Source organism: Tachypleus tridentatus, chromosome 10 (assembly GCF_004210375.1).
Source record: "Tachypleus tridentatus isolate NWPU-2018 chromosome 10, ASM421037v1, whole genome shotgun sequence".
NCBI classification, from domain to species: domain Eukaryota; kingdom Metazoa; phylum Arthropoda; class Merostomata; order Xiphosura; family Limulidae; genus Tachypleus; species Tachypleus tridentatus.
The window spans coordinates 13,173,443-13,245,531 of NC_134834.1; the positions used below are offsets into that span (position 1 = coordinate 13,173,443).

The 72,089-nt window shown below is 34.7% G+C and overlaps 1 long non-coding RNA gene across 1 annotated transcript; it reads left to right on the top strand.

Annotated features, from left to right (window-relative positions):
* Positions 1-4,113: 4,113 nt before the first annotated feature.
* LOC143228011 (uncharacterized) lies at positions 4,114-55,920 on the top strand. The gene is made up of 3 exons (XR_013015147.1): positions 4,114-4,320; positions 12,816-13,028; positions 55,806-55,920. It is a non-coding gene; the product is annotated as an uncharacterized LOC143228011 (long non-coding RNA).
* Positions 55,921-72,089: the final 16,169 nt, after the last annotated feature.

Sequence of the window (72,089 nt, forward strand, 5' to 3'; positions counted from 1 at the left end):
CGCAAATCTACACGGGGGCTATCTGCGCCAGCTGTCCCTAATTTATCAGTGTAAAATTAGATGGGTGGCAACTAATCATCACTACCCACCGCCAATTCTTAGGCTACTTTTTTGCCAACGAATAGTGGGATTGACCGTCACATTAAAAATGTCCAACGTCTGAAAGGGCATGCATGTGTGGTGCGATTGGGATTCGAACCCGCGACCCTCAGATTTAGGAGTCGAGCGCCTTAACCATCTGGCCATGGCGGGCCTTTTATTATTTTTAATCTAGAGTTCATACATTAGTATCTGTCACTTAATAAACTGTAGAATAAACCTCAATAAATAGGTGTAAAATATGCTCTTAAATGACTCTATAGGCATATGAGACTTAGTAGAATACAAATATTACAAAGTTGCTTTTGTGCAAGAAACATTTTAATAATTCTTGGGCTCGCTGTACGTGTGCCTTGGAGAAGAGCCACACAAGGCTATCTACCGCAGGCAACACGAAGCTGAATTGTAGCGTTGTAAGTATGTAAACCTGCTGTTGATTCACCGTCGAACAACAATTTAAGATATTTGTTAATTGTTGCACAGGTTGTATTTTTACACGTAAAACATTATTCAAATAGACTGAATAGTTTTTTTGTTAATTAAGTGCCGTACTATTAGTTTAAAGTTGTAAATAAAATCGTTTTTCTTAATGAAGTGCCGTACTATTAGTTTAAAGTTGTTAATAAAAGCGTTTTTGTTAATGAAGTGCCGTACTATTAGTTTAAAGTTGTTAATAAAAGCGTTTTTGTTAATGAAGTGCCGTACTATTAGTTTAAAGTTGTTAATAAAAGCGTTTTTGTTAATGAAGTGCTGTACTATTAGTTTAAAGTTGTTAATAAAAGCGTTTTTGTTAATGAAGTGCCGTACTATTAGTTTAAAGTTGTTAATAAAAGCGTTTTTGTTAATGAAGTGCCGTACTATTAGTTTAAAGTTGTAATTAAACTATTTACAGAGAGAAGTGTTCACCAAATCGACGTTGGAACTCAAGTGGGAACTTTACGTTTTTATACCAGAAAACACAATGAATGTAAACGCATTATTGGTTGTTAAAAACTTCCGGCGCTAACCGCTTACAGTTCCGGTGCAAGTTGACATAATTGACATGTAACATATCACGAGGACGAAATACCTCACAGACAAAGCTCCGAATTAATTATCTCCATCAGCGAAGAAGAACGGAAGTTGTTGTTGTTTTTTTTCATCCTTGTGTGTTTTTGTTTCTCGAAAACGACTGTATGGACTTGGACGAAAGTTGTTACAAAGTTAGACCACGAACCAACTTAGATGTGACTAGATCAATAGACTTTTAAAATACGGAATTTTTTTATGACATTTCTTAAGTTTTCTATCGTGAATCTCTCGTCATTCTGTCAAATTGTTTGTGGAAAACTCTCGTCAGTTTAGTTCCCAGAACAAGTAGTTCGTAGGTAGAACATGATGACGTGGGACAAAATTAAGTTATATTATGATCTGAGAACTTCTCGAGAGACAGAACATGAAGAGACAGAACAAAATGATCCGTACCACCTTAAGTTCCATTTGACCTTGTATTTCACATAGCTTTTATGAGTCTATGAAAGAAGTTTATGAGAGGAGACATTTTAAATTTAGCAATAGTTAAGGAACCTTATTTAAACTGCTTTTGTTATAATCCGTACGATAGCCCGAACCTCGTTCTATTACCGAACAACTATATCCATAGGATCAGATATGGCCTTAGTGGGCGTGCCCAGAGTGTCAATCTGAATGTATACACATGCTAAAGATTTATTCGACTTTTCGTTAGAGGTGAACGTGAATGTTTGTGGATTGCATCCTGTTGCCATATGAACACAATCCGCACTTTGGAGACGTAGCGGAGATGTAAGAGTAACAGTCAGATCCCACTATTCTGCGAGACAAAAGTGATATTACGGTTTCCTTAGCTCCAGTCTGTCATATCAAGATTAGAGATGGCTAATAAGCAGACAGGACCGGAGTTACGTGCCTTTGAAAGGCACAGAGAGAATTCACTTTTTAACACCTCACGTGTAGCTGTCAGCGAAACTTCTAAAATAAACAATATCAATACTGAGCCGCTTTCTGGAAGTAATATTGTCAAAATCACCGGTCATGTCGACGATTTGTTGTTACTGATACAAAAATCATACGTTATGTTGTCATGTATAAAGTTACTGTTGAGCCATCGAATGAAAGTGACAGACCTGAACCCGTGTATAGATAACCCCAGGATCATATCATAGCATTCATTAAAATCAATATAAAATTAAACTTCTTATGAAGAGAAACACAGTTACACGGAAAGTTTACTTTATTTCATCAGGGATTAGACGGCTTGAAATGTGATTGGAAACAAGAGAGAAATAACAGAAACCATTAATATATTATTTTGTTATATTTGAAGTTTTTAAGCACCAGGATAAAGCAGAAAAGCAACTAATCCTAGCATTTCTGTATTAGACAAGCTAATGCACATTTCTCGATTTACAGGAGTATATATATATACATATATGGCTTTTGCTATGATGTATTAAAGTCTAAGTCAAAATGTAATATCGCGAAATTAGTTGTTAGGGTTAAACAGATTACTGTGTGACCTATTAGTAAGCTGTGCTGAAGAAAAACAAACAGACCATATTCATATTTTTTACCATTTTCCCTGTGAAAAAAAAACAAAAAAACTCGCCTGTAATATGATGTTTATCAACTTTATATTTACCATTTTCACTACGAAAGAAAACTCGACAGTAATATGATGTATATCATCAACTGTATCTTTACCATTTTCCATATCGAAGTAAACATTTCTGTACATAGTTCATTGTGGCAGTTTAATGGGAAAAATTCACTAATATTAGAAAACGTCATTTAGAAGTTTCAGCTTTACCTGAAGTATAGAAACCACGACTGTAGATGTTGTCTGGTTCCTCAGTGCAGGACGAACTAATTTCGTGATGGGGGTCTCTTTTCAAACCAGTCGAAAAAGAGGTCTGATCACGTCTTACCCCAGTAGAATAAAATAAAACTGCCTGTTATACGAACTTTAATTTATCTTAATGGATAGTAAACACGTATCAATACCACGTTCGAAAACGTACAACAAATAATGCGTCACACACGGCTCATCAGAGGAGAACAGTCATAAGAGTATTGTAAGCCAGGGCAGCGCCAAGTAAGTGTTTCTTTTCAGCCTATATAAGCACTTATATAGTTCCGCGATACATATGTTAAATATCCGACTAGTTAATTACGTTACGAATGGAAAATGTCTTACAGTAACCCTGTTCCCTTTACATAAGAAAGAGCAACTTGCAGATCAAATGAGACGACTCGCCCCTTTACTCGAGAAAAATGAAACACCAGATTCGGCGCGTCTCGGTAAGTTTCGTAACGTGAAATACAAAAGACGGGTGTTTGCAATTTGCAGTAATTGTAGCGCATGTATGAACAGTCATTTCATCATTCCAACGTTGCTTGAGCACTTTAATATCTGGACATGCCTTCAATAGATCGCTAATTTGATCAGCCATCCCGTAATAAGCAGCGTTTCCAATTTTGTTGAGTGGCTGTTGGCGGGGCACGAGTTAGGGCTGAATCCTGCTATCGCGGAGCAGAGTTATTCTCGTGGAAAACGGTAGTAAAAGTTAATTAAAAACGGAATGAGAAAAATAAACTGGAATTGGCAAACCTTCTAAAACCTTGTTCCGGGAGAGTATGGTCAGTAGAACGTCTGAATTCGTCGTCGTAGTGTCGGTGACTGCAGTCGCACGGACCATGGTGGACATGCCGGCCACTGCTTGTCCTTTCACCCGCAAATGTGCGCAGATGTCGTCGTCGTGCCGGTAAAGTCGAAGGTGTTTTGTCCCCGGAACCTAGTAACTTCCGTGGTTTAATTTGGCTAAGTGCTCCACTATCTCTCACCAGGAAAGCCAAGTGTGTCACAAGTTGCCTGACAGACCGTTCTTCACTGCCTGGTCAACATCGAACACGTGATCCGCCATCGCGCTTACTTATGCAGACAACAGGCTTAGCGCCCCACCCCTGTACAGCGAGACCCAGTCAGCGCCGGAGAGAGAGAGGCGGGCGGAGACCATGACGGTCGGTCTCTTAGCAGCCGAACGTGAAAGGAACTCTAAATTTTGAAAGTTACACCTTCTTTGATGTGAAGTTGGTTTAAATCTATACGTGTATACATAGAGGTTACACTGGACAACAAGAAAAACCCGGGAAATTCATCATGTGTGCACACAAACAGCTTCTACTCAAGTGGACGAAAACCCGGTAAGATCGTAATGTGTGTAAACGTTCTAGTCATGTGGACGAAAACCCGGTAAGATCGTAATGTGTGTAAAAGTTCTAGTCATGTGGACGAAAACCCGGTAAGATCGTAATGTGTGTAAACGTTCTAGTCATGTGGACGAAAACCCGGTAAGATCGTAATGTGTATAAACGTTCTAGTCATGTGGACGAAAACCCGGTACAAATCTTTATGTATATAAACATTCTATTCAAGTAGACGAAAACCCGGTATTATTTTTCATGTGTATTAAACATTTCAGTCAAGTAGACGAAAACTTGACAAAATTCTTCATGTGTATAAACATTCTATTCAAGTAGACGAAAGCTTGGTAACTTTATGTATATAGTGAAGTAAAATAAAACATGGTAACTACCTTACGTTTATCAATGTTCTAGTCAAGTGGACGAAAACCTGATAAGATCTTTATGTGCATAAACATTCTAGTCAAGTAGACGAAAACCCAGTAGACACCAATTTTGGAGAGCAGAAAATTTTGTGTTCTTTCAGTTATAACAATTATTAAACATAAAACAATTGAAGGCACGAAGGTAAAAATTAACATAAATATTTTTTCGCTAAATATAAAAGTCTCTGCTAACCAATAGGTAACTTGTTATAAGTCACTGCAACCACGTCGAACTGTTTAAAGATTAACATGACATCAATATTTAAAAACTTTTTTGTGTTTTGGAATTTCGCACAAAGCTACTCGAGGGCTATCTGTGCTAGCCGTCCGTAATTTAGCAGTGTAAGACTAGAGGGAAGGCAGCTAGTCATCACCACCCACCGCCAACTCTTGGGCTACGCTTTTACCAACGAATAGTGGGATTGGCCATAACATTGTGACGCCCCCACGTCTGAAAGGACGAGCATGTTTGATGTGACGGGGATTCGAACCCGCGACCCTCGGATTACGAATTGAGTGCCTTAACCACCTTGCCATGCCGGGCCTTATTTAAATAAAAAACAAAACTAACAACAAAACGAGAGATTGTTTATTTATCCATATTTCTGTTCGCTCGTGATCGGGACGCGGCCTATTGGTTAGCATCGTAAACTATGGATTTAAGTCAGTAGTTTGTCCTTTGTCACAAAACAAAATCATGCTCAAAACTTTCGAAACGTTTTTGTGTAATAGGTGTAAGAGTTAAGTCTCATTATTCGATTTCAGTAAGGTTGCTGATGACTGCAGCTGCACTCATTCTAGTCTTTCAGTTCCAAATTACAAACGGCTAGCGGAGATAGCCCTTGTGTAGTTTTGAATCATCGATCAATCTGTCATTTTACGTCTTATATGCGAAAAAAAAACAAACAATCAACAACAGCAACAAAGGTAATAATTAAGTTGGAAAGGTCAAGGTCATTAGTGTTTAGATATTTTTACTCATACGTAATGAACTTTGCTACAGGGATTTATTTTCTGTGATAACGAGAAACCCACTCGAAATAAAAATGTATCTCAGGACGGCTGGTATGGATATCAACACTTTTACTAATAAAGTAGAGAACAACGTTTCGACCTTCTTAGATCATCTTAACCTGAAATATGATCTAAGAAGGTCGAAACGTTGTTCATTGCTTTATTAGTATAAGTGTTAACACCCATACTAGGGGTGTATTTTAATAACTGCTTATCTGCATGTGTAAATGTTGAAACTGACCCTCACTGTTTTAAGTAATTTCCATATAATTACTAAAGGAATGCCCATTTCATAACACCTACACAGGAGTTTCATTGCTATAATCCGGGATTTGATCCCCTCTGGTGAAAAGAACAGATAACCAAATGTGGATTTGCTATAAAAAATCACAACTCTTAATTATTACTAAGACAATCCGAACAACTCCAGTAACAAATTTTCTCTTTTACAATAACGGATAATTGTGATGTAAAAGATAATTATTTTGATATATATGTCACTGGAGGAAAAGGAAACAACAATGAACTGATAGTAAAGCAGTGAATATAAGATACTAGTTAAAGTACCGCAAACTGTGTGGCTACGTATTTAGTGTGGTCTGGTTTACACACTAAATTGTGTAGCTATATGTTTAGTTTGGTCTAGTTTAGACGTTAAATTGTGTGGCTACAAGTTTAGTTTGGTCTAGTTTTGACATTAAATTGTGTGTCTACGTGTTTAGTTTGGTATAGTTTAGACATTAAATTGTGTGGCTACGTGTTTAGTTTGGTCTAGTTTAGACACTAAATTGTATGGCTACATGCTTAGTTTGATGTGGTTTAGACATTAAATTGTGTCTACGTGTTTAGTTTGGTATAGTTTAGACATTAAATTGTGTGTCTACATGTTTAGTTTGGTCTAGTTTATACATTAAATTGTGTGTATACGTGTTTAGTTTGGTCTAGTTTAGACATTAAGTTATGTGGCTACAAGTTTAGTTTGGTCTAGTTTTGACATTAAATTGTGTGTATACGTGTTTAGTTTGGTCTAGTTTAGACATTAAGTTATGTGGCTACAAGTTTAGTTTGGTCTAGTTTAGACATTAAATTGTGTCTACATGTTTAGTTTGGTCTAGTTTTGACATTAAATTGTGTACCTACATGTTTAGTTTGGTATAGTTTAGACATTAAATTGTGTACCTACATGTTTAGTTTGGTATAGTTTAGACATTAAATTGTGTGGCTACATGTTTAGTTTGGTCTAGTTTTGACATTAAATTGTGTACCTACATGTTTAGTTTGGTATAGTTTAGACATTAAATTATGTGGCTACATGTTTAGTTTGGTCTAGTTTTGACATTAAATTGTGTACCTACATGTTTAGTTTGGTATAGTTTAGACATTAAATTGTGTGGCTACATGTTTAGTTTGGTCTAGTTTTGACATTAAATTGTGTACCTACATGTTTAGTTTGGTATAGTTTAGACATTAAATTGTGTGGCTACATGTTTAGTTTGGTCTAGTTTTGACATTAAATTGTGTACCTACATGTTTAGTTTGGTATAGTTTAGACATTAAATTGTGTGGCTACATGTTTAGTTTGGTCTAGTTTTGACATTAAATTGTGTACCTACATGTTTAGTTTGGTTTAGTTTTGACATTAAATTGTGTGGCTGATCTGATAAATATTATCTCAGGTACATACAGAGGCACCTCTGTGGCACAGTGCGGATTACACTGCTACAAACGGGATTTCTATAGCCATGGTGGGGCAGAAGTGCAAATCGGTCGTTGTGTATCTTTGCGCTTAACTTCAAACAAAATGTATACGATCGTTTCTAGTTGTGGCTAATGTAACTCTTTAATATTTATGGTTAAAGTATGAAATATACATGATTGTTTTGTTTTTGTATGTCACATGTGTGAAAAGATTGCAGTAAGCTCAATCACAATATATAATTAATTAATGAAGAACGTATTAGGTGACGGACTTGGAATCCGAGGCCCGCACATTTTCACTCGAGTGCACTAACCAGTAGGCCATCTCTAACCACAGCTAACTAAAAGTGTCTACAAATACGTATTCATTATAGACATATTATTCTATTTTTTTATTTCATCAGACACCGATGCTGTAAAGATGTGAATAACCTAAGAGCTTGGATATAAAATGTACTGTCTTATATCTAACTATTTATTACCAATGTATTTATTGTAAAGCAAATATTTATTATGTATTAGAGATTCCCATTCTTTTACCAGTGCGTCTTGTTTCGACTGATGATCGATCTTGCCAAAATGTCATTTCTGTCCAGCCGAGCGGTGATGTCGGAAAGAACAACAGAGTGGCTTAACAATACTATATCGAAGATTCCTTTGATCTCGCAGGTTTGCTTTCAGTGATGTCGAGAAACCCACTTGTTGAGAAATTTATATGTAAAAACGGCTCGTTTGGGTTGAGAAAATATTTTACATAGAAGAGCGAACAACGTTTCGACCTTCTTCGGTCATCGTCAGGTTCACAAAGAAAGAAAGAGGTAACTGACCGGAAGCTGACCACATGTTTGAAAGGGGTTGTGTAACTGAGTGTCGGAATGTAGAGACGGTGTTAGATGTTTGAATATATAATATTATATTATTTATTTTAATATTACTATTTATATTATTTTTATTTTTTTAAATACAGGTATAAAGGTGTTCCTTTGAATTGGTTTATTTGGATTTAAGTTGTTATATAAGTAGGGCTTCTTTAATTTTGCATTTGTTTATGTTTGTTTCTTTATTTAGGCAATAAAGTTCACAATGTAATGTCTGACGTTCACAAACCTGACGATGACCGAAGAAGGTCGAAACGTTGTTTGCTCTTCTATGTAAAATATTTTCTCAACCCAAACGAGCCGTTTTTGCATATAAAAAGAAGGTTTGCTTTGTTTTGTTTTGAATTTCGCGCAAAGCTACACGAGGGCTATCTGCGCTAGCCGTCCCTAATTTAGCAGTGTAAGACTAGAGGGAAGGCAGCTAGTCTTCACCACCCACCGTTAACTATTGGGCTACTTTTTTACCAAGGAGTAGTGGTATTGACCATCACATTATAAGCCCCCACGACTGAAAGGACGAGTATGTTTGGTGTGATCTAGAAGGATAACTCCTGTTAGTTACAGGATTTATAGTTATAATCCACCAATTTACAGTGAACTCTAGAACCAGGTCTAAAATAAGTTCTGTATACTCAGACAGAGAGATGTAGCTGTAGAGAATTCAGATTGTGGAATAATCTTGCAGTTAAGTCTAAAATCAGTTGTTTATATTCAGACAGAGAGATGTAGCTGTAGAGAATTCAGATTGTGGAATAATCTTGCATTTAAGTCTAAAATCAGTTGTTTATATTCAGACACAGAGATGTAGCTGTAGAGAATTCAGATTGTGAAATAATCTTGCAGTTAAGTCTAAAATCAGTTGTTTATATTCAGACAGAGAGATGTAGCTGTAGAGAATTCAGATTGTGGAATAATCTTGCAGTTAAGTCTAAAATCAGTTGTTTATATTCAGACAGAGAGATGTAGCTGTAGAGAATTCAGATTGTGGAATAATCTTGCATTTAAGTCTAAAATCAGTTGTTTATATTCAGACAGAGAGATGTAGCTGTAGAGAATTCAGATTGTGGAATAATCTTGCAGTTAAGTCTAAAATCAGTTGTTTATATTCAGACAGAGAGATGTAGCTGTAGAGAATTCAGATTATGGAATAATCTTGCAGTTAAGTCTAAAATCAGTTGTTTATATTCAGACAGAGAGATGTAGCTGTAGAGAATTCAGATTGTGGAATAATCTTGCAGTTAAGTCTAAAATCAGTTGTTTATATTCAGACAGAGAGATGTAGCTGTAGAGAATTCAGATTGTGAAATAATCTTGCAGTTAAGTCTAAAATCAGTTGTTTATATTCAGACAGAGAGATGTAGCTGTAGAGAATTCAGATAGTGGAAAATCTAACAGTAATTCCTACAACCAATGCCGTTTACCCAAACACAAACATGTAACAATAGAGTAGCCCAGGTTATTAAAAATGTTACAGTAAAACTTCCAATTATTACCGTGTACCCAGGAAGATAACAGTAGAATAACACAGGTTGTGAAAATTAGGAACATCCCAGGTTTTCTGACTGAATATCGTTTACTGTTTATCTGAATAATTTCACTACTGCAGCCAAAACGTTGTATTGCCTATCAGTAAAATCTCTTGAGATGTTGACGTTTTTGTATGGTGTAAGTGGATGGATATTTTTTTGTTTTAGATTTCTTTCTCAAAGGGTGTAGTTTCATTTAATTTTGAACTAATAAACTAAATGATTTATTTATAATTAAGTAAAAAACTATCAGAGTGGGCTGTCTGTGTTCTGCCCACCAGGGATATTGAAACTAGGTCTTTAAATCTAAAATGAAAGGTGACTAATCAACAACACAATTTAAACTTCTAGATTACATCTGTCTGACCGACTAGTGGGTTTTGGACGCGAATCTAATATTTTAGGTTTCATAATAGAGGACGCTAATTGCGAGTTAGCTTGTTTTCAGGCTATTATAGGATTTAGAGTGAAAGCGTTGATTGGTGTACAAGGTTATTAAAAGTTTTGGACTGAAAGCGTTGATTGGTTTACAAGGTTATTAAAAGTTTTGGACTGAAAGTGTCGATTGGTTTCTACGTTTGTAAGTATTTCGGGCTAGAAGTATTGATTGATGTTCAGGTTTAAGGGGATTAAACTTAAAGTGTTGACTGGTTAGATATTAACGGCTGAAATTTTTGTTTGGTTTCCATTGGGGTTATTAAGGGTTTTGAACTGAAAGTGATTACTTATTTCCATGGTTACCAAAGGTTTGGGTTTCTGTTGATTTCCAGTATTATTGTGGGTTTTGACTGAAAGTGTTATTTACTTTTCAATTGTCTTTCTATCTAAAAGTAAACCCAATCAGAGACTTGAATGTAGTCAACTCTGTCCAACTTGGCATAACTTGACTTGTAAAGTATATTTGATTTATTACAGAAAGACTTGATGGTATATGAATACACTTTGTTGTTCATACAATTTAACCTCTCCCCTGCTGAGACAACGGTAAGTATTTGGATTCACATTGCTAAAATCGGGGAGGGGAGGGGTCGATTTCCCTCGATGGACTCAGCAGATAGCCCGATGTGGCTTTGATGTAAGAAACACTTAACTTTAAGAAGTACTCTATCTTCTAAAAAAAGAAACTTAAAGCAGAGAGCAGAACACAAAACAATAAACTTAATTTATTCTGGACATGAATATTTTATGAAATATATTTCATTATAGTGTAGGTGGTTCGAACAGATGAGGAATGAAAAAAACACACGAAAACACTCATGAATAAACGTTGAAATCCACAAACAGTAAATTAACCATATTATAAATTTCGGGACTCTATGTTCGATACATCGTATATATGTAATAAGAAAGCTATAATAGTTTTCCAATACTGACTACCAGTAGGGAACAGTGGGAGTTTTGTATGTAGGAATATACAGCGTTGATAACAAGGCAGGTAGCTTTATTGGCTTACACAAAAGGTGTCAATCTAGAAGCGTTACTGCCCTGGAAATTTTATGTGTTGTTTCACTTATTTCCATCTTCAATAGCTCTCACAAGTAGAATGTTAAAAAAACAACACCAACAAATTAATGGCATAATAAACAACTGTTCAGTAAATATGAAAAACCAAAGTTACAGGAGTAAAATTTCACATTAAAAACGTAAATTCCAAACACAATAGCATAAAATAATAATCCAAGAGAAACAAATTAGCCGTTTGGTTTTCCAGTTACGTTACATCAAATAAATTATTATGTATGAGTTTTATGTCTATTAGCTCGTTTTATGTTCTTTTGCACGTTTGTCTGTTTGTTTCTAATTAACCACAAAGCTACACAAAGGGGTGTCTGTGCTCTGCTCATCGAAGTTATTGATCGAAACCCGGTTTCTGGAGTTTAAAGTCCGAAGACATACCGCTGTGCCACTGGGTGGCTATTCTGGATGTATTTATATACGGGCCCGGCATGGCCCAGTGGGTTAAGGCATTCGACTTGTAATCTGAGGGTAGCGGGTTCGAATCCCCGTCGCACCAAACATGCTCGCCCTTTCAACCGTGGGAGCCTATTATGTGACGGTCAATCCTACTATTCGTTGATAAAAGTAGCCCAAGAGTTGGCGGTGGGTGGAGATGACTAGTTGCCTTCCCTCTAGTCTTACATTGCTAAATTAGGGGACGGGTAGCACAGATAGCCCTCGTGTAGCTTTGCGCGAAATTCCAAAAAAACAAACCAAACAAATTTAGATACACTAGAAAAAGAGCGAAGAATAAGCGAAGAGACACAGAATTTACTTTCTTGGAGAACACTGTATATATTTAGACATATTCATATGTATTTTTACGCTATAAAAATGTGTTATCCACGTTTGGTCAAAGCATTTTCCAATATTTTATACATAAATAAATAAATCCAAGTAACTCACTGAATCGATTTCACTGTTTACACATTCCAATGTGGGTAGAAGAATAACAGAATATATAATATAATATAAGAATATATTAGGCCTAATGAGATATTCTTCAAGTAACAAATTGTTAATCTGATAAGAATTATTGTTAAAATGGAGTCTAAATTACTAAAGTATCCAGCTGACTGGCTTATTATTACTTTGGTTAAAACATAATAATTACATTTATAAATGTACTGAGTTAGGAAATATAGACGTAAATAAATTTTAATTTTGATTAAACAGTGTGCCCATTGGTTAAAAGCAACCTAAGTTGTAACTGTTCTAGAACTGACAAACAAATACAATTTATGACTAAAGCTCAAAACATTGCATTCAAACACTGACTATTGGCCACTAGTAAGAATGCGTTTTCTTATAGCAGAATCACTGAAATTCACAAAAGTTTTCTATCATGAGCATATTATAAAGTTTCTTTTATATATAATAAATATAAGATGTGGATGTGTATTTTATTTTTAATGTGAATTACCTTCTTTGGAAACATTTTATAAAATTCTTTCTAGATTACTTACTTTTGATGTAAACCGAGCCAATCTTAAGACAAGATTCCTGTTTACACCAGTCAAGGATTCATGTGAAGCTTCTTTCTAGACCAGCTATTCTTGATGTAAACCGAGTCAATCTTAAGACAAAATTCCTGTTTGTACCAGTCAAGGATGCATGTGAAGCTTCTTTCCAGACCAGCTATTCCTGATGTAAACTAAATCAGTCATAAGGTAAGATTCCTGTTTATACCAGTCAAGGATTCATGTGAAACATCTTTCTAGACCAGCTATTCCTGATGTAAACTAAATCAGACATAAGGTAAGTTTCCTGTTTAATACCAGTCAAGGATTCATGTGAAGCATCTTTCCAGACCAGCTATTTCTGATGTAAACTAAATCAGACATAAGGCAAGATTCCTGTTTGTACCAGTCAAGGATTCATGTGAAGCATCTTTCTAGACCAGCTATTCCTGATGTAAACTAAATCAGACATAAGGTAAGATTCCTGTTTGTACCAGTCAAGGATTCATGTGAAACATCTTTCTAGACCAGCTATTCCTGATGTAAACTAAATCAGACATAAGCTAAGTTTCCTGTTTAATACCAGTCAAGGATTCATGTGAAGCATCTTTCTAGACCAGCTATTTCTGATGTAAACTAAATCAAAAATAAGGCAAAATTCCTGTTTGTACCAGTCAAGGATTTATGTGAAGCATCTTTCTAGACCAGCTATTCCTGATGTAAACTAAATCAGACATAATGTAAGTTTCCTGTTTAATACCAGTCAAGGATTCATGTGAAGCATCTTTCTAGACCAGCTATTCCTGATGTAAACTAAATCAGACATAAGGTAAGTTTCCTGTTTAATACCAGTCAAGGATTCATGTGAAGCATCTTTCTAGACCAGCTATTCCTGATGTAAACTAAATCAGACATAAGGTAAGATTCCTGTTTAATACCAGTCAAGGATTCATGTGAAGCATCTTTCTAGACCAGCTATTCCTGATGTAAACTAAATCAGACATAAGGTAAGATTCCTGTTTAATACCAGTCAAGGATTCATGTGAAGCATCTTTCTAGACCAGCTATTCCTGATGTAAACTAAATCAGACATAATGTAAGTTTCCTGTTTAATACCAGTCAAGGATTCATGTGAAGCATCTTTCTAGACCAGCTATTCCTGATGTAAACTAAATCAGACATAATGTAAGTTTCCTGTTTGTACCAGTCAAGGATTCATGTGAAGCATCTTTCTAGACCAGATATTCCTGATGTAAACTAAATCAGACATAAGGTAAGTTTCCTGTTTAATACCAGTCAAGGATTCATGTGAAGCATCTTTCTAGACCAGCTATTCTGATGTAAACTAAATCAGACATAAGGTAAGATTCCTGTTTATACCAGTCAAGGATTCATTTGAAACATCTTTCCAGACCAGCTATTTCTGATGTAAACTAAATCAGACATAAGGCGAGATTCCTGTTTGTACCAGTCAAGGATTCATGTGAAGCATCTTTCTAGACCAGCTATTCCTGATGTAAACTAAATCAGACATAAGGCAAGATTCCTGTTTGTACCAGTCAAGGATTCATGTGAAACATCTTTCTAGACCAGCTATTCCTGATGTAAACTAAATCAGACATAATGTAAGTTTCCTGTTTGTACCAGTCAAGGATTCATGTGAAGCATCTTTCTAGACCAGCTATTTCTGATGTAAACTAAATCAGAAATAAGGCAAAATTCCTGTTTGTACCAGTCAAGGATTCATGTAAAGCATCTTTCTAGACCAGCTATTCCTGATGTAAACTAAATCAGACATAAGGTAAGTTTCCTGTTTAATACCAGTCAAGGATTCATGTGAAGCATCTTTCTAGACCAGCTATTCCTGATGTAAACTAAATCAGACATAAGGTAAATTTCCTGTTTAATACCAGTCAAGGATTCATGTGAAGCATCTTTCTAGACCAGCTATTCCTGATGTAAACTAAATCAGACATAATGTAAGTTTCCTGTTTAATACCAGTCAAGGATGCATGTGAAGCTTCTTTCCAGACCAGCTATTCCTGATGTAAACTAAATCAGTCATAAGGTAAGATTCCTGTTTATACCAGTCAAGGATTCATGTGAAACATCTTTCTAGACCAGCTATTCCTGATGTAAACTAAATCAGACATAAGGTAAGTTTCCTGTTTAATACCAGTCAAGGATTCATGTGAAGCATCTTTCCAGACCAGCTATTTCTGATGTAAACTAAATCAGACATAAGGCAAGATTCCTGTTTGTACCAGTCAAGGATTCATGTGAAGCATCTTTCTAGACCAGCTATTCCTGATGTAAACTAAATCAGACATAAGGTAAGATTCCTGTTTGTACCAGTCAAGGATTCATGTGAAACATCTTTCTAGACCAGCTATTCCTGATGTAAACTAAATCAGACATAAGCTAAGTTTCCTGTTTAATACCAGTCAAGGATTCATGTGAAGCATCTTTCTAGACCAGCTATTTCTGATGTAAACTAAATCAAAAATAAGGCAAAATTCCTGTTTGTACCAGTCAAGGATTTATGTGAAGCATCTTTCTAGACCAGCTATTCCTGATGTAAACTAAATCAGACATAATGTAAGTTTCCTGTTTAATACCAGTCAAGGATTCATGTGAAGCATCTTTCTAGACCAGCTATTCCTGATGTAAACTAAATCAGACATAAGGTAAGTTTCCTGTTTAATACCAGTCAAGGATTCATGTGAAGCATCTTTCTAGACCAGCTATTCCTGATGTAAACTAAATCAGACATAAGGTAAGATTCCTGTTTAATACCAGTCAAGGATTCATGTGAAGCATCTTTCTAGACCAGCTATTCCTGATGTAAACTAAATCAGACATAAGGTAAGATTCCTGTTTAATACCAGTCAAGGATTCATGTGAAGCATCTTTCTAGACCAGCTATTCCTGATGTAAACTAAATCAGACATAATGTAAGTTTCCTGTTTAATACCAGTCAAGGATTCATGTGAAGCATCTTTCTAGACCAGCTATTCCTGATGTAAACTAAATCAGACATAATGTAAGTTTCCTGTTTGTACCAGTCAAGGATTCATGTGAAGCATCTTTCTAGACCAGATATTCCTGATGTAAACTAAATCAGACATAAGGTAAGTTTCCTGTTTAATACCAGTCAAGGATTCATGTGAAGCATCTTTCTAGACCAGCTATTCCTGATGTAAACTAAATCAGACATAAGGTAAGATTCCTGTTTATACCAGTCAAGGATTCATTTGAAACATCTTTCCAGACCAGCTATTTCTGATGTAAACTAAATCAGACATAAGGCGAGATTCCTGTTTGTACCAGTCAAGGATTCATGTGAAGCATCTTTCTAGACCAGCTATTCCTGATGTAAACTAAATCAGACATAAGGCAAGATTCCTGTTTGTACCAGTCAAGGATTCATGTGAAACATCTTTCTAGACCAGCTATTCCTGATGTAAACTAAATCAGACATAATGTAAGTTTCCTGTTTGTACCAGTCAAGGATTCATGTGAAGCATCTTTCTAGACCAGCTATTTCTGATGTAAACTAAATCAGAAATAAGGCAAAATTCCTGTTTGTACCAGTCAAGGATTCATGTAAAGCATCTTTCTAGACCAGCTATTCCTGATGTAAACTAAATCAGACATAAGGTAAGTTTCCTGTTTAATACCAGTCAAGGATTCATGTGAAGCATCTTTCTAGACCAGCTATTCCTGATGTAAACTAAATCAGACATAAGGTAAATTTCCTGTTTAATACCAGTCAAGGATTCATGTGAAGCATCTTTCTAGACCAGCTATTCCTGATGTAAACTAAATCAGACATAATGTAAGTTTCCTGTTTAATACCAGTCAAGGATTCATGTGAAGCATCTTTCTAGACCAGCTATTCCTGATGTAAACTAAATCAGACATAATGTAAGTTTCCTGTTTTACCAGTCAAGGATTCATGTGAAGCATCTTTCTAGACCAGCTATTCCTGATGTAAACTAAATCAGACATAAGGTAAGTTTCCTGTTTAATACCAGTCAAGGATTCATGTGAAGCATCTTTCTAGACCAGCTATTCCTGATGTAAACTAAATCAGACATAAGGTAAGTTTCCTGTTTAATACCAGTCAAGGATTCATGTGAAGCTTCTTTCTAGACCAGCTATTGCTGATGTAAACTAAATTAATCTCATGGCAATATTTTTATATTTATTAGAAAACTAATCGGATTTTTAGATATAATACTCTTAAAATGTTGGTTACATGTCTACTTGGCAAATAAACGTTTATAATGTTAGCTCCGTCTTCATCTTATAAAATACCCATACTGCAAATACACGTCTTTGGTCTCCCAATGAGCGGTACATCCTACGCCTACATCGCTGTTTTCATATTATACGTATGTTTCGTGCAAGGAAAACTGACTGTCTATTATAGAAAGAACACTTTCTCCTTCTCGAGTTTCTTTCCTTTGTTACATTTGTATTTCTTGAGAAATGCATGAACATCTAAAGGAACGCGTTTAGTCATTACATGTCAAAACGTCATGTTATTAAGTATCCTCGAAGCTTGCGTTTTAGGGTAAAATTCAGTTAAAAAGTAAGCAATGTTAATGAAGATTAAATGAAGTCCATAAGTGATAATTTCACAAATAATTTAATACGTTATATTAGATTTTCAAAAGTTGGGGTGGAACGGAACGTATCAGTACTACATTTTGACGTTGTTTGGCGCTCGCATATAGTGTGATGTAACCCTAAACGGATCGTTTCTATGAATGGTATGGAGCGGTATGTTTCGATATAAAGCATATATAAGCTCAGATTCTAAAATTCTGTTTTGATATAACTTACTCAGCTTCTGTACATATAACTTTATCTAATCGTTACTTAGCAACCCCGTCAGAAGAAGTCAAATTTTATATTTATTTATCTTAAATTGTAACTAAAAAAAATTTTTTTAAATTTATTTACATATAACACAGCGCTCTGAATTTAACAGTTTTAACCCGTTGGTTACAAGGATGACACACAACTAGCAAAGAAATAAGTTCTGGATATTCAACGCTAAAGTTCCTGAAGGAAAAAAAAAAGAAAAGAGATATAGTTCATCATTTCAAAGTGCTGTTTGTTCCCTGTGAAGTGTTGAACCAAGTTAGCCTAAGTTTTATATTACATGTTCTAATGGCTAAGGTGCTCGACCTACAACTTGTTGGTCATTGGTTCGAATCACGTCACCTAACATGCTCACACTTTCAACGGTGGAAGCGTTAGAAGACAAATAAAAATTTAGAATTTAAAATCTGCAAATAGGCTGGGGATACTGCAGACATTATTTACTCATACTACAAATCCCTATTTTGGCTCAGTGTTTGTTATCTAGAATTACATTTCTTGAAGTGAAAATAGGTAATTATAATTCGAGTAAATAATGCCTACAGTATCTTCAGCCATGTTTCCTTTACTTGTTAACGATCTCTATTGATACGGTAGCTAACTTTATACGTTGTAAGGATAATAAACATTGTTAGTATTATTTTATCGCATTAGTTCGCGATGTAAAATATTAAATTGCAATTGTATGTTCTATAAAGATTTATTTAAGAATATACTGATCATTTATAGTTTCAATGTAACTAAATTATCTCTATACATAATATTTAGCAACGAGCAAATATAAGCCTAAACTAAGACATAACCTTCGCTAAGTACGTATAAACTTTTACCACTAGAAAATAGCCTTTTCAAACAAAACATTCTTATCGAAAACATCGCTTTTAAATGAATCTTCATGTATGTTAAAGTGACTATTGTACAAATGCATGTAATAAAATATTTTGTTATGCATACTGATTTCTTTTCTTTAGTCTTTCAGTTCATACACAATATAGGGCTTGGCTTCCTAAAGACACCGATTGTATGGTGTACAAAGCATTGAGTATGTACATCTTACAGTCATCTCATCTAATATTTATTCGTTGGTACTTCCTGTTTCACTGTGCACTTAAGCTTTTAATAGAGCGAAAATGTTTATAAAATAAACCTAACTTTAAGGGGTAATGATAATATTGTTTACAGTAGAACTATTATGATTTTCAGTTTACGTAAAATATAATAGGAACAAACAGACTTTTCAATACCCTTTCGAAGTACGTTGTTTGATATTCTACTAAAGGTTTAGGTACAATATATTAAACTTTAGATTGGTAAGAAAGTAATAATAGAAATAATTACAAATGGGCCGTTCTGAGCGGATTTGTTTGTACATTTGTATTTGTGTACGATCTTAGAAGTCACTAGTAAAGATTATAAAGTGTTGTTTGCACTGCATCTTTAATATTTAATTTGCTTTTCGCCCAAACGTTCTATTAAGGTTTTCTGTAATTTCACGCGATCCTTATTATGAACCACTATCACGGTCACGACAAAGTGACAGTGAATCTCAGTATTCATTGATTAAAGGAGAATCCCAAGAGTTAGCAGGGTAGTGGTGTTGACTAGCTGCCTTCCATGTAGTCTATTACTTCGAAAGTAGGAAAGAATAACAGCGCAGATAGCTCTATACGCGAAATTCAACAAACAAACAAATCCATTAGTCGATAAAATAACACGTACATATATTATCAAAACGCTAACAAATTTGTGTGGTCAAGTACGAATATGCTATTTGAAGTTAAAACTGGGTCATTTTTATTCAGAACGATCATTAGCAGCTTACAACAAAACGTCTGATTATTTTGACAGAAAAGATGTCTGTGGTTATCAGAACAGATCTCTTAACTTATTGACATTTTCCAGACATTTTGTCGAATGCTCAGTCGACAATGATGTTTCCCCTGACGACGGATGCAGCGTGAAATCGACGACCCTCCTTATTTTCACGGTCGGTTATCGACGAGTTTTAAGGCTCCTGAGAATTCCCGCCTTTTAAGGGTCACGTCTCTGAAGACCACATATAACTCCAGTGTGACGTTAGAAATACTGTCGCAGATGAACACTTGACTTCATTCGAGACAATGATCTCCCCTGACACCCACGCGGTCGCTCGTGGTTTGGCGCGATCGAAGTTGATAATTTCATTAAGTTAAATGGACGAAGGACTCTTCACAGTGAAATTATATCTTTTCGTCCAACCGTAAACGCGGATATATCTGTCCTTCTATCTACCTGTCCTTCTAAGCGTTAGACATAACCTGTATTTGACTATTTGACTTTCGGCGTAAACGAAACACGTCCTCTATCTGGGAGGTAGAATTTCGACTTGAAGGGAACAGAGAATGAGTTTTAACTAATGGGGGAAAGTGTTTAAGCTGTATGAACGTGATCTTTCGATCAGCAGAAACTATCACTTGGTCAGGCAGGAAAACTCTCGTGCGAACGTGCTGTTTTAGGAGACGCAATGTAACAAAACTCGCATAACGCTGTAGAAATCATAACCAATAACACCTTACAATATTCTACTTAAAATGAATTATATATTTAAGCCCCGCCCATCCTGTTACTTATCGGTAAGTACGAGGAGCTTACAACACAAAAATTCAAGGTTCGTTCCCTGTGGAAAGTCCATTGAGCATACTTACAGCACTTGTCGATCCTTATGGAGTTAAAATATAGATTTGTGACTTGAAAATATAAAATAGACAAATTTCCCAACCAATTTTTCTTATTTTTAAGGGTACTTTAGATAAATAAATTGATTTTATTCATTTTAAGTGCAAGTATACTCAATGAGCTTTCCGCAGGGAACGAACCTTGAATTTTGTGTTGTAAGATCCTCGTTTTTATATTTTTTATGATCTCCACTACCATTTTTAAATTAACAATTTTTAATTATTTGAAAAATAGTATCAGTGGTAGATAACTGTCTTTATTCTACGTGCTTTAAACTTGGTTCTCAAAGTCGAATAGTAGAGTGACAGACGAGCCGATATTTTCAAAAAAAATAGGACACTAGATTCTCTTTTGTCCACACAAAACGAGTTGGTTTTTCTCCCATGGAATACTCAATCGTTATGACGTTTTATGAAAAATTTGTACGTGATGGAGAAAAACGAACATCGTTTTCGGATTTAGCGTACAGGAATTACTGTAGAATATGTAAAAATTTCAAAACAATAAAATCACTGTAGGCCCATATCATGGGTTACTAATGTTCAATATGGCGAATACTTAGTGAGGTTTGAATGCTACTATCTACTCTTTTCTCCTTAGTTTTTGAATTTCGCGCAAAGCTACACGAGAGCTATTTGCGCTAGCTGTCCCTAATTTAGCAGTGTAAAATTAGAGGGAAGGCAGTTAGTCATCATCACCCACCGCCAACTCTTGGGATACTCTTTTACCAACGAAGAATGGGATTGACCATCACATTATAATGCCCCCACGCCTGAAAGGGCGAGCATGTTTGGTGTGACATGGATTCGAACCCACGACTCTCGGATTACGAGTCGAACGCCTTAACACACTTGGCCATGCCGGGCCCACTTGTTCTCGTAAAAACGTAATAAAAATATTGTGGTGTTTAAAAATACATACCTAACGCTATTATACTGTGACAAATACAAACTGATTATAGCATTAAAATTAGACTTTGAATAGAGATCGTTAAAACTTCAGGTTTTGTCATAATTCCATAATTATATTACGCACATTAATTATGATATTATACATCCAAAATAACCTTCTTTTCTTTTACCCTTACATAAAATATTTCAAAAGCAATTAGTGCCGAACAAACAGGATTTTTCCTCTCTCCCAATTTAGGGTTAAATCTCTCACGGTCGTGGGCTGGCCTGAGTCTCTTGTGGAAACTTCCGTCACAATTTCATCTAATTTTATAAGCTTACACGCGTTCTTGTTCAAAGACTTGTCTCCTACCAATGTTCCACATTAGTTGTTGTTTTTTTGCCGCCGGTGTTAGAGAAGTCACCAACGAAAGAGAGAGAGAGAAAAAAAAAACGTACTTGTCGGCCACCCCCCGCTCCTAGAGCTAGGGTAGGCTATTACTGTCCCCTTATTCAAGCTCTTCTCGCTTTAGGCGAAACTTGTCGTGACGAATTACAGAATTATTGGTTGTGTCAGAGGATTACGAAACTACTGTGTAAACAAACTTTCGAAACAATTATCTTAAATGGATTACACTCCCCGAAACTCGTGCCAAGCTGAATTTTTGTTCTCGTCGAAAGCACCGCAGATAACCACATACACTTCAAGGAACACCTTTTACTACTTGCTTCCCATGACAGAAGTACTGTGATAAACGCTTAGCTAATTCAGTTGTCTTGAGATTGTATTATTAAAAACAACAAATAAACTTAAAAGAGATTTGAATGTTCCAGCAGGTAGTTTATCTTAATAATCACACATATTGTAGCTTCAGGGCTGACTGAGCTGATGAATATTTAATCTGTATATGAATAATTTTTATTTTAATGCAGTTGCTAGAATACATCATGCTTTGAACTATTTTTCTTCACTCTGTACTATTCAAAGTCTCTCTGAATGAAAACTAAGATAACAAATTGGTTTAAAGCAGAAATGTAGAATTTGATTTTTCTGTCAAAGAAACAATGAAAGAATTTTAGGGAAATTATACTACATAATAAAAAAAATTCGTAGACAACGTATAAAAGATTGTCTTTAGAAAACAACACATTAGCAGACAGAAATAAAATCTAAAATAATAATTGTGTTCAAATAATAATATTGTAGAAAAGAATTAGGGACCGGCATCGCCAAGTGTGTTAAGGCGTTCGACTCATAATCCGAGGGTTGGGGGTTCGAATCCCGGTCACTCCAAACGTGCTCGCCCTTTCAGCCGTGGGAGCGTTATAATGTTATGGTCAATCCCACTATTCGTTGGTGATAGAGTAGCCCAAGAGTTGGCGGTGGGTGGTGATGCCTAATTACCTTCCCTCTAGTCTTACACTGTTAAATTAGGGACGGCTCGCGCAGACAGCCCTTGAGTAGCGGGGATGCGAACCAGCGATCCTCAGATTACGAGTCGCACGCCTTAACACGTTTGGCCATGCCGGGTCTCGTGTACGTTGATCTTTAAAAATGACCAGAACAGGTTACGCAAACGGTGTGAGAAAAGAGGGGAATCGTAATTAAACATTAAACGACTGAATTGTTGATAAACTAGGGTTAAAAAAACAACAAGATAAAGTTCACTTCATGTAGACCCTCATATCACCAGTAGATATATTTATATTCTGTTCTAAGAAAAAAGAAAAAAGATAGGTCTTACAATGCCAGGACATAACGCATATGGCCCAATGTGTAATTTTGCGCTGAAAACCCAAACAAAGAAAAATGAAATATACCCGTGATCATCACACAGAAGTTACAAAAATACGGTTACTGTAAGTTGTGGTTTTATGAAATCAGCCATTTTAAACGTCTTTGATTCTGTGAGTATTACTGAAGTTGTTCAGACAGCTCAAACAGCCTGTTTAAATTGCTATAAGAGTTTAATATGCATTCTGAGTAAATAGAGTACATAATTTTTCTCGTGATTCACAGCATGCGCACGTTTTAATAAGGTTATTACAGCACAAATTGCAACAATAAGTGTCCCTTATTTGACATCATATTAGTGTCTACTGACTGTCTGACAGACAGCACACTACTGTATTGTAGTGCGAGTTGTTAAAACAGGAGACCCCTACAGACGGCCTTCTTGTTATAATTAACCTTTAAAACATCTGATCATATTATATGTGTACTCTTACAAATTCTGTTTTTATAACAACGGATTTATTTAATTTTTATTATGATCATTGTAGTATGTTTCTTTGCTATTCTACTATTGGACGGTTCCTATGTCTCCATTCTTAGAGTTTTCTATTAACTGAAATAATTTTATACTGTGGTATCATATCACTTCATAGAAGAAGAATGTTCGAGATCTCACGCTGTTCTTGTAACTCCAGCCTTATTGCCAATCGTACTCATTTTTGTAGCTGTGGTCATGCTCTGTTATCCGACTGTATAACTTACACTGAAGCAAGCTTCTCTGAAGCCGATGATGTGTGTTTTATATCATACATCTTTGTACACTTTCCACAGATTTTCAATTGTACATGAAAATTTGTTTTCAAGGCAAAGTTAAATCACACCAAAGGCGCGAAAATCCAATCAGAGCTGCATGTGGTAAAAGAGTAGCCCAAGAGTTGGCGGTGGGTGGTGATGCCTAATTACCTTCCCTCTAGTCTTACACTGTTAAATTAGGGACGGCTCGCGCAGACAGCCCTTGAGTAGCTTTACGTTTGTTTGTTTGTTTTTTGGAATTTCGCACAAAGCTACTCGAGGGCTACTCTTTTACCAACGAATAGTGGGATTGACCGTCACATTATACGCCCCCACGGCTGGGAGGGCGAGCATGTTTAGCGCGACTCGGGCGCGAACCCGCGACCCTCGGATTACGAGTCGCACGCCTTACGCGCTTGGCCATGCCAGGCCAAGTAGCTTTGCGAAATTCAGACAAACAAATAAAAGAATTAAAACTATTCAGACGAATATCAAACTGAAAGGTTTTTGTAGCACCGAAACTTACCATCAACAGTATTCTGACATCATATAATGTAAGGATTTTCTGTATTGGTATCAAGAATCATTTCTTTTATCTTTCTATCAACCATTAGCACCACCACAAACATCTTTTAACCTGTCTGCTATGTCACGAGTGATCAATATTACAAACACGAATGGGATACAACAGGAGTAGTAATGGTCTAGTGCCTGATTATATATATATATATATGTAATATATTTCTATTTAAAAAAACTGAAGAGATGCGAATCAGGTTGTATATGTTATTATTGTGAAATTTTAGGTCGGAATGAATAACACAACATTGATTCTAACATTCTTTATATTTATCTGATTATTATTATTTCATTCATGAGAACTGTCGAACCAGTAATCTTGTCACAGATTTTATGTAGAGTAAAGAGAACAGATTTTTTTTGTAAAACCTAATACCTGAGGTAGGTTCTACTGTGATGCTCTTCTATCGTGCACGTTGGTTGTTTGTTTTGTGAAATTCGCGCAAAGCTACTCGAGGGCTATCTGTGCTAGCCGTCCCTAATTTAGCAGTGTAAGACTAGAGGGAAGGCAACTAGTCGTCACCACCCACCGCCAACTCTTGGGCTATTCTTTTACCAACGAATAGTGGGATTGACCGTCACATTATAACGCCCCCACGGCTGAAAGGGCGAGCATGTTTGGCGCGACGGGGATGCGAACCAGCGATCCTCAGATTACGAGTCGCACGCCTTAACACGTTTGGCCATGCCGGGTCTCGTGTACGTTGATCTTTAAAAATGACCAGAACAGGTTACGCAAACGGTGTGAGAAAAGAGGGGAATCGTAATTAAACATTAAACGACTGAATTGTTGATAAACTAGGGTTAAAAAAACAACAAGATAAAGTTCACTTCATGTAGACCCTCATATCACCAGTAGATATATTTATATTCTGTTCTAAGAAAAAAGAAAAAAGATAGGTCTTACAATGCCAGGACATAACGCATATGGCCCAATGTGTAATTTTGCGCTGAAAACCCAAACAAAGAAAAATGAAATATACCCGTGATCATCACACAGAAGTTACAAAAATACGGTTACTGTAAGTTGTGGTTTTATGAAATCAGCCATTTTAAACGTCTTTGATTCTGTGAGTATTACTGAAGTTGTTCAGACAGCTCAAACAGCCTGTTTAAATTGCTATAAGAGTTTAATATGCATTCTGAGTAAATAGAGTACATAATTTTTCTCGTGATTCACAGCATGCGCACGTTTTAGTAAGGTTATTACAGCACAAATTGCAACAATAAGTGTCCCTTATTTGACATCATATTAGTGTCTACTGACTGTCTGACAGACAGCACACTACTGTATTGTAGTGCGAGTTGTTAAAACAGGAGACCCCTACAGACGGCCTTCTTGTTATAATTAACCTTTAAAACATCTGATCATATTATATGTGTACTCTTACAAATTCTGTTTTTATAACAACGGATTTATTTAATTTTTATTATGATCATTGTAGTATGTTTCTTTGCTATTCTACTATTGGACGGTTCCTATGTCTCCATTCTTAGAGTTTTCTATTAACTGAAATAATTTTATACTGTGGTATCATATCACTTCATAGAAGAAGAATGTTCGAGATCTCACGCTGTTCTTGTAACTCCAGCCTTATTGCCAATCGTACCCATTTTTGTAGCTGTGGTCATGCTCTGTTATCCGACTGTATAACTTACACTGAAGCAAGCTTCTCTGAAGCCGATGATGTGTGTTTTATATCATACATCTTTGTACACTTTCCACAGATTTTCAATTGTACATGAAAATTTGTTTTCAAGGCAAAGTTAAATCACACCAAAGGCGCGAAAATCCAATCAGAGCTGCATGTGGGGTCTTTACGGGTCGGACGAGATAGATGTGTTTTGGCTAGCAATGGGATAACTATGACTGGACACGAAAACTGATGTCAATTTTAAGACTTGTTGAGTAACTTGTGGAAAATCCTCATGTGTACTGCAAATCATTGTGTGTTATCGTCTTAACGGCGTAGGAAATACACTCGTTTAATCGCAATGGTTTCTCGGGTCAAAGGGGTCTCTTTCGTAGTCATAGTCTTCACTTTTTGGATCGGACGTTGGCCAAAATTAGCTTGCGGTATTGTTTCGAAGTTCATTTCGGTATTCTCTTTTCCACATAAAATACTGAAAGATAATTCTTTACGCAAGTATTTTTCACTGAAAAAAAGGTTGTAAGATGTTCCTCCGTGGCGCTACAACTCGCATATACTGCAAAAAACCACTGCATTGGTATATATTCAAATCGTTGTGATAAAGAGTTAATTAATCCTCTTGATAAGGTATTGTATCTTGGTTTCTGGAATCTCCATTTCACGCTGCATTGTGTGTTTTCACCAATGATTATATAACATCCATCAACGTCTAATTATATCAATAAGCTTTTGTCAAAAGCGCTAAACAAATGCATTTCGAAGAATGTCATTCTAGATCTTATTTGTAAACACAAACATGATGATGTGAACACTTGAGTTGTAAGTTACTTGATGGACAAATACTTTTTAAACAATATGTTAAACTGCACAACAGTTTTTTTTTAATTTTTACTTCCTGAAAAGTTTTTTGCTGATTGTGACAGATGTCTGGTGGGTATGCACACATATAGTTTTGATTTTGCTTCACCACGTAGGAACTCTGAGAAATAGACAGTTAACTGTTTACCGGCAATAACGTATTTAATTGCGTCTATGTTGCTAATACGCTATTAAGTTGAACATAATTAAAAGTGTTTTGCTCCTGATTTTCGTTTATATTCAATGTCCGGTGCATCACGTTGCAGTGCCCAACAGTAGTCAGCAAGCATTGACGGATTCCAGTTGCCCTGATATCGTTTCTCCATTGTAACAATGTCCTGCTGAAACTGAAGATTTCGATGAAACGGTACGTGATGGGCAAATTTGGATGTGATTTTCGTGATCAGCAGCCAAAAATCTATAAGGAACACACAACAGTGTTCAAGAAGCAAAAACTTTGTTGTGCAATGTTATCAAGACTTGAATAGATGTCGCCAGCAGAAGTGTCCATTGAATGATCTCTGCAGAAGTGAAAATGAATCTATGAAAACGTTGTAATTAAATATCATACTTTAGATATATTGACACGTATACTTGTAGAAAACCGAATCTGATTTAGTTATCTAGTGCTATTTAAGAAAATACACTACGACGTTCAGCGGTATACGTGCCAGTTAGTACCTTACTCTGACGGTGTCTAGCTTTATTTGGTATCGCTACAATAATGGTTTTAGATGTTTCTCCTTTATCGGCTATTTCCGTTCTTATTATTCTCTAGCAACCGCGGTGAAGGACCGCACGTGTACATTAACGGTTTTAGAACATGTGCACCACCGGTGTGGGAGGAACCTTATACCTGCAGACTAATGACTTTGGTGGTTTCACGCTGACTGAAAGGGAAGTGAGACGGTGAGTCTTTGTTCCGGAGACTTCCGTGCATCACAGTAGGCCACTTAACTGTAGAAGGTGGCATTTCCGAAGCCTGGCTGACAGTAATGTCCCGTCCGCATACACTAAAGTTTAGGATTGACTTTGCTCTGGTTTCTTCGAATCTAACCATGTGCAAACATTAGTTCTGCGACAGAGAAACGACAAGAAGAGGAGATCGTGAATGTCCTTGGCACGACTATAAACATGCCTCACATTCATAGGTGTACGAGAGGTGGAGTTTCACCTGCCTAGAGATTAAACCACCTGCCTGCCCAGATCAATGGAACCATTACTGATATTAAAACACATCGGTGCGGCTGTTCACGGCAAAAACAGAGATGGATTGAGTAGTGCATTAGGTGAACATAGAGCTTAGGTGTATACGTATATATCTATATATGCAACACAAAATAATGTGTGTATCATACGAGTTCACTTCTTACGTTACCTCATACGGTTCGCCAGTGGAAGCCACCCGGCGTTCAAGTGATTGATGTTTGTCTATTTCATCAGTAATGCATGGCGACTTCCATATAAAGAAAAAGGAAGAAAATTACTGGTTTATTGACTTCTGTGGCTTTAGAATAAAGTTATAAACCGCACACACAAGCAACACATTAACAAGTATACTGGGACTTTTTGCAGAAAATGAAAAATATATTTATTCATCTCTAGCCACGATATATGTATAATACATACACATTACAGTGTTAACAGAAATGACCGACTGTGCAAGTTGCTTACTTTTACAACGCCTGTGTTTGTGTTTTTCGGTTACTCTAAATTCTCCTAATACGACATTAATACGTCATTTCACACTTTAATCGGCCCGGCATGGCCAAGTGGTTAAGGCGTGCGACTCGTAATCAGAGGGTCGCGGGTTCGAATCCCCGTCGCACCAAACATGTTCGCCCTTTCAGCTGTGGGAGCGTTAAAAGTGACGGTTAATCCCACTATTCGTTGGTAAAAGAGTAGCCCAATAGTTGGCGGTGGGTAGTGATGACTAGCTGCCTTCCCTCTAAGTCTATCTAAGTCTCTGGAGTAGCTTTGCGGGAAATTCAAAAACCAAACATACATAATTTAAACCTTATATTTCTAGTTTAATAAAGATAAATGGTATAATTTTCACAAACCAAATGTCTACGTTTAGTTTCATTTAACGGAATGGGTTCAGCCACTACAATGCACACATGTAGACTTATTTTCAACCAGTTTGTGTAAAACAGTAACGTAGAAACCTCTGTGAGTATTTAATACAGTTACAGCGTTTGTAGGCCATGTTCGTCTGAATGTTGGTAAGAGATCATATTTTATAACGTACGAAAACGTATATACAAGGATAAGCTTTACTGTTCTTCACCAACTCAAATTTGTTTGTTTTTTTTTCTACTGGTTACAGTTTAAAAGTTTTGTCCCTTAAGCTTGTATAAGATGAATAACCCGATAAATAGCTTAAGTAAATATAGGAAAACTGTTTCCCAGTGTCAGTAACCGTTTTCTGTTAAATCTAATTTTTCTATTTATTATTCATTCATGTTGGTAACAGGCCGAGTCACCACCTCAAGATGTGACAGATGGCCGGCGAGACAGTGAGTGATTTTCATGGGTGTTGGCGCGTGCATTAGGCAGCGGGCGCGACTTCCACGCATAATGGGCGCACGAGTTGGATGCCGCGTGCGGATCTCTGGCATCGAAATAACACGGGAATGGATGCGAACGGAGATACAACAACAAAAAAAGAAAAAAAAAAGAGGGCAGCACGCGAAGCTACGGGACTTGAGGGCGGAGCGCTGTTACGTGAGGCTAGAACCGTGGAAAAGTAAAGTATATATAATTATCCGAAGTAACTTGACAGCTTCGGGGAAGTTAAAGTAACTAATGGTAGGAACATAGCTTCGTACCAGACAAAGAGAAACTATAGAGTCGTTTAGCCAGGCAATGAAATATTCATTGATATCAAACTGCTTTATTGGCTAATGTTTCGGGTGGAAGCCAAGTGCTTTTAACACATCTGGTCCGGTATAATATAAAAGAATTATGCTTTAGTTTTGTTCAAGGGACAGTTTTCAATAGAGTTAACTTATTATATGTTATTAAAAAAATACGTCAAAGATTCTTCTAAGTCCAGGTATTATAAACACGTATTCTTGTATGTCGTGACAATATCTATCTTTCTATCTCATACCTTGTAGGTTTATAGCTTCCTTCATGTTTCTACTGAACGTCAGATATGTAAACCTGATACAAACATTAGACACGTATATTTTACAGGTGGAGAGAGAATTAGACAGACAAGAGAAGTGGTAGATGGAGAGATAGAAATAGACTGACAAGCAAATGAACGGCGAGAGAGAGAGTTTGTTTGTTTGTTTCGAATTTCGCGCAAAGCTACTCGAGGGCTATTTGCGCTAACCGTCCCTAATTTAGCAATATAAGTATAGAGAGAAGGCAGCTAGTCATCACCACCCACCGCCAACTCTTGGGCTACTCTTTTTACCAACGAATAGTGGGATTGACCGTTACATTATAACGCCCCCACGGCTGAAAGGGCGAGCATGTTTGGTGCGACCGAGAGAGAGAGAAAATAGATATTGACGAACGAAAAGGTAGACATACAAAGAGAGACAGACGAACAGAAAAAGGAACAAACAGACAAAATAACAAAAAGATAAACAGATATTTTAAGTAAATAATGAAAGTAAAAAAAGGATATGTTACTGATAAACAGAACGACATCGATGGGGATTGGCAGGTAGACTAAACGACAAATATTAAGATAGACAAATGACCCAAATGATCTACGTCTATGCTAGCACAACCGTACATACAGATTTCGCTCCTAACCAGTGACAGTTCCTCATTTCTCCACCAGAGGTTTGGTATCTTCTGTGTGTGTTTTTCTTATAGCAAAGCCACATCGTGCTATCTGCTGAGCCTACCGAGGGGAATCGAACCCTGATTTTAGCGTTGTAAATCCGAAGGCATACCGCTGTACTAGCGGGGGGGTATCTTCATTTACGTAACTACAAAGTAAAACACGTGCAACATTTCCTCTTGCGTTTTTTTTACAAAAAATTATTCAGAACCGCTGAATTTTTTTTGACCCGAGTTTAAAAATTAGAGTAACTTTCTTAAAATATTCCTGACATAATAAATCATTATTGTTTTACTTACACTTTGCGTATTGAGTGTTATCAAAAAACAACTTGGGGCCGTAGTCGAAGAAAATGATCATGAGTTTAAAACAACAACAAATGAGTTGACATCGCTTTAATGTATGAGATGTTTAATCAGGTTTTACAAAGAGTCAAGAGTTGAACTTTGAGAACTCAAATATAAATATTGGTTATTGAATCAAAAGAAAAAGGTTGGTTAGTTTGAAGTTAAGCACAAAGTTACACAATAGACAATTTGTGCTCTGCCCATGAGGGGTATCGAAACCCGGATTCCAGCAGTGTTTGTCCGCAGACATTCCGCTGTGCCAGTGATGGAGAGGGGGGTCAAGAAAAAGAGCTATTTTGAGGTCATTGTGGCACATTGTTATAAATTAATGGCCAATTAATTATTTGAATAATAACTAACTATTACTGAACTGAAGGAGTTTTCTGTTATTCCCAAGGCAAACAATAACTACAGAAATGATTACAGAAATCATGTGAACTCTTATATCAAATATTGCCGTGTTTTTTTTACTACTTAACGAAATATTAAACACATTTTAATCTGCTTATGAGTTCCCACCACCCAAAAATGTGTCGCTACGTTTCTAAGAAGTTCAGGTTTTCCCGAAGTGCAATATATTCAAGTTTCGATACCCGTGATGAGCAGAGTCATAAAAACTTGATTTCTCCAGGGTCTGTCCCTTGGAGGTCGTTTCGCCCAATATGTGGCTTTGTGCTTAACAAACAACAAACATGCGTGCCAGTTTTACATGGAAAGAAATACAAAACAACTGCTACAGCTCGCAATGATCGATTCGTAGGGCTAACTGGGGTGCTGTAAATAGAAAAGTTTGCGATCGCGAATTAAGGCTACACAGAATACTCTGCTGATACACTGTAAAAAGTACGGTGAATGAACTACACAGAGCGCACTGTACGAATGGAAAATAAAATTATTTTTTTCTCACTTATTGCATATAATAATAAAAAAACAAACCCGAAAGATCAATGTAAGTAATGAAATAACATTATTACCTATAGGGTCTGTAGCTTTGTCAAAGTTTATTGGCTCGGCATGGCCAGGTGGTTGATGCACTCGACTCGTAATCCGAAGGTCGCAGGTTCGAATCCCCGTCACACCAAACATGCTTGCCCTTTCAGTCGTGGGGCGCTATAATGTGATGGTCAATCCCACTATTCGTTGGTAAAAGAAGAGCCCAAGAATTGGCGGTGGGTGGTAATGACTAGTTGCCTTCCCTCTAGTCTTACACTGCTAAATTAGGGACGACTAGCGCAGAGAGCCCTCGTGTAGCTTTGCGCGAAATTCAGAACAGACCAAAGTTTATTATTAGCTCACTCTCAATCCTTATAAAGTGTATTTATTCTTATATTTCGAATTCGTAAGTTATAGTTCTAATCTACGTCACTTTTCAACGTGTTTTGGTGGTGCATGTAATTTACGAATCTACACGATCTAATTATCTCTGTGCTAATGCAAAAAGGGATTCTCCTAACAACGATGATTAAGGTACCTAAATATAAAATCTTCACTCTCGTATTTCTTTCTTGTGTACGTTGGTTTTGTGGCTTGTGGTATCGTCATAGAGACCGATAATCCGTCACTTCAACATCTCATCCGAGCATGCGCAGTTATCAATTTAATTAACTCAACAGCCAGACCTGATGGCTATACTCTGGTCACAGGGTGCTTCAAAGAAATTACAACAATAAACTGTAGCAGCTAAAGCCTCGTGGCGCTCGGCTTCCGAGGTTCACTTGTTGCCAATGTTGATAATTTAGGATGTTGTAAAGTGACGTCATCCTTCAGAACAAGCGAGGCTTCAATAATCTTCTATCATTGGAACTTAGAAGTTTAGAACAGGGGGAAGTATAGAGCTAATTACACGTGTAAGTCAATGATAAAAAAAAACCACGATGTCCTATAAATTGGATGGATTCCGCTTTTATTTTTTTACTTTACAACTGGTTTGTCTGCCAAAATATTACTTTAACTTGTCTCTTCCAGATGGTAAGGAATCCGGGAAAATTATTTTATCTATGGAATCCGTACTATTAATACGTACAACCATACAATTCAACATTTTATAGTAATAAATGCAACAAACACGCAATTTGTTTTATTTTTCCAGGTCACAAAGTATCGTGCAACATTATTTTGGTCTGAATTTCGTGAGGTCCATCTGCGTTAGCAGTCCCTAATGTAAATGAGATGGACCAGCGGGAAGGCAACTACTTAATCCACCGCCGCCAACTCTTGCGCTACTTATTTACCAAAAAATAGTGGGATTGACCATGACATAATAACGTCCTCTTGTTTGTTGATGGCGATTCGATGCATTTGTATTAGGACAGAGTTTAAATGTTTTAAAGACAAACTCAGTACAAAGATAGAACTTAATGTTATTGTAACACTAAATTTTGCCTGGGTTTAAAATAGCGCTTTTCTAGATTCGCTGCAAACCAGTCAGTTATAAACGTTTATTTTATGATACAAATATTTTACAAATATTATGATATTTTATGTTTTTGAACAAAAACAAAATTAAATAACACTCCCAAAATAATAAAGTTATTATTAATACAACTGTGTATTATACAACAGAATTATACACAAGATGTGTATCGAATTTCAAAGATTTCGAATCTATAACAGAGGAAGAACAATGTTCAACTATTGGAATGTGCTCAAGTTTTAGGTCTTTCTTTTTAAATAATACCCTGCTGGTACAGCGGTAAGTCTACGGATTTACAACGCTAAAATCAGGGGTTCGATTCCTCTCGGTAGACTTAGAAGATAGCCCAATGTGCAGCTTTGTGCTTAATTCCGAACAAACAAGCAAGTTTTCTCATTTGCTAGCGACTCCTAGTGGCTCAGCGGTATGTCTGTGGACTCACAACGCTAAAAACCAAGTTTCGATATCTGTGGTGGGCAAAGCACAGATAGCCCATTGTGTGGCTTTGTGCTTACTTCAAAACAACAAAACAACAATATTTGCTGGCGAATTTTCTTGTCAAACTGAAATTTGTTTATTACTAGCTAAATTACCCCTCATCATGAAATGTTGTTTCCTTTATACGTAATAGTAAACACGTCCATATAAGCTGTAAAATAACCAGCGTGAAACTGAAAAATGGCCTGTATCTCCACATGGATCCAACAAACCTTCATACCAAATATAAGGAAGATCCTTTTATAGCTTTAAAACAACCAACGTGAAACTGAAAAGTGGCCTGTATCTCCACATGGATCCAACAAACCTTCATTCAAAATATAAGGAAGATCCTTTTATAGCTTTAAAACAACCAACGTGAAACTGAAAAGTGGCCTGTATCTCCACATGGATCCAACAAACCTTCATTCAAAATATAAGGAAGATCCTTCTATAGCTTTAAAACAACCAACGTGAAACTGAAAAGTGGCCTGTATCTCCACATGGATCCAACAAACCTTCATACCAAATATAAGAAAGATCCTTTTATAGCTTTAAAATAACCAACGTGAAACTGAAAAGTGGCCTGTATCTCCACATGGATCCAACAAACCTTCATACCAAATATAAGGAAGATCCTTTTATAGCTTTAAAACAACCAACGTGAAACTGAAAAGTGGCCTGTATCTCCACATGGATCCAACAAACCTTCATACCAAATATAAGGAAGATCCTTTTATAGCTTTAAAACAACCAACGTGAAACTGAAAAGTGGCCTGTATCTCAACATGGATCCAACAAACCTTCATTCAAAATATAAGGAAGATCCTTTTATAGCTTTAAAACAACCAACGTGAAACTGAAAAGTGGCCTGTATCTCCACATGGATCCAACAAACCTTCATTCAAAATATAAGGAAGATCCTTTTATAGCTTTAAAACAACCAACGTGAAACTGAAAAGTGGCCTCTATCTCCACATGGATCCAACAAACCTTCATTCAAAATATAAGGAAGATCCTTCTATAGCTTTAAAACAACCAACGTGAAACTGAAAAGTGGCCTGTATCTCCACATGGATCCAACAAACCTTCATACCAAATATAAGGAAGATCCTTTCATAGGGAATGAAGTAATAAACCACCAAACGTAAAATGCAAAACTGAAAATTTCTGTCTATGGATCCAATTAACCTCCATACGAAATTTGGTGAAGATTCATTCATGCCATACGAAGTAGTTACCTGGACATACAACTGGCAAAAGCCTGTATATTATATTTATGGCTTTTCGCGCTCAACTCAGGTAGATTATGCGATTTCTAAGCAAAAACTTAAAGATTATATTTACACTTTCTATTCTCAGGCCATGAGTGAGCGTGACCTAATGGTTAGCAACCCAAGAAGTGTGGAGGTCCAAGGTTCGACCCATGTTATGCCACTGAATACGCTCCACATTTTAAACTTCATTGGACGTTATAACACTGACAAATACTTCTGCCGTTTGTTAACAGAAACCCTGTAGGCAGAAGACACTGGTGCCTACCATGTTCTTAACTCCCTCTGGCCTTTGTTCGTCAGGTCAATGACGTCACGAATGGATATGATGGAACTTTGCGGTTTCACACCCGGATGTCTAACCCCTATGAAACATAAGATGTTATTCAGCTTCAACGTACCAAACCTCTCTCCACGCTGATTAAGCAACTATTTTTTTCCCTTTTCGTTGCACCTTATACTGGTGTTAATACATACTTGTGTACTTTCAAACTTAAGAAACCAATAAAACTGTATAAAACAATTATCAGTTGTTATACAACTTTTATACGGACTTTAAAGTTTCAGCGTGTATGCTGTAACGAATGGTTAAGGCAAGACTCTTATGCCAAGGAATTCGTGAAGTTCTTGGCCTGTGTATTTATACCACTGCTATATTTCATAAAAGCTGATATACCAAATTCAACAATCTTCTGAGTTACTATACTGAAAACTCTCACAACGTTTAAACACCTAAAATTAGCCAAACCTTCTTGTTTACTTTTCAATTCTATAGAGTCAAATATCATGGATATTTCATAAATGTTATTTCCAAGTGTGAAAGCATTTTCCAGCAAGCCCAATACTTAGAGCATAAGATAAAACACTTGTTTAAGTTTATTAGTGGGGAAATGAATCTTGATTTATTACAGTTGTGTCCCGAAGGATCCAGGGAGTCATTTGCAGTTAACAAAGAAACAGGTGGTGACAGCCAAGTGTTCAAAACTCTTTCCCCGGGAGGGTAGTTTCACGGCAGTATTGTTCACTAAGCCTCGAAAGCCGAACAAAACGGGGCTAAGCAGCAGGACCATAATTAGTGACACTCACCTCCGATAAATCTGACCAGATTGGTTCATGGAAATGAAACACAATAGCATTCTATTACGGAAAAATAAAAATATATATTTTTCTATTTCCAATGTCTTTGTTTTCTCTGTCATACCTATCTAGTCATCGATACCAAATATGAACGATACAAATTATTTTATGTTTAGGTCCCATTAGTCCACATTAAAAAAAAAAAAATCGTCTTAAAACTAGCTTAAACAAAAAACTACAGCTGCATATACAGGGTGTCCCAAAAATGTATACACACTTTGAATAACTATAAATACAATGTTTATTAAGATATATCTAGGTTTTATAATCTAAGTTTAAGAAGACAAGTGTAGAATATTTTGAGTTATCGCAGGTGTTCGAACTGATGGCCATTCTGATCCAGGCACTGCTGATAACGCGGATAAATGGAGTTGCAAACTTCACGAATAGTTTCATTTGGTATTTGGGTGCATTATCTTCCAATTGCTGCTCTCAACTCATTGATTGTTACAGGTTTAGGGCTATAAACCTTACCTATGACGTATCCCCAGTTCCGTTTGTTCCAAACTTATCTCTGATGCGAGTAATGGTGGATCTATTTGAAACTTCCTTCTAGACCGTCTTTACACTTCAGCTACGTTCTCACACTTTCAGTAACACCTTAAGATAAATTTCCTTTTCTGAAAGCTTAGTCTTGCTTCTGCCATTACTACAGATAAGTTGCACCTGTAAAAATAGAAAGTCTGAGTGAGTTATAATCATTCAAAGTGAGTGCACATGTTTTCGGGACACCCTGTATATATATATATATACTGCTAGGTTAATCCATAGTTTCGCACACGTGTATGAACACTATTCTACGAGACTTTATCCTACCTAATAACAGTTTGTTTTATTAGTTCATCGAAATATGAGCCATGCTTCGTTCTAAGAAATCATTTGTGCTGCTAACTAAGATCTGGTTACATATCGATATTTGAATATGAATCTATATCAGCACTATTATTTAATATGCTAGTCTCTACCAGCGTCGCTGCTATCTAAGATCTGTTTACATATCGATATTTGAATATGAATCTATATCAGCACTATTATTTAATATGCTAGTCTCTACCAGCGTCGCTGCTATCTAAGATCTGGTTACATATCGATATTTGAATATGAATCTATATCAGCACTATTATTTAATATGCTAGTCTCTACCAGCGTCGCTGCTATAAGCACTATTATTTAATATGCTATTATTTAATAGTCTCTACCATCTATCTAAGATCTTTACATATCGATATTTGAATATGAATCTATATCAGCACTATTATTTAATATGCTAGTCTCTACCAGCGTCGCTGCTATCTAAGATCTGGTTACATATCGATATTTGAATATGAATCTATATCAGCACTATTATTTAATATGCTAGTCTCTACCAGCGTCTGCTAAGATCTGCTATCTAAGATCTATATTATTTAATATGCTAGTCTCTACATCTAAGATCTGGTTACATATCGATATTTGAATATGAATCTATATCAGCACTATTATTTAATATGCTAGTCTCTACCAGCGTCGCTGCTATCTAAGATCTGGTTACATATCGATATTTGAATATGAATCTATATCAGCACTATTATTTAATATGCTAGTCTCTACCAGCGTCTATAATCTAAATAAGTTGTTGTTTAGAATTAAGCACAATGTTACACAATAGGCTATTTCAGCTCTGCCCACCAAGGGGCACTGGGGGCAAACTAAATAATAGCGGTACTTAACCTCTGCTATTATTCAATATCGAGATATAGTATTGGTGCTAACTTGCTCACCTGTGTCATTATCTAAACTATGAGAAATATTAACACTTAACTCGTTAACCTTTGGAACCATCTGAGCAACAGGTTGTTAAAACTCTAATTTCTGCTAATATCTAAGTCCTAAGTGAAACTGGTACTTAACGTGGATGCTGTTATAAGTTAACATGCTAAATACATCTAAGATCTAAACAAAAACCAGTATTTAACACGCTAGCCTCTATTAATATCTAAGATTATGTTAACTTCTGGTATTTAGCACGTTAACCTGTGACAGCCTGCTAGATACCAGAAGTTATATAATCTTCGTATTTAACACGCTTATCTTTACAACTACATAAGTTCTAAGTTCTGTCAGTGTCTAACACGCTTACCTTTGCCAGGACTTAAAATCTGATAAATCATTACAATCTGTTACGCTTGTCTTTTGGCCACACCTACGTCACAATCACCTTTACTTAACATAATATTATGCAGTAAAATCTTAGGTTCCTGTGCTACTTAAAATACGATCATCAATCTTCAATATGACCTAAGTTAAAAACAGAACACTGGTACTAGTAGTAGTGTCGGACTTGTACTTAACTCCCAGTCACTAGTGCTTTGTTCTACCTAGCCCATAGCACACGGTAACTTATGCAGGAGTCTATACAACATTTTAGTGTAGGGAAGTTGTTGGCCTCACAATAGAGAATCTGGACTCTGAACTGTTATTTATCAAAATTCTCAGTGGTGAGCTGGTGAGTCAATACACATTTTATTAGTGTTGCGACGCCATTATTTAGATGCATAAAACTTAAAAAGCGAGCTGTTGTCATTTAAATAAATGTCTAGTATAAACTCAATTGAAATATTATTTTGTTTAGTAAATATTCGGTGTAAACCCCAGTTAGCTGTTACCCTTAATGTTCAGTGTAAACTCAGGTGAACAACTGTTTGTATAGTAAATATTCGGTGTAAACCCCAGTTAGTTGTTACCCTTAATGTTCAGTATAAACACAGGTGAACAATTGTTTGTCTAGTAAATATTCGGTGTAAACTCCAGTTAGTTGTTACCCTTAATGTTCAGTATAAACTCAGGTGAACAACTGTTTGTCTTGTAAATATTCGGTGTAAACTCCAGTTAGCTGTTACCCTTAATGTTCAGTGTAAACTCAGGTGAACAACTGTTTGTCTAGTAAATATTCGGTGTAAACCCCAGTTAGCTGTTACCCTTAATGTTCAGTATAAACTCAGGTGAACAACTGTTTGTCTAGTAAATATTCGGTGTAAACCCCAGTTAGCTGTTACCTTTAATGTTCAGTGTAAACTCAGGTGAACAACTGTTTGTTTAGTAAATATTCGGTGTAAACCCCAGTTAGCTGTTACCCTTAATGTTCAGTATAAACTCAGGTGAACAACTGTTTGTCTAGTAAATATTCGGTGTAAACCCCAGTTAGCTGTTACCCTTAATGTTCAGTATAAACTCAAGTGGACAACTGTTTGTCTAATAAATATTCGGTGTAAACTCCAGTTAGTTGTTACCCTTAATGTTCAGCATAAACTCAGGTGAACAACTGTTTGTCCAGTAAATATTCGGTGTAAACCCCAGTTAGTTGTTACCCTTAATGTTCAGCATAAACTCAGGTGAACAACTGTTTGTCTAGTAAATATTCGTTGTAAACCCCAGTTAGCTGTTACCCTTAATGTTCAGTATAAACTCAAGTGGACAACTGTTTGTTTAGTAAATATACGTAGTGAACTGCAGTTAGCTATTGCCTAATGAGTAAATATAGAGTGTTGTTTGTTCATTTAATATTCAGTTTAAACTCCATGGAGCTAAAGTCAGTTTGGTTAATATTGCTTGTTCAATTAATATCTGATGTCAAGTACAGTGAATTATAGACGATTTAATTAATATTTATAGTGTAATATTGATTAATATCTATAGAGTAATATTTATTAATATATATAGTGTAATATTGATTAATATCTATAGTGTAATATTGATTAATATGTACAGTATAATATTGATTAATATCTATAGTGTAATATTGATTAATATCTATAGTGTAATACTGATTAATATATATAGTATAATATTGATTAATATCCATAGTGTAATATTGATTAATATCTATAGTGTAATATTAATTAATATCTATAATGTAATATTGATTAATATATATAGTGTAATATTGATTAATATCTATAGTGTAATATTGATTAATATCTATAGTATAATATTGATTAATATATATGGTGTAATATTGATTAATATATATAGTGTAATATTGATTAATATCTATAGTGTAATATTGATTAATATATATAGTGTAATATTGATTAATATCTATAGTGTAATATTGATTAATATATATAGTGTAATATTGATTAATATCTATAGTGTAATATTGATTAATATCTATAGTATAATATTGATTAATATATATGGTGTAATATTGATTAATATATATAGTGTAATATTGATTAATATCTATAGTATAATATTGATTAATATCTATAGTGTAATATTGATTAATATCTATAGTGTAATATTGATTAATATATATAGTGTAATATTGATTAATATCTATAGTGTAATATTGATTGATATCTATAGTGTAATATTGATTAATATCTATAGTGTAATATTGATTAATATATATAGTGTAATATTGATTAATATCTATAGTGTAATATTGATTAATATCTATAGTATAATATTGATTAATATATATGGTGTAATATTGATTAATATATATAGTGTAATATTAATTAATATCTATAGTGTAATATTGATTAATATATATGGTGTAATATTGATTAATATATATAGTGTAATATTGATTAATATATATAGTGTAATATTGATTAATATCTATAGTGTAATATTGATTAATATCTATAGTATAATATTGATTAATATATATGGTGTAATATTGATTAATATATATAGTGTAATATTGATTAATATCTATAGTGTAATATTGATTAATATATATGGTGTAATATTGATTATATATATAGTGTAATATTGATTAATATCTATAGTGTAATATTGATTAATATATATATAGTGTAATATTGATTAATATCTATAGTGTAATATTGATTAATATATATAGTGTAATATTGATTAATATCTATAGTGTAATATTGATTAATATCTATAGTATAATATTGATTAATATATATGGTGTAATATTGATTATATATATATAGTGTAATATTGATTAATATCTATAGTGTAATATTGATTAATATATATGGTGTAATATTGATTAATATATATAGTGTAATATTGATTAATATATATAGTGTAATATTGATTAATATCTATAGTGTAATATTGATTAATATCTATAGTGTAATATTGATTAATATATATAGTGTAATATTGATTAATATCTATAGTGTAATATTGATTGATATCTATAGTGTAATATTGATTAATATCTATAGTGTAATATTGATTAATATCTATAGTGTAATATTGATTAATATCTATAGTATAATATTGATTATATATATGGTGTAATATTGATTAATATATATAGTGTAATATTGATTAATATCTATAGTGTAATATTGATTAATATATATGGTGTAATATTGATTAATATATATAGTGTAATATTGATTAATATCTATAGTGTAATATTGATTAATATATATAGTGTAATATTGATTAATATCTATAGTGTAATATTGATTAATATCTATAGTATAATATTGATTAATATATATGGTGTAATATTGATTAATATATATAGTGTAATATTGATTAATATCTATAGTGTAATATTGATTAATATATATGGTGTAATATTGATTAATATCTATAGTGTAATATTGATTAATATCTATAGTGTAATATTGATTAATATATATAGTGTAATATTGATTAATATCTATGGTGTAATATTGATTAATATCTATAGTGTAATATTGATTAATATATATAGTGTAATATTGATTAATATATATAGTGTAATATTGATTAATATCTATAGTGTAATATTGATTGATATCTATAGTGTAATATTGATTAATATCTATAGTGTAATATTGATTAATATATATAGTGTAATATTGATTAATATCTATAGTGTAATATTGATTAACATATCTATAGTATAATATTGATTAATATATATGGTGTAATATTGATTAATATATATAGTGTAATATTGATTAATATCTATAGTGTAATATTGATTAATATATATGGTGTAATATTGATTAATATATATAGTGTAATATTGATTAATATATATAGTGTAATATTGATTAATATCTATAGTGTAATATTGATTAATATCTATAGTGTAATATTGATTGATATCTATAGTGTAATATTGATTAATATGTATAGTGTAATATTGATTAATATATATAGTGTAATATTGATTAATATCTATAGTGTAATATTGATTAATATCTATAGTATAATATTGATTAATATATATGGTGTAATATTGATTAATATATATAGTGTAATATTGATTAATATCTATAGTGTAATATTGATTAATATATATGGTGTAATATTGATTAATATCTATAGTGTAATATTGATTAATATCTATAGTGTAATATTGATTAATATATATAGTGTAATATTGATTAATATCTATGGTGTAATATTGATTGATATCTATAGTGTAATATTGATTAATATCTATAGTGTAATATTGATTAATATATATAGTGTAATATTGATTAATATATATAGTGTAATATTGATTAATATCTATAGTGTAATATTGATTGATATCTATAGTGTAATATTGATTAATATCTATAGTGTAATATTGATTAATATATATAGTGTAATATTGATTAATATCTATAGTGTAATATTGATTAATATCTATAGTATAATATTGATTAATATATATGGTGTAATATTGATTAATATATATAGTGTAATATTGATTAATATCTATAGTGTAATATTGATTAATATATATGGTGTAATATTGATTATATATATAGTGTAATATTGATTAATATATATAGTGTAATATTGATTAATATCTATAGTGTAATATTGATTAATATCTATAGTGTAATATTGATTAATATATATAGTGTAATATTGATTAATATCTATAGTGTAATATTGATTGATATCTATAGTGTAATATTGATTAATATCTATAGTGTAATATTGATTAATATCTATAGTATAATATTGATTAATATATATGGTGTAATATTGATTAATATATATAGTGTAATATTGATTAATATCTATAGTGTAATATTGATTAATATATATGGTGTAATATTGATTAATATATATAGTGTAATATTGATTAATATCTATAGTGTAATATTGATTAATATATATAGTGTAATATTGATTAATATCTATAGTGTAATATTGATTAATATATATAGTGTAATATTGATTAATATCTATAGTGTAATATTGATTAATATCTATAGTATAATATTGATTAATATATATGGTGTAATATTGATTAATATATATAGTGTAATATTGATTAATATCTATAGTGTAATATTGATTAATATATATGGTGTAATATTGATTAATATATATAGTGTAATATTGATTAATATCTATAGTGTAATATTGATTAATATCTATAGTGTAATATTGATTAATATATATAGTGTAATATTGATTAATATCTATAGTGTAATATTGATTGATATCTATAGTGTAATATTGATTAATATCTATAGTGTAATATTGATTAATATATATAGTGTAATATTGATTAATATCTATAGTGTAATATTGATTAATATCTATAGTATAATATTGATTAATATATATGGTGTAATATTGATTAATATATATAGTGTAATATTGATTAATATCTATAGTGTAATATTGATTAATATATATGTATATATAGTGTAATATTGATTAATATATATAGTGTAATATTGATTAATATATATAGTGTAATATTGATTAATATCTATAGTGTAATATTGATTAATATATATAGTGTAATATTGATTAATATCTATAGTGTAATATTGATTAATATCTATAGTATAATATTGATTAATATATATGGTGTAATATTGATTAATATATATAGTGTAATATTGATTAATATCTATAGTGTAATATTGATTAATATATATGGTGTAATATTGATTAATATCTATAGTGTAATATTGATTAATATCTATAGTGTAATATTGATTAATATCTATAGTGTAATATTGATTAATATATATAGTGTAATATTGATTAATATCTATGGTGTAATATTGACTGATATATATAGTGTAATATTGATTAATATTGACAACTGATGTCTATTGATATTTAGTTTAAAGTTCAGTGAGCTAGTGAAAGAAGCGTTAATATTTAAAGTAAACAGCAGTGAATTGTTGTCAGAAGCGTTAATATTTGAAGTAAACAGTAATGAATTGTTGTTCTAATTATTTATTTTCAATTAGCCTTGGTCTGTTTGTTTGTTTTGAATTTTCACGCAAAGGTACACGAGAATTATCTGTGTTCGCAGCCCCTAATTTAGCAGTGTAAGACTAGACGGAAGTCAACTAGTCATCACCACCCACCGCCAACTCTTGAGCTACTCTTTTAACAGCAAATAATGCGATTGATTGTCACATTATAACGCCCTCACGGCTGAAAGAACGAGCATGTTTGGTGTGACGGGGATTCGAACTTGCAACTCTCAGATTACGAGTTGAGCGCCCTAACCACCTGGCCGTGCTGGACCGAGACTTTGTCTCGTCACTTTCTATACACGAAAGTGTCACTCAGTTCCTATAATCAACGAGTTTCTCTTTTTAATTTACTATTTGGTGACATATAGTTTTATTCCTGTTCTCTAGTAAGTTATTGTTGAAAAAGCTAATATGTGTTAATGCTGACTACTGGGTTTTCCCTTTTAACCTATTGTCTTTTAGATTAATTAAAATCATACTTGTTTTGCAGGTTGATTATCAGAGAGAAAACTATTTTTTTGCATTAATTATTGTCTATGAGTTGTTTTTTGTTACTAATTAATTAATATCAGGTAAATTTTCAAACGAAGTTTAATGACTACAGAGTTGTGTTTCCATTACTTAATCTCTCATCCTAAGTGCGATTTGCTGTTCTGCTTGTAACTACTTTAACTGATTGTTAACTGATTCTATAAAATCAAGATCCTCTAAGTGCTTTATCCGATTTATTGATATATAGACTGATGAGTTAATGTGATGCGAGTTATCATCCAAACTACATCAGTGGAAACTAATCTATAGGAGACCATTACAAAGAGCAGGCCCAGCATGGCCATATGGGTTAAGGTGTTCGACTCGTAATCCGAGGGTCTCGGGTTCGAATCCTCATCGCACCAAACTATGCTCGTCCTTTCAGCCGTGGGGACGTTATAAATGACGGTCAATCCAACTATTCGTTGGTAAAGAGTAGCCCAACAGTTGACGGTGAGTGGTGATGACTAGCTGCCTTCCCTCTAGTCTTACACTGCTAAATTAGGCGGCTAGCACAGATAGCCCTCGTGTAGCTTTGCGCGAAATTCAAAACAAACAAACACGAAGAACAAGCTCATTTTGTTGTCGTAGTTTTAGGAAGTAAACCTAAACAAAACTGTTGATAAATTGTGAAAAATAAACCTGTATAGTATAACAAATATCCATTAAACTGTTCGTTTGTGCATAATATCGAACAATGAGGCGCAGTGTTATAACATTATTTACACACCTATATTAATTTTGTCTATTGCTGTTATAAAATACCTATTTCTACTTTGGATAGTTAAACTCCAGCTGTGCTGATGAGCTTTGAGAAGGTAAACTGCAGTCCACAGAAGTGGACGTGGTCAGTCAAGAAATGCATTACGCCTCCAGGTCACATGTTTCTCTCTTCAATTTTTACCTTCCATGGGAAAGAAAAGAAAGCTGTAACATATATGTATTGATAAATTGTTTTACCTGGAGATTTCCTCTGTATTGTAGAACTATCATTCCCTCATAAAGTGTGTCAAAGTTCAAATTGCCAATGTAATTACATATGCAAATGAAGAAGTGGAAAACTCTCTCATTATATTGTGTCTGAGTTTACAGCACGTGGAAGGTGTTCATTCGTTGTTGCTGATAGCACCATACAATCTCTGAAACCTGAATTTTCCTAGACAATTATTTAATCCAATATTTAGGCAGATAACAACGCTGTGTGAATCTAATAGTTTTGTCTATTGAAAGCCATGACGATATGTTTGGGTGTTTGAGTTCGTTATTTAACCAGTCACGTTTCGTTTAATGTAATGCACTACATTTCAAATTTTCGAGTGTTGTCAACGCTAGGAATACTTGGATGTTATAAGTCACGTGTCCGAGGTCTGTTTTCATCGTAAAGGTTTCAATAGTTTGTTTGCCCATTGGAAATGCTAAATATGAACCTTTTTCTGAGTGCATTTTACTTCATCAAACTAATGACCTCTAAACAAAGGTCGGTTAGCACCTTTGTTAGAGAGAGAGTGGTCAACCGCAGTACTCATTTAGGCTGATCTGTGCTTGACTCATATCACTGGTCTCGTGCTGTTAACGCACCAGTGAATATTATCATCTCGATAAAAACCGTTAAAATAAACAAAATAAATATGTAAGTTACGCGTAGATCATCGCATGAAGAGCGCGTGACGTAGGAACGAACTAACGGCACGTGATCCCAGCACGCGTGCTTCGTAGTTGAACTAATGATTATGTGTACAGTCAATGGCTGCTGCTTTTATTTCGAAGCGTGACCTAGGTCACGCGACATGTTTTCAGCATTGATCCTTTTGTGTTAACTCCATCTAGTTAACCCACAAATATGTATATCATAAGTTGGTTTATTTTTTTTACTACTATTATCATTATTACTGAAATTGAAAGTGTCTGGCGCGTTAAATGCTAACCAAATTTTCCCAGCTTGAGTCGACCTTATGTAGTATAGGCGTTGTTAGTAATAACTAGGAATTACAAAACTGTGCGAAAAAAAAAAATGTTTAAAAATAACCCAAGTGAAATGATATTTCTTTGACGCTACTATGTTTGGGTTCTTTATTTCACTTTAAAACCGGTTCTTGTATACTGATTGTTACCATTTTAATGGATTCTGTAAAATCAAAATTTTCCAAGTGCTTTATTAGATTTATCAAACAGAAATCTAAGCTAATTTGATTACATTGTCCCCCGCTGGTACAGCGGTAAGTCTACGGATAAACAACGCTAAAATCAGGGGTTCGATTCCCTCTCGGTGGATTCAAGAGATAGCCTGATGTGGCTTTGCTATAAGAAATAACACACACTCATTAAAATATGTTTTTAGGCCCGGCATGGCCAGGTGTTTAAGGCACTCGACTCGTAGTCTGAGGGTCGCAGGTTTGAATCCCTGTCACACAAAACATGCTCGCCCTATCAGCCGTGGAGGCATTATAATGTTACAGTCAATTCCACTATTCGTATAAAGGTGGCGTAGGTGGTGGTGACTATCTGCCTTCCCTCTAGTCTTACACTGCTAAATTAGGGACGGCTAGCGCAGATAGCCCTCGTGTAACTTTGCGCGAAATTCAAAACAAACCAAATCATTATACAAATATAATTCTGACAGAGATACAAGATAAATCAACATTCTACAAACATAATTTTGACAGAGTTACAAGAGAAATAAACATTCTATAAACATAATTCTGACAGTTACAAGAGAAATCAATATTCTACAAACATAATTCTGACAGTTACAAGAGAAATCAATATTCTACAAACATAATTCTGACAGAGTCACAAGAGAAATCAACATGTACAAACATAATTCTGACAGAGTCACAAGATAAATCAACATTCCACAAACATAATTCTGACAGACTTATGAGATAAATCAACCATTCTGCCAGTTTTGCTTCATCGTCAGTATTTAGGTCTTGAAGACCTGAGAGGGTCAGGTTCAGACTGACCGCTTCCTTCTGGCTCTTGTCGTTTGATTGTTCTATGGTTTAGGTTTGATAAGCTGGTTTGGATGTTTATCAGTTTCTGCTAATAGTTTCGTTTTCGGTGATACGTCCATTTTATGTTATCTGGCTGTGTTATTATGTTCTGGCGTGTATGTGGAAGCACAAGTATTTGCATGATCCGTGGTAGTAATTGCATTTGGCGTTATATTGATATTTTAATGGTTAGTATTACATTGTCGTTGTGGTTTTGAGGGTTCTATGTTGTGATAAACATTCGACGAGTATGTTTTTGTTTACTTCTGTTATGTAGCTCAGAGATTCCTGCTTTCCTGTTTGAACAGTTGTGTATTCTTCATTTGTTTTGTCTTGTCTTGATTTTAGATGTGTGTCTTTGTTGGCTGAACATATGAATGTTTCTAGAATTGGTTTGTGTTTGTGATTTCTTCAGGTGTGGGAGCTGGTGGTGTTCTCTTTGTTTCTTTATGTTATTAGTAGCGATTAAAGCAGTGAGTTTTGTGGTCTTTTGAGGACAGTCGGTGTTTCTACGCTCTCCCCCCACATCCTACACTGCAGTTGACAGTTGTAACAATGGTAATTTTGTAAGTTTTACATTGTACTCTTGACACCAGAGTATGACACCTTCCTATATTCTACTCTTGACGTCTTGCATTTCATGTTGTTGTGAGGATTTATTGTTTAAATTCAAGTTACTCGAAAACACAGCCACGAAACTGACCACACAGAACTATTCGAAACTTATTGAACAGAGAGCAAACATTTTATTACCTTATTGACCAAACGCGCCATCCGTGGCTCAGCGGTGACTGGGCTCCTAAGGCCAAAAATTATATTTTGACGCCTGTAGTGGGCTGAACACAAACAGCCCATTGTGTAATTTTTGTGCTTTACAAAAAAGAAACTATGACTACACTCAAAAATAAGTAGATGACCAGTGCCATTATGTCATCGGTTATTCTTCCTAAATATTAGTGACCGAACATGGCCTAGTGGCCGACATTCTAACGAACACCTGGATCACAGGAGAAGTTTCCAGTCACATTGTATCACTCGAAACTAGCGTTATGTCTGATATAAAACATTTATACAGTTTTTTTTTAACTTGTTGTGTTGATTCAGTATAAGAAACAAAACTCATTAATGCTCAAATTATAAAAAGCAGCTGATTAACGTGAATAAGCTGCAGAAGTTGGCAAGAATGTCAATGAAAGATTGCATCAGGACCGAAACCATCAGACAGAGGTTGAAAGATTCATAGACGATGTGAAATAATTGCTTCAGATGACTCAGTCACGCGGATGAATATTGTCTGTTCTTGGTATGAGAGTGATAAATATGACTCTGGATGGGAAAGCTACACTGGGAAGACCGAATAAAAGATGGATGGATACAGTGAGAGAGGACAGGAGAAAATGTGATGTGAATAGAACTCTAGAACGGAAGATGGAGGTTTATTTCTTTTGTTTTGAATTTCGTGCAAAGCTACACGAGGGCTATCTGCGTTAGCCGTCCCTAATTTAGCAGTGTAAGACTAGAGGGAAGGCAGCTAGTCATCACCACCCACCGTCAACTCTTGGCCTACTCTTTTACCAACAAATAGTAGGATTGACCGTCATGTCATAACGTCCCCACGGCTGAAAGGGCGAGCATGTTTGGTGCGACGGGGGTTCGAACCCGTTACTCTAAAATTATGAATCCTAACCATCTGCCCATGAGAATAGGAAGAGAGGAGGGGCAAGCCCCCATCCCCTCAAAACAACAACAAACAAACAAACAAACAGATACAAGTTATTAGGACAAATGCTGACAGGAAGAATAAAAATTAACAATCTATTTTGTTTTACTTAGTTGGTATTAACTTTAATATTAACATATTTGAGAGGTAAGATACGGGATTAGTTCTTTTGTCTAACATGTTTTCTCTAAAAGTCCGACAATCCGCGCAGTTTTCATAGCATACCTGTAGCTGTTAACGAAGGAGCGAGGTAATTACGTCAGACATCTGAAATGACGTAGTACGTTCGAAAGCCTTGTCGAAAGAAAGCGTTCTGGGTTGGGAGAACTGTTATAACTAAAGCGCATTCGAAGCAACCGACAAATGATTCAAAAGCGATAAAACAAATTATTTGAAAATAGAACGAATCAAATGCAGAACTCATTTGACAGTTTTTTAACCATCTGGCTTTAATGAAACTCTTTTCTGTTTTTCTTTTAACTAACTTTTCTCTGGTGCACCACGATAAAGACCTTCAACTACGATGGTAATATGCATAACAATATATTTGTTTCGAAGACCTTGGATCGTTTATTTTTAAGACCGAAACTTATAGTAACAAACAAATTTCGTATTAGTATTAGGTGGATTGAATTATTTTAGCTACTCGGTTAAACGCAAAAAACAACAAAACATTAAAAAAAATAAACACGCGCATGCTCATTTACTTAGAATTTCGGTCACTAAGTTCTCTGAATTTAACTAAGGTAAAAAGAAACATGAGATATACGAATCTGATTGGACATTTATGATTTCCTGTATTTGTTATTGGCTGTAATTTTTTTTCGTGTTAGACAAATGTTTATATGGTTTATCGTTAACATTCCCTGCTTTCCAAGAAGTCATATATCCACCCCCCTTTATCGTTAACATTCCCTGCTTTCCAAGAAGTCATATATCCACCCCTTTATCGTTAACATTCCCTGCTTTCCAAGAAGTCATATATCCACCCCACCCCATTGATACTGATCATACTATTTTAAGTGACTAAGTCACTGGGGTATTAACGACCGCTTTTTTGTAGCTGCCTGACATAGTCCTTCCTCGGTTTAATTTGGCTAAGTAGTCCCTACAACTGGCCATTTAAACCGTAGTACTAGCAGACAACCACGAGCCTGTAATCCACTGATTGTTCCCCTGTGACGGAGAAGCTGAGCGAAGCCACGTGCTGAGGCATCAGGTACTAGTTCTGCGTGCGTCGAGAAATAGGAATGGACATGGCGGGAAATAGAAGAAATGGAGATATAAAGTACCGATCATTTGTTGCAATCAGAGCCATCTAGCTGTAAAGTTTTAACTTTATGAGTATCCATAAACGTTTTTCCACGATGTCGGTATATAAAACACGTTACGACTCATTCACTCACTTACACGTAAATGTACATAATATACATTTCCTGCACAGATATATACACGTAAACAACACTCACGTACAGACGTATAAGTGTGTGTAGGTAACTTGTGTTTTCTGTACGTATTTAATATACTCCTATCCGTTAAGCTATATTGTATTTATATGCTCACGTGCGCGACTGTTCCTCTTTTCCTTATTCGTCTTCTCCGTTAGACAAAAGTGTTATGCCTAGAAAACACTTCTGTTGGGGCTAGTTGTAGGTTTGGCCTCGATTCAGATTCCTGATTTATAAAGATATGAGGCATTTGGTGTCGCAGTTTTGAGGAGGACGTTTTATAAAACTGTGAAGAAAAATTGCTCACGACAACTGTTGCTACTGGTCACGATTAAGTTTAACACTGCGCTAAAACAGAGGGCATTTAAAATATTACGCAGACAGTAAGTTTAACCACACAACTGAACCAAACGATGATACATACAAAAAATAAAAATTCTTAGCTTTTAGGAATTGTTCCTAAGAAATCAATAGCATATTATTTGACTAAGATATCTTATGATTGTATACGTTTGAACTAGTTCGTACGATAATTGGTTTAGGAACAATAAAATATATACAATAATACAATAATTCACTTTTTCTAAAACAAAATACTATCAGCTATCAAATATTGTTAGTTCTTTCTTTAATTACAGAAAGATTTTTTAAAAACTCTTTTGTTCTGCTTAAAATGGAAGAACTTTTAGAATTGTACTTTTCTGTTTAGCAATGAAGATATCTTAAAACTATGTTTTCTGTTTAAAATAGAAGAACTTATAAAATTGTACTGTTCTGTTTAACAAGGAAGATATTTTAAAACACTGTTGTTCTGTTTAAAATTGAAGAGCTTTTGAAATTGTACTTTTCTGTTTAACAACGAAAATATCTTAAAACTATGTTGTTTGTTTAACAAAAGAAACTTTTGACAGACATAGATGTGAAACATCTCCGGATGTCAGCAACATTTTATCCTTTGACATAAACGTTGTATGTGTTGAGCTCTGAGTTCCTTTTGCTACACAGTATTGTTTCCTCAGGAGTTTAAATTGTCCCTATAAAACGACATCCTAGATATTTTTCTGCTCTTAAATTTTTTTGCTGTTAAACCAGTCTGAAGTGTTATGAAAGAAAAAGCCCGAACTAATACACAAATAAGTTTGTGTTAGGAAGTGACATCACTCTACGTTGAGCCAGAGCAAACTATACCGGATGTGAAGATGCGACAAGTGACACTTGATGAGATAAGCCAACAAATCCTTTGTCGACAGAACAGAAAGCAGCCAATCAAGTAGAACGAGGATGAGGATCCAACAACGACCACATTACACACAAACACTTCGAGTTTCTCTGGACAAATGCTTTCAACCAGTTGTCATGGCAACGCTGGTGTGAAAGGAGAGAAATAATACCACGCCCATTCGACTACCAACTCGACGCCTAAAGAGATTATTAAATTATCTATTTTGAACGTGTATTTGCCATGCTTTTTCGCCATCACCTGTACAACCCCGCAATACATAGAGAGACGTTATCTAGCCATAACTGCTTGTTTGATGCCTGAAAATGAAAATAAACTGAAGCTTAGAAAATGAAGTTTTATCTACGTATATCTACCTGTCTCTGTGTTTTTCTACCTTTCTATCTACTCAGTAGAACCATACCAACGAATCTTGACGCATTTCAATGGCAAACATCCCTAGTTGAAATAAATATACTTTAGAAAGTTACAATAAAAAGATGGCTCGTTTAAAAAATATTACGTCACCTTCTGAAAGTCAGCGAAGTGCCCATGATTTTATTAGTATAGAATACATTCTAATCATTAATAATATTCTACGTGTTTCAGACGTATCTTCCCTCTCAGCGACTTTAGTTTATGTCATGATTAAGTTCCGTTTTCCATTACCTTAAAACATCAGTTATCGCACCAGAATAGAACAAAATTAGCTAAGTGTAAACTATTTTTACACAAGGACAAGGGTTAACATTTTAAATATCTGAATAGAATTTCAGAAAACTTTTCTTCTGTTGAAAAGGAAGAGATAGTGAAAGTGTTTCTGAGAAACAAGATGGCGAATGTGTTTCATGACTTCCTGTTGCATCATTTGCAAACAGAACGTCATTCAGTTTCAACATTTAACGAACTTTCTCACCGCGAATCACGTTGTTTTCTGATGTCATTTTTTTACATGTCTCTTTACTGTTCTTTGAAACGCGTCATTAAAAAAGATAAACCTTTTTTACTTGGACAGCAATTGTAAAAAACACGCAAAAAACACGTCCACGAACAATTCTTTTGGTAGATTATGACGCTAAAAACTCCCTCGTCAAAATACAGTGGTGGGTTAACCCTATATTTCAGGTGATAAAGTTATTGTTTACTGTGTGAAAAATCACGTGTTGGATGGCGCGAAGAAGTTTATTACAATGCTATTTTTAACTTTAAGTATTGTTCCTAGGAAATCAATGGAAGATTGTTTTAGCCTAGCATAAACCTTGATATATTTAGATGCTTCAAAAACAGTAATACTGTTTTACTCTTAATATTATTATATCTTAGTAATATGTACACTCACTTGTATGCTCACATTTTTCAATATGAGAGCCTTTATTTGCTCGTTGTTGTTGTTTTTAAATTTTGTAACTATGATTTGTTGTTTTACGAAATTATAACAACAAATACGTTAGAGAATAGTTTTAAGAGACGGCTGGCACTGCTGAGACAAGTTGCGGGTTTTCCGCAGCCAACATCCGGCGAGCTCTTACTCAGCAGGGAAAACACGACACTTGAAGGGTCTCATTTGTTTCGACTCAAATTAGTTTCTCTGCGAGGGCTGTCAGCGCACGAGCAGCTCGTGAGGCTTCTGACCAAAACTTTATCACTTCCTGTTACCCCCGTCGAGATCTGGAAGTACAAGAAATGAGGGGTGTTGAACGATACCCTAATGTTGTGACTGTGCCGATAATTAAATCTGTTCAACGGCGAGTCGCCGAGGGAGGGGGAAAACCAATGGTGCAACCGTATCGTGAACACGATTTGACACACACAAAACTATGCAAGTCTCGTTGGAAAATGTTAAATCTTTAAGGCTTCAGTCTAGCACCGTACAGTGCGATGGAATCGGACAGACCTCTTGCAATAAAGACAAAATGTGTTCAGTTTGTTCGTAATGAGTCGCGAGGAGTGGAAAACAAAAAGCAATACAACAGAATAGGAGTAAAAAGCTCGTATCTCTCGGGTCGTAATGAATCAAAAGTTGTTTTCCTTTGCTTCGGATACAACTAATAAAATTAGTATGCAAATTTCAACACAGAAAGAACCCTTTGTTAGTATATTATTTTCTGCTGTCCTTAAATTTAGTGTTTTTAACTAGGTGAGCGAATTTTAAAATTTCTAGTAAAATATGACAACTTACGTCTATCTCATTTATTGTGATTTTACGGTAAGTTTTTTGATGTTTAAACAGTAAGTGTTGTTCTTGTGAGAACACGTGGCAACTTCTCACAGTCGGAAAAATAGAAATTTGAATCTTTTTAATTTGTAATGTTAAAAAATGGAACTCTTTTTCTTTAATTCTGTAGCTTTGCGCTTAACTACAAACAAACGTGTTCACTTATGAATATGAATATATAATGATTTCTGTTTCACTAAAACATAAATATCCCTAGGATCTTATTTCATTGAGAAAAAACAATTTGTGATTAAATTAGTCGCTACGAATATTTACGAGTGTGTTGTCATATAGCAAAGCTACATCCGGCTATTTGCTGTGTCCACCGAAAGGAATTGAACCCCGGGGTCAACGGGGTATTTACAGGTCAAACTTTAATCAGATTATCTACTGGCAACCATTTTAATATATTCATCTCAAAGTTTTCTTAAAGCCTACGAAACAAAACATTAAAACAATTAGGAGCTTTATGCAAAAGTGAAACATTTGCTTTCTTGGTTGGTTATATAACATCAAAAAATATGGGCTGTTGGGTACCGAACGAACATATCATTGTTTCAGGCGTTTTTCAGCAATGTTAACTACACATTCTCACGACAGGACAAATAAAACGGTGTATGGAACCTTATAATATATATATATATTCGTTGTCTATAACCAATGTTTGCATCCGTTCTCTCTCTTTTAAAGTTCAGTGAAAGCTTTTACAGTAAACATAATCACTGATGTTTAACAGCGCCATCTATAGCTGGAAATGCAAGCCTTAATTTATTAAATCCGTCATACATTTCGCATAAACTATCATACCTGTAACAGAATTTAAAAATAAAAACTATAAACTGTTTTGTCTGTATATGTTTAAAATTAGAAATTAGCTATTTGTAGCCTAACAAAATATCGATATATTTGTGATAGTTGAAAAACAGATAGAAACATTGTTATTATTATATGTTAGTAATATCTGCCCTTACATGCATATACATACTTTTCCATGTGAGGGTTGTTATTATTTTTAATTAGATCTTTGCTATATGAATAAACATGTCAATATATGTCAACAGACTGCCACACTAATTCCAGTATTGGTTTTCTTTGTTTCCAGATATCCGCTCAAAGCTACTCCGCGACTAAATGTGCAAACCATTCCTAATTTGAACTGATAGACAAATGGGAAGACAACTTGTAAACAGTACATACCGTCACCTCTGTTAAAATTAGAGACGATAATACGCGGATGTATCTTGTATAGTTTTACTAAAAACAAATTAAACAAACTGTTGTTTCCCCATTATTGTAAGTATTATTGTTGTATTGTTATTATTAGATCCTAGTCATGCGTGTAGTTTAACATTAAAATCACTCTCATTATATTTTTGTTATATAGACACAAACACATATATATATGTGTGTGTCCACACTTTGCCATACAAAGATATTATTACCAGTAGTTGCTACTAATTTCTACACGTATGCAACTGTCTGTAATTAATTTTATATATAAATATATATTTTATATGTATAATTTTATATATAATACCAATATTATATCCTAATTAAATGTTTTCGTTTTCTGTTTGTTGATATGTTGTTCCTATTTTAATATTTTAAACTATTTTAGCATTATTAGTTATATTCATTATTGAGGGATGTTATTTCATCTTTCATATCTTCATAGTAACGCCATTATCTCTACCGTTGTTTTACATTTGTATTTAATTTCTAAACGGCAAAAGAATAAAGTCACCTTATGTTAGTGCTTTTAACCCTAACTCCTGTTTAGCGTTATTTCAATGAGCAGATGGCATGAATAGATCGTAGGTAAGCTTTATTGCTACTTTGCTATAAAAGAGAGAGAAAAAAAAACACCTCTATGCGCATGCGCTATTAGAACAAACTTGCAAGAGCTAGTCATGCGTGATCTAGTATACTTGTAAATACCATCTGTGTCGTATATTGTTGCGAAATTATGTAAAAAAAGAAATATATATGTATATAACATACTGCAATTTTAAGGCTATTTATTGATATATAACAACCTAGTAGAAGAACAAAATACAACTGAAATAATTTTGACCATGTTTTAGATAAATTACTGTTTAGGGTTGTTCATAATACATTTATAGGGTTTACCTCCAATAATGTGGTTAACGAAATACTGTGTTAATTTAGCATCTTATTCCGAATAAGGTTACTGTGATGTGTAATCAATTGGTCTAAAATTTGGTAAACCTTAACAACGTAATATATATTTATTATAGGCAGAATAATAATAATTCTAATTAATTGAAACTGTCATAAGACATAATGTTAGGCCTAGCGTATTTGTTGACCCTACATTTTCATCTAGTCTCCTAGAGATATTCAAGAATTAAAAGAATGAGTAACAATAGTATTCTAACCACAATATATTCGTCACATCTATTACTGACGACATGTTTCCCGTTTCCCAAAGAACCTGGAAAACTCTGGACTGGGTGAAACGTGTCGTCAGCAATGGATATGACAACATAGTGTGGTGGTAATACTATTATTATGCATTCTTCTAATTATTTAAAATATCCACGAAAGAATATATGTTAAAAACACAATAGGCCTAACATCACATCTTATGTAATATCGATGACCCACACTGTAAGTCAAAGCGTTGATAAAAAGTATTTTAAGCATCTTTAAGGCTGTGGTAAAATGTGAATTATAAATATATTTTCTTTACACTGTCAAACACGTGAAAACTTTTCTGCCAAGACAAATGTCACAGCTGAGCTTCTGGGGCAGCGTTCGACGTACTGGTTAGTGTCCCAGAATATAGATGGAGGGAGCCAACGTTTAAAACGTAATTCTACTAAATATTCTTTGAAATTTCAGCTGTTAATCTGTTGTAAAAAAATGACAGCCTTTCACATTATTTGGTTTCAGAATAAAGCCTTTCTGGTTACAGGTGCTGTTCTTTTCTCCATGTGGCCAATACTTCAAAATTATGGACAAACATATCTAAATTCTTGGCATGGCCAAGCGTGTTAAGGCGTGAAACTCGTAATATGAGGGTTGCGGGTTTGCAGCCCCGTCGCGCCAAACATGCTCGCCCTTTCAGCCGTGGGGGCGTTATAATGTGACGGTCAATCCCACTATTCGTTGGTAAAAAGAGTAGCCCAAGAGTTGGCGGTGGGTGGTGATGACTAGCTGCCTTCCCTCTAGTCTTACACTGCTAAATTAGGGACGGCTAGCACAGATAGCCCTCGAGTAGCTTTGTGCGAAATTTAAAAAACAAACAAAACAAACAACCTAGAAATCCCTGGCATAAACGTTCAAACCCCAGTGGCACAGTGGTATGTTTCAGGACTTACACTGCTAGAAGCCGGGTTTTGATATCCGTGGTGGGTAAAACACAGAGATATCCATTGAATAGCTTTGTGCTTAATAAACAAAATAAAATAAACCTGAACGTCCAGACATGAAATTCTAATTTACAGTACAGCATCCTTCCTGACAACCTGTTAACTAAATCAGTACAATAATAGCTTCGTAATATCGAATATATATCATTAACCACAGTGTGACACCATAATATTGTACATAAGGGTAATAAGAATAAGACAATCGGATTGTTGTAAACTGACAACAATACTTGACGTGTACATAAGGGTAATAAGAATAAGACAATCGGATTGTTGTAAACTGACAACAATACTTAACGTGTACATAAGGGTAATAAGAATAAGACAATCGGATTGTTGTAAACTGACAACAATACTTAACGTGTACATAAGGGTAATAAGAATAAGACAATCGGATTGTTGTAAACTGACAACAATACTTAACGTGTACATAAGGGTAATGAGAATAAGACAATCGGATTGTTGTAAACTGACAACAATACTTAACGTGTACATAAGGGTAATAAGAATAAGACAATCGGATTGTTGTAAACTGACAACAATACTTAACGTGTACATAAGGGTAATGAGAATAAGACAATCGGATTGTTGTAAACTGACAACAATACTTAACGTGTACATAAGGGTAATAAGAATAAGACAATCGGATTGTTGTAAACTGACAACAATACTTGACGTGTACATAAGGGTAATAAGAATAAGACAATTAGTTTGTAGTAAACTGACAACAATACTTAACGTGTACATAAGGGTAATAAGAATAAGACAATCGGATTGTTGTAAACTGACAACAATACTTAACGTGTACATAAGGGTAATAAGAATAAGACAATCGGATTGTTGTAAACTGACAACAATACTTAACGTACATAAGGGTAATGAGAATAAGACAATCGGATTGTTGTAAACTGACAACAATACTTAACGTGTACATAAGGGTAATAAGAATAAGACAATCGGATTGTTGTAAACTGACAACAATACTTAACGTGTACATAAGGGTAATGAGAATAAGACAATCGGATTGTTGTAAACTGACAACAATACTTAACGTGTACATAAGGGTAATAAGAATAAGACAATCGGATTGTTGTAAACTGACAACAATACTTAACGTGTACATAAGGGTAATAAGAATAAGACAATCGGATTGTTGTAAACTGACAACAATACTTAACGTGTACATAAGGGTAATAAGAATAAGACAATCGGATTGTTGTAAACTGACAACAATACTTAACGTGTACATAAGGGTAATAAGAATAAGACAATCGGATTGTTGTAAACTGACAACAATACTTAACGTGTACATAAGGGTAATAAGAATAAGACAATTAGTTTGTAGTAAACTGACAACAACACTTAATGTGTACATAAAGGTAATAAGAATAAGACATTCGGATTGTTGTAAACTGACAACAATACTTAACGTGTACATAAGGGTAATAAGAATAAGACAATTAGTTTGTAGTAAACTGACAACAATACTTAACGTTTACATATGGGTAATAAGAATAAGACAATTAGTTTGTAGTAAATTGACAACAATACTTAACGTGTACATAAGGGTAATAAGAATAAGACAATTAGTTTGTAGTAAACTGACAGCAATACTTAACGTGTACACAAGGGTAACAAGAATAAGACTATCAAATTCATCGTAGGGTAAATAACTTAACAATTTAACCATCTGACCTCAAATTTCATTGTCACTATTACAACATTTTAACTCACAGTTATTGTTTTAAATATAGTAATAATCTATTTAAAAATACACAGTTTTACTTAAAATATAACACAATTCTGCAGAGGATTACCGATTTGGTACAGTGATCAATCTCTTCTAATCTTTATGGTTTAATTGTATAGTCACTACTGGATCTCTCCTTTCATCAGTGTATAATTATAAAGTTACCAGGGAGCATTTTACTTTTGTATCGACTTTGATATTTATTTATTTTAAACCATCGTTTTTCAATATATAATTTTTTGTAATAATGGAAAATTTGGCCTGACCTGTACACGAATACAAAAACGGGAAAAACACATTAATTGCCGAATTTTAAACAATAAATTTTCTGCAAAAAATATATATGGTAAATATTTTAATCGAAACTGAAGTATCGCTCAGTGCATCTATTCATTCAAGTGCAAAAACTGTAAACTACTGTGTTGCGAAACCACGGGAATCGAACACTCAATCTCAGGAGGCAAAATTCAAAGATCCTAAAACTCACTAACAAAAAGCAGTGATTTTCAAACCGTTGTCCGAGTGGAGCCCTCCTTGCGGTCCACGGGTTCTCTTGATCAGTCGAAGTGGTCCAGGATATAGAGAGTTTGAGAACCAATTTCATAAAGCTATCAAAGTTAAGTTTATAAAACCAATGAATGACATTTTGAAAAACGTAAGCTGTTGAGCAACGAAAGCTTGAACCAAGAGAATATTCTACCAACAGTAAATATAAAAGATTATTTTTAATAATTTCGTCTTGACTTGACTCGCTGTCAATAGACTAAATAAAATTCATAAATACATGCACAAGTTATCTTTATCGATTCTAAAATTGAAATTTGTTGTTAGAATGTTGAATTATGATTGATTTAAACAACGAAAAATTCTTTACCGTAACAACTATCGGCCAGGCATGGCCAGGTGGGTTAAGGCGTTCGACTCGTAATCTGAGGGTGGCGAGTTCGAATCCCGATCACACCAATTATGCTCGCCCTTTCAACCGTGGGGGCGTATTAATGTGACGGCAAATCCCTGTATACATTGATAATAAAAGTGTAGCCCAAGAGTAGGTGGTGGTTGGTGATGACTAGCCACCTTCCCTCTAGTCTTACACTGTTAAATTAGGGACGGCTGGCGCAGATGGCCCTTGAGTAGCTTTGCACGAAATTCAAAAACAAATTAACAAATCGTATAAATTCGTGTTCTTGAAAATGATCGCTCTTGTCCTAAAACAAACCTCGAACCTTCTTTACTATGAAACCTGTATAAAACAAACCTCGAACCTTCCTTACTGTGAAACCTGTATAAAACAAACCTCGAACCTTCCTTACTGTGAAACCTGTAGGTTGTAATAGAAATTGTTTCTCGACAAAAATAAAACCCGCCATAAGTTCGAAAACAGCTGTAATACGATAAAACTGTCTCTATAACATTAGCTAATGAAACCGTGTTTTAAAATTGCTAGAAGTCATCTATTAGTTTTGATAACATCATTTAACTATTTAGAAGTCCCTTGTTGTATATCTTATTCTGTTAAATAAATTGTAGCATAGACGAAAGAATAATTACAACACAGTGTTTTGAATGTTACAGGAGACTTGTACAAGTAAAGTCAATATAAACCATCTCTTAACTAAAGTTGTTCTAATTACTTTTGTTATGAGACTACCGACCAGAGTGTAGCTTCTCAACAATTCTACTGAATGTTCAGTATTTGTTTGTTTTATCTCTGAATGAGCACAATAATAGTCTAAACGACGTAGATGAAAACGTGACAGAAGTGTGAAATACAAAAATATTAAGAAATTAGTTGTCTTTAGAAGCTAAAACAAGGAATCTAAAGTCCTGCATAGTAGCATTTTAGCTAATGTTGTAAAAACAGAATACACGTAATTTATGTATCAGACTTCTCGTGTCAAATTAGACTTATTTTAGAGTAAAACTAGTTAGGTCTGTACAACGCTTTAAAGCTGGGTGAACTAAACTTACTGGTATCAAATCAGAAAAAGAAAACCCTGTAGGACTCTATCAGAGTCCGGCAAATGAAAACTTACAGATTACAAAACCGAAAAAAACACGCAGTTGTCTATCAGAGACTGGCAAATATAAACTTACATATGCTGTCTAAACAGGAAAAGCCTACAGAAGTCTATCAGAGACTGAAAAATAAAAACTTGGAGTTATTGCTCAAAGAGTAAAAACAACAAAAATCTTTTTGAGATTCTGAATAAAACTAAGCAGATGTTCTTAAAACTTAAAAAATTACTATTACAGACTAGCAAATAAAGACCCTGAAGGCTGTTAGAACAGATAAAACCCATCATAAACTGTTCTTAGAAGCTTGCAAGCCTTGTTTAAACAGATTATAACTGAACACCTCCATCAAAGACTATTACATGAAAATGTCAGGTCTTGTTTAAACAGTCTTCCAGTTACTATTTGTATCAAATAAGACGGTCTTTTAACGCCACCATTTGTAACAAGTATCTTCCAATTACTACTTGTATCAAATAAGACGGTATTTTAACGTCACCATCTGTAACACGTGTCTTCCAATTACTACTTGTATCAAATAAGACGGTATTTTTAACGTCACCATCTGTAACACGTGTCTTCCAATTACTACTTGTATCAAATAAGACGATATTTTTTAACGTCACCATCTCTAACACGTGTCTTCCAATTACTACTTGTATCAAATAAGACGATATTTTTAACGTCACCATCTGTAACACGTGTCTTCCAATTACTACTTGTATCAAATAAGACGGTCTTTGTTAACGCCACCATTTGTAACAAGTATCTTCCAATTACTACTTGTATCAAATAAGACGGTATTTTTTAACGTCACCATCTGTAACACGTGCCTTCCAATTACTACTTGTATCAAATAAGACGGTATTTTTAACGTCACCATCTGTAACACGTGTCTTCCAATTACTACTTGTATCAAATAAGACGGTATATTTTAACGTCACCATCTGTAACACGTGTCTTCCAATTACTACTTGTATCAAATAAGACGATATTTTTTAACGTCACCATCTGTAACACGTGTCTTCCAATTACTACTTGTATCAAATAAGACGATATTTTTTAACGTCACCATCTGTAACAAGTATCTTCCAATTACTACTTGTATCAAATAAGACGGTATTTTTAACGTCACCATCTGTAACACGTGTCTTCCAATTACTACTTGTATCAAATAAGACGGTATTTTTAACGTCACCATCTGTAACACGTGTCTTCCAATTACTACTTGTATCAAATAAGACGATATTTTTAACGTCACCATCTGTAACACGTGTCTTCCAATTACTACTTGTATCAAATAAGACGATATTTTTTTAAAACTACATCGTTTGTGACAAGAGTTTTCTGATAATTATTTTTACCACAACAAACTAGTTTCAAATTTCCAGATGACCGTATCCATTGCAACTCAAAATGTTGACGTAACATAAACACGAAACGTGTAAAACGAATTCAAGCCAATGTTTCTTCCCATTATTGATTTTATTTATAAAACAGTAAACGCTGAATTTTGATATCATGTTTTTTTTTTTTTTTCTTTTCTCTCCACTTCTTTACATCTAACACGTGCAGGTCAGAGAAGGGTCAGCTTTCACAACTGAAGCACTGTTTACATTACACTTGTTCCTTCTGGTGAAAACAAACCATGGATAAAGCAGTTTCTCCTGCGAAACTGGGACCACTTAATCTTGTGTTCAAATAGAGGGCGTTGGCAGCTTGCCAATGAGTAATACATTTGTTTTATGAACGTATAAAAAAAATTGAAGAGGCGGATTCGGAAGTACTCCATTTTCTATCAGTCAAACGCAACAGAGCGCCAGATACCTAACAACAAAAATATTTATATTTACTGACTGGTATACTAGTTTATAAAAATAACTGTTGAGATGAAACTAGAAGTTAGCGTGTCACGCTGTGGATTGAAGGATCCAAGGTTCGAAACGTAATGGCTGCTGAACGTCGTTTGCACTTTCAGTTGTGGTCGCGGCATAAAAGTTACAGTTCAAGGAAGCGGATAAACATTTTCTGGCGTCGATATTTGAGCCGCACGAGTCTATGACACGACTTTTAATTCCGTGTGAACTTAAGTTTCCGCCCACACTGAAAATTCCAGTGATTGAGAGAAGGCCTGGCATGGCCAAGCGCGTAAGGCGTGCGACTCGTAATCCGAGGGTCGCGGGTTCGCGCCCGCGTCGCGCTAAACATGCTCGCCCTCCCAGCCGTGGGGTGTATAATGTGACGGTCAATCCCACTATTAGTTGGTAAAAGAGTAGCCCAAGAGTTGGCGGTGGGTGGTGATGACTAGCTGCCTTCCCTCTAGTCTTACACTGCTAAATTAGGGACGGCTAGTACAGATAGCCCTCGAGTAGCTTTGTGCGAAATTCCAAAACAAACAAACAAACAGACTGAGAGAAGAAATAGATTATATGAACCACGTAATGCTGAAAGCGTTTGTTTTCCCAAAGTTTTTCATCAAACTGGATGGATCTTAAAGCACATAAGAAATAGAGACTTATCGTTCAACCAGAGCGATAAAAATAAAACACTGGTATTAATTATCAAATATCCATTAATTTGGTGTATAATGTGCTACAAAAATTTATAGAACATGTTTATAAAATCCATTTTTCTATACAGCGCATATGGAAATTTACAAGGTTTGTGCCATTGAAGAAGGCATAATTACGAAATACTGACCAAGTAAATTAAATGTATCTTTGACATAGGAACGTGTTCATTGTAATTACAATGTTTGCCTGTAACGTATAGTTACTGACGATAATAGCAAATTTAAACTTCATAAAAGTTGTTTTGGTTTTAATGACGGATTTTTTCTAGTTCAGCTACACAGATTTAGAAAATAATATTCATTTTTTCTCACCCTGTAGATTGATGGATTGATTTGTGGAAATTCGCACAAAGCTACACGAGGTCTATCTGCGCTAGCCGTCCCTGAATTTAGCAGTGTAAGACTAGACGGAAGGCAGCTAATCATCACCACCCACCGCCAACTCTCGGGCTACTCTTTTTACCAACGAATAGTGGGATTGACCGTCACTCTATAACGCCCCCACGGCTGAAAGGGCGAACATGTTTGGTGCGACCGGGATTCGAACCCGCGACCCTCGGATTACGAGTCGAACGCCTTAACTCACCTGGCCATGCCGGGTCCCTTCCCATGTGAGAAGTTTGTTTTTTTTAAAATCAGGGAGGACCCTTACTTTGATCATATTTATCACAAATATAACAGAATATGTTTGGATCATTTGCACAACCTCTTGTTGCCATAGCGACGAATACATTACCTTGAAAAGAAAGCATTAATGTTAAAGTGCAAAAATGACAAGTCACGAGGGTCTGTTAACCGTTTATATATTAGCGGTGTGTCTCTCGGAGGTTCCAAAACGATCGATAAGATCCTCACGTCGCGATTGGTCTAAGTAAATCTATAGATAGTGGTTGTCAACATTTAAGTATAACAAATTGTGACTGAATTTCACTGAAAATAAGTCATTTATGAGATTTTGTGAAAAATATGTCAATGATGGAGAAAATGGATATTGTTTACAGATTCAAAGAAAGAAGAATTACAATAGAACACGTGCAAACTTGAAGACAATGAAATCATCTCAGACCTGTGTAATCTAACATACTGTAATAACGTACTTATTGTTATTACAATGTTTGCCTACGAGTTATAGTTGATACGACAGTAATCTATCATATAAAACATGCTATAATGATGTGTTCTTTGTTATTGTAATGTTTGCCTCTGATTTATAATTGCTCACGACAGTTATAAAACATATTAAACAAGCATTTCATTTTTTCTTCGTTCATTCCATGTTTAACATACCTAGCGTTCACCAATAGGCCTGACTTTACAAACAAACTACTTCTCCTGTAACATGAAATTAAATTTACTTACTATGTTCGTGTCTCTATTTCTTTATGGACAATAAACTCAGTATATATGCTAAAACGGCTCGTTTGGGTTGAGAAAATATTTTACGTGGAAGAGCGAACAACGTTTCGACCTTCTTTGGTCATCGTCAGGTTCACAAAGAAAGAAAGAGGTAACTGACCGGAAGTTGACCACATGTTTGAAAGGGGTTGTGTAACTGAGTGTCGGAATGTAGAGACGGGATGTTTGAATATATAATATTATATTATTTATTTTATTATATTAATATAGGTATAAAGGCGTTCCTTTATATTGGTATATTTTTGGTTTACGTTGTTGTATAAGTAAGGCTTCTTTAATTTTGCGTTTGTTTATGTTTGTTTCTTTATTTAGTATTTGAGTGTTTTCTATGGTTATGTTGTGTTTATTTGACTTGCAGTGTTCGAAAACGTGTGAAGGTGACTTTTATGTTCTTTGAATCTGGTTTCCTTTTTCTACTTGTTTCTCAAAATAGAAGTCGTGGCAGTTATCACATTGTATTTTATAAATAATATTGGGGTGTTTGTCAGTGTAGTTTTTACATAGTATAGACCTAAGTTTTGTGCCTGGTTTTTGAATAAATTTGGTATTAACTGGAATGTCATATTTTGTTACTAGTTTTGCCAAATGTTGATTATTTGTCTGCTGATGTCGGAATATATGGTATGCAGCTGTATACGGTTTCGTGATTTTTTGATTCGTAAGATATATTTACTTCAGTTGGTTGATTTTGCTTTCTGTCTAGGTGTGTGCGTATAATGTTTTCTACGGTTTGTGGAGGAAACTTATTGATGTTGATGAAGTATTGTTTTATTTTGTCTAATTCATCGTTAATTTTATCTGGTGAGCATAGTTTTATGGCTGTGTTTATTTGGTTTCTTAGTATGTTGAGTTTTGTTTTGTTTCATATGCTGAGTCCCAAGGAATGTATAGTCCAGTATGGTGATTTTTCGGTGGATTTCTGTTTTAAATTGTGTATCGGTTCTTGCAATTTTGAGGTAAGGAAATGATATTTGATTGTTTTCTTCTTGTTCACATGTGAAGTTAATGTTGGGATGTATAGAGTTAATGTGATTGAAAAAATTAAGTGTGTGTTCTGTAGATGTGAATCTTGCAATCGTGTAATCTACATATCTGTATCAGTTTGTTTTGTTTGTTTTGAATTTCGCACAAAGCTACTCGAGGGCTATCTGTGCTAGCCGTCCCTAATTTAGCAGTGTAAGACTAGAGCGAAGGCAGCTAGTTATCACCACCCACCGCCAACTCTTGGGCTACTCTTTTACCAACGAATAGTGGGATTGACCGTTACATTATACACCCCCACGGCTGGGAGGGCGAGCATGTTTAGCGCGACGCGGGCGCGAACCCACGACCCTCGGATTACGAGTCGCACGCCTCACGCACTTGGTCATGCCAGGCCTATCTGTACCAGTATAGTGGTGGATGTAATGCTGTGTTAACTGCTTATGTTTCAACTTGTTTCATAAAAATATTGGCTAGAACTGGTGATACTGGGTTGCCCATGTTTAGGCCATTTATTTGTATATAGTTGTGTTTGCTGAACATGAATTTTGTCTTTATCGTGGTAAATTTATGAGGGTTGCTAATTGGTTGGTGGGAATGTCTATAGTCACACGATTTAAAACCGAAATCCACCGAAAAATAAACAAAATCAAAAATCAACAACAATATCAATTGAATTTCGAAGTTAACCTTTGACCTATAGAAATAATTTAAAGTACTACTGGACGTTGATATTTCACGTAGATATCAATTGTGTTTCAAAATTAACCTTTGACCTTCAGAAACAACTTAGAAGTACTACTTTATGGATGGTTTGTTTCTGGTGCTAAATCGTTCAAACATGATCTGTTCACCACGTTTTCTATACAACTGTCGGTGCTAATTTCGAAGGAGTAACGTTAAAAAAAATTATGTCCAGACCAGGAAACACTGAATTAGCTTTCACTATTCACCGAGTGTATTCTATTTTTCATCTTTACAAACCTTATAATTTTTTTCAGCACTGACACAACCGATAAAACGATACGTACCATCTAAGCGCTTTTGTCAATGCGTGATCACGTTCTCACACCGCACGAGATTTCCACGTGAACAGAGATGACATCAACATTATAATTAAATTAGCATATTTTAACTAATTGTGTTGCTGATATTTGAAAAAAAACAAACGAAATCTCTTTGTCTCTTTATCTTCATCCTGGTTTTTATTTATCAAAACGCCAACGCTTTATTTAACTGGCAGTAGATGTAATGTTGAAAATTCATTTCTTAATTGTTTGAGGTTGTTTTTTATCTCCCTCTTTGATATGAACGAGGATTTTTTTAGGCCAAATTTTTGCACTAACTATTCTAGTTTAACTTTTATTATTATTTAAGTCTTCTTTTGTATTAATATTATTTTTGTTTGTTCGAAATTAAATACAAAGTTACACAATGGGCTATTTGCGCTTTGCCCACCACGCGTATCAAAAACCTGTTTCAAGCATTTTAAGTTCCATGGACGTACCGCTGTGCCACTGGGAAGGGAATATTTTATCTGTCTATCTAATTTTCAGTCTGTTAATATGTTTATCTGTCTATGAATACTTATTTATCTTTCTATTCCTTTGTTATTCTGGTAATTTATCTGGTTCTCTATCCCTTTTTCAAGTGTTATCGATTATTATATCTTTCTATTTACTAACCCACATATCTTTGTCTCTCTATCTGTCTAATTATTTTTACTAGTTTCTCAATTCATTTTTTTCTATCTGTCTATTTACTTATCTGCTGTTCTATCTCTCCGTGTCTTTCACCTGTCTAGTTATTTAACAGTAGCTCTGTTTGTCTGTCTATTTTGCTGTTTTAATATTTTTTGTCTACCAACCCATCTGTCGTTTTTCACCAGTCTGTTTGTCTACCATTCCACACGTTTTAATTTATGTGTACTAATTTTACTAACATTCTACCTACTTACCCTTCTATTATCTATCTTTCTCATATTTAACTATCTTTATTTTGTTATTTATGTCTATCTACATATCTATCTTTTCCTGTTAGTCTCTCATTCTATCTATTCTAGTTGATGTTTCCTTACTTAGCTTTCTCTATTTACTTATTTATCTATTTTCCTCGTCTACCTACTTAATTAAACTGCTAGCTTCATGCTTTCGTCAACTACGTTTTTTTTTATCACAAACTAGACACATCGCAACATACATGTGAGAATCAATGTCGAATGTTGATTTAAAGTTGTCTTCAGAATTCCAATCATTTTTCAGCTCTGCTCGTTATAAGAACAGAGAGCTGAGTGTCGCCTAGTGAGAAAAATGTGTAGAAAGTAGAATAAAATGAAAACTATCGCAGTTTTATGTGAGTTTATCAAATACATTAGGCTTACTGAAAATATGAAACTATCAACGTTAAGCACAACTAGATCACAGCTAGAAATCGTCTGCTAGCAAAACTGACTGACGTGCGTACATGTTGGTACATTATTTATAAACGTCTTGTCGTTGTTGTACAAATAACGACAGGCCCGGCATGGCCAAGCGTGTTAAGGCGTTCGACTCGTAATCCGAGTGTCGCGGGTTCGAATCCCCGTCGCACCAAACATGCTCGCCCTTTCGGTCGTGGGGCGTTATTATGTGATGGTCAATCCCACTATTCGTTGGTAAAGAGTAGCCCAAGAGTTGGCAGTGAGTGCTGATGACCAGCTGCCTTCCTTCTAATCTTACACTGCTAAATTAGGGACGGCTAGCACAGATAGCCCTCGTGTAGCTTTGCGCGAAATTCAAAACAAACAAACAACTAGCGATAATTTTTCAGAACGATCAAAACTTATTTTTCCATGAAAATACAGTGAATATACACTGTTTTAGTTACCACTAGATGGAGTACCCGCCTCCTGGCAAAAATGCCCATAATAATTGCAAAACGCAAAATATGAAACTGCAAATTTTCTTGTATTTTTCCATAAACCAAAAACACGTGGATGCCAAATTTGGTAAAAATCCATCAGCAGGGAATGAATATAGTGGTAGAAAACGCGAAAACGCAAAAACACCCATACAAACCACAAACTTGAAAATTCTTATGTATCTCCATATGGATCCAAGGAGCCCCCATACCAAATGTGGCGAAGATCCATCTACAGGGGTGACGTAGTGGTAAAACTGAAAATTTGTACATACCCACGAACAGACCTAGTAAATCTCCACATCAGTTTGGGTAAATATCCATCCACACCCCACGAAGTAGTTACGTGGAAACGTAACGTTTATAAAAATACTGCTACTTTATAATAACAGAATTAAATGTTTAGTATGCTGCTTGTGTTTCTGTTTAAGTGATGAATTCCTCTGTCTGGCTTGAACATAGACACCTGGATACGAGAGAACCAAGTAGTAAATGAATAAAACCTTCGGACAAGCACTCCAAGTGATTGGCACGTGAGCACTCCAAACTAAAATCACAGTTTTGCGTGCCTTGAAAACCTGCAGTGACTTCAGAGTCACGTCGAAGAAGATATATCTCGTTGAATCAGATATTGAATGTAAAATTACGTATACGTTAAAGCAGATATACATTTTTAAAATAGCTTTAAAAGTATCAGTGACAAAGTTGGGTAAAATAATTGCGGTGTGTATCACTTTTTTTAACGACACGAGCGACTGAGATGAGTATTTTTCTACACGTGTGAGGAACATGTTATAAAAGCTACATTTTTATGGCACGTGCTTGCTCACATTTGATGATGGAGTGGCTATAAATCGATTTCAACATTAACAAGATAAAATGTTATAGAATGACGTCATAGGCACCGTAACGGATTGTCTTTTGCCGAAAACTAGCTTTTCTAAAGGTTCGTTTAGACGTAAAAGAAAAATAGACTTGTACGTATTTTCATACGTATTTGGTAACGCTCACTGAGCAAAAGCTAAACACAACCACAGAGGTATTGTTGTAATCTATATCACGCTAGCCAATAAATTAATGTCTATTTCCTTTTAAACCAGTTTGCTTATTAAAGTTTGTTGTAGAAAAGGATAGTAATGTTTATACTATACGTATTCTACCCTTGATGAAAACAAACCAAATCACAATATTTCACATTTATGTCTGACTTTACGTTAATCTAATCTTTCTAGACCACGTAGATCCTTGTGATTGTTTGTTTTTTTAATTTCGCGCAAAGCTACACGAGGGCTATCTGTGCTAGCTGCCCCTGATTTAGCAGGGTAAGACTAGAGGGAAGGCGGCTAGTCATCACCACTCACCGCCAACTCTTGAGCTACTCTTTTACCAACGAATAATGGGATTGATCGTCACATTATAACGTCCGAACGGCTGAAAGGGCGAGAACATTTGGTGCCACGAGGATTCGAACCCGCGACCATCAGATTACGAGTTGAACACCTTAACCCACCTAGCCATGCTGGGCCGATCCTTGTGAAACATCTCGTTTGAGATTTTTCTTTATTTAACAAACTTTGGTCCGGGCATGGCTCAGCGACTAGCATATTCGCCCTGTGAATCTAAATATCCAAGGTTCGAGACGTGATGACACTGAACACTTTTTGCACGTTAAAAAAAGAGTAACAGTCAATATAGTAATCCGTTACAAACAAAACAGACAAATCCCCTGTCTTTGGTGAGTGGTTTGAAATTATGAACAGCTATGTCCGAGCCATCGTAGTTTCTGATTTGGCCGTTTGAGACAGTCTCAAATTACTGCTCGATCAAACGTATTTTGGAGAAACCTTGTGAGCACTACTTAGACAACGTGACTCATCGTATCTCTAGTAAAATATGGTGTCACATCACATAAAACAAACGTTTTCTCTCTTTACGAACTTAGGCCTTTTAACCCCATACTATTTATATACTAATCTGCTCCTTATAGCTTTATCAAGAAGCTTACAACACAGTATGCTAATACTCTTATCACTGACAGTATATTACTTTCATGCTACCATGTGTTACTTTCATTAAAAGCTGTCTCAACACTAAAATCAAGGGTTCGGTTCCCCTAGCCCCATGTGGGTTTGCTATGTGAAATGACACACACTCATTAAAAGGTATTTTTTAAAAACTGTAAAATTCATAACACAAAAAAAACAGTCATTAAAATATCTGCACATCATTTATTTGTTATATGATATTAAATTAGCATTCGTTAGAGCCTTTGTTTCTTGTTTATCCGTTTCCTCTTACTAAAACAGTTTGTTTTATTTTGAATTTCGCACAAAGCTACTCGAGGGCTATTTGCGCTAG